Source organism: Cryptomeria japonica, chromosome 9 (genome assembly GCF_030272615.1).
Source record: "Cryptomeria japonica chromosome 9, Sugi_1.0, whole genome shotgun sequence".
Classification (NCBI taxonomy): domain Eukaryota; kingdom Viridiplantae; phylum Streptophyta; class Pinopsida; order Cupressales; family Cupressaceae; genus Cryptomeria; species Cryptomeria japonica.
In genome coordinates, this window is record NC_081413.1 from 272,922,635 (window position 1) to 272,994,723 (window position 72,089).

Genomic DNA, 72,089 nt, shown 5'->3' on the forward strand with positions numbered 1-72,089 from the left:
TCTCTGCGTCACATGCGTCTCTACCTTCAAGGCAAAACAAACGAATTTGATTCAGAATCATTGAACCGCAGAGCTTTTATGCAATATAGAGCTCTGGGTTATCACAAAAACCAAGGAGGTAAGATTAATCCCAACTTTTTCCCCAACATCTGTATCACATACAACACAGCTTGAGAAATACCTCCAACACCCGAAAGAGAAGATATAGAGTTTGTCCCATTTGTAACACAAAGTTTTTATTGAAGTTGAAAACATTTTCATCCATCATCACACTCATACATCATCACTTCATCATCAATCCATCCCAACTCTCAAAACATTAAGAGGTTCTTGTCCCAAGTTCTCTTTTAGATATTGCTTGAAATCAAACACTTCACATCACTTTTTTTTAGATTGTTTCCACATCTAGGATAAGCTCATCCTAAGAGACACATCTACGCAGGTTAAAACTAGTTCATGAGTGAATCCTCTCATTACTAGGTAGTTAAATCTGTAACACATCTCAGATTTCTCTACACCTTATCACATCAAAATCTTGTCAAGCAAGCAAGCAATTCAAAGAAGGAATTTCGGTTACATCTACCTTAAAAGTGTTAGAGATCCACATGCAACACAATTCACCAATCATCAATCTCTCATTTCATCAAAAACTTATCATCATTTTCATGCAATTTCAACAAAGACTCATAAACAAAATGGCTCAAACCCGATCACAGTCAAGGCAACGAGAAATAGAAATAGAAGAAGAAGAAGAGGAAAATCTCAATGAATTCCAAGAAGCACTTGGAGGAAATGCTAATGACGAAAACCCAAGTACTCCTACTCCTGCAACAATCGAAAGGGCTCAGCATAACCCTCTCTTTAACAGACTATTTGACGAAATACTCAGGAGCAATGCGGATGCTCACTTCTTAAAACTCACTCAAGAAGGAGCCAAACTCCCCTCTGACTTGGATCTTGCCCAATTGAGATAAGCTTCAGAAAGACAAAGTCGCCATGAAGAGGAAAGAGGTAGAGATCCCATCAGATATAACATTCCTCGAGGTAACCCACCACCTCCTCCTCCAAATGAAATGGAGATGTTGCGGCAACAAGTCGAGAATCTCGCCCAACAGCTTCATAGTGGTGTCAAGACTAACCAATTTTCCCTCAATGACATCTGTCCCTATCCTTTTGATAGGAATCTTTATATGCCACCCTTTCCACGAGGATTCAAAACACCCAAATTTGAAAAATATAGAGGAAAGGGGGATCCCCGCGATCATGTCCGAGAATTTCATTCCGCTTGCCTCAAAGTGGCATATGAAGACACCTACCTAATGCACCTTTTTCCCCAAAGCTTGGGAGGAACAACCACATCATGGTTTTCCCGACTACTAGGAGGCATTCGAACATTTGAGGAACTCATCCAGAAGTTCCTAGCTCATTATTCTCATAACATTGAACGCGACATTACCATGGCTGATCTGTGCAACACCAAACAAAAACCAGGTGAACTATTCTCAGTATTCCTGCAACGATGGTGCCAAATGTCTAGTAGACATTCTCTTCAGTTACCTGAATGAGAACTAGTGGAAATATTCATTTCTAACTTAAACGAAGAAATGGAATTTCACCTGGATGTCAAAGACACAGACTCTTTTAATGATATGATCACTAAGGGTTTGAAATGTGAAAGGGCACTCATCAAGAAAGGACTCATCAAAATCTTTAATGAACCAAAAGATGGTCCTCGCCCGCGCTTCAATAGTGATAAGCCGAGCTTCTGGAATAAAAACAAGAATATCGTCAACGATGGGGTTGTGGATGCCCGAACTATCCAAAATGCACAACCTGTGGTTCGGTTTGCAAGACAAAATCCTCCACCTCAGAATAACACAAATGTTCCTTCCAATCAAGGTCACATCACATCTCATGATGAACCTAGACCTCGTCAGCAAAAACAAAAACGAACATACACTCCCTTAGGGGAACCCATTGAAACAGTGTTGCGACAACTCATTTCTCAAAATTTGGTCACTCTACCTAAAATATCAAACTATGAGCCTCAGGTCAAACCGGCATGGTGGAGAGATACTGAACACTGTGAATTCCATCAAGGAAAAGGACACAAGACAAGTAATTGTCACCGATTAAAAGATCTTATTCAGGATCTTATTGATCGAGGAGAAATTGAAATTGAAGGACATGACCCAAAAACAACAAATAATGATCATCTGATGTTCAAAAATCCACTTCCATCACAAGATCAAAGGGGTCCTTCCACTTCCAGGCGAGGCACTAATACCACTAATTATACACAGGCTACGTATAATTACACGGTAAATCATCTGTATGATGCCAATGAACAAGTTGCAACCATAACCTTCAAAAATACCAATTCAAATTGCAATGTTGTTACGCGTCGCGGCAAAGTTACCATAAAGGCAGCTCCACAAGGCACCACCTCCATCCCAAAGCAGTACAATCTTGTGGAACAATTAGACAAAACCCCTGCACTTATATCCATTTTAGAGCTATTGCGCCTATCGCCCTCTCATAAAACTATCTTGGATCAAGCACTCCAAGAGGCGTCAGTCCCTGCAAATCTGAATACAGACCAATTTCAAGCCATGGTTGGAAGTCTAAAGTCATCACCTTGTCTCACTTTTTCTGAAAGTGACAACTCTTCCTTCCAGCAACCTCATAACGCCTCACTCCACATCGAAGGATTTATTAACCAGCATAGGATCAAGCGAGTCTTGATCGATAATGGAGCAGGCCTGCATATTTGTACACTACAGTTGGTCACAACATTGGGATATGCGGTAGAATCAGTGGATCCTCGCAAGAAGATCACAATCAAAGCCTATGATGATGTAGAGCGTTCATCCAAAGGAGCTGTGGTACTACCAATCCGAGTGGGCCCCATGGTAAAGCACATCATTTGTCAGGTTTTGGACCTTCATCTGCCATACAATCTATTGTTAGGAAGACCTTGGATACATGCCATGCAAGCCGTTCCATCTACCTACCATCAATGTATCAAGTTCCCACATAATGGTGTAGAGATCACAATCCTGGGCAATGCAAATCCCTTTGCATATTTTCATAATATCAGCCATCAACCAGAGATTACCGTTCCTAATAATAGAGAAGCCATTTCCTCCACATCATATATAAGTCCTGCCTCTCTTGCCAGTTCAAACACCACTATACCGAAGCAAGAAAAGCTTAAAATAAAAGTAGCAGAGGAAGGTCTTGGGGAATACAACTTGAGTCAACTCTTTTGTGTGGGACAAATGCCCACTTCTCCTCAAACACATGGTAAACCACCACAGTTACTCCAACAACCAATAGTCATGCCAGCATGTGCTTTGACGCCTTTCATCCTTGGAAAGAGTCAAGAAGAAGAAACCCAAGATGAGGAATTGGCGGAATGGATCTGAATAAAGCATGTCCTAAGGATGACTTCCCCTTACCAAATATCGACATCATAGTGGATCTAACAGCAGGACACGCCATGCTTTCACTCATGGATGGCTTTTCAGGATACAATCAGATAAAGATCGCACCAAAAGATCAACATAAGACAGCCTTCACATGTCCATGGGGCACATATTGCTGGAATGTAATGCCTTTTGGTCTCAAGAATGCAGGAGCAACCTATCAAAGGGCAATGACCACCATCTTCCATGACATGATGCATACTATGATGGAAGATTATGTTGATGACTTACTAGCAAAATCACTCACCAGAGAAGGACATCTCCACATCTTAGATAAAATCTTTGATAGACTAGAACAATACCATGTTCGACTCAACCCAAAGAAATGTGTCTTTGGGGTAACCTTCGGGAAGCTTCTAGGATACATTGTCTCAAGCAAAGGTATTGAGGTCGACCCAGCGAATGTAAAAGCAATTATAGACATGCCACCTCCAAAGAATATCAGTCAGCTAAGGACATTACAAGGACGACTTCAATCCATCCGAAGATTCATTGCACAATTGGTTGATAAATGTCACCCATTCACACACCTGCTACACAAGAACATCCACTTTCAGTGGGATGCCAGATGCCAACAAGCATTTCAGACGCTTAAAGACTATCTCATGAATCCACCATTGCTGATGCCACCAGATCCAAGAAGACCGTTGTTATTATATATCTCAGCGACAAGTACAGCATTAGGTGTACTACTGGCACAACATAATGCAGAAGGAAAAGAGTGTGCTGTTTACTACATCTCTCGCACACTGGTACGCTATGAACTCAATTACACCCCTATTGAGTGAGCTTGCCTAGCAGTAATCTTAGCAGGCACAAAATTGAGACACTATCTATTAACACACAAGGTACAACTCATTGCAAAGATTGATCCACTCAAGTATTTACTTAACAAAGCAGCATTGACAGGCCGCTTGGCCAAATGGGTGATGATTCTAAGTGAATTTGACATCGAATATGTGGACCATAAAGCTATCAAAGGTCAAGTTATTGCGGATCAATTGGCCGATGCACCACTCATAGGCGATCATCCTCTCATTTCCAATTTTCCAGATGAAGAGATATTCATGATCACAACAGCACAACCATGGAAATTACAGGAACTGCAAGTCTTACAGGCTCACATTTCCATGCACAAACAACATAGTAGAGTATGAGCCCTTGATCACAGGACTAAGGTTAGCTATACAATGGAAATTACAAGAACTGCAAGTATATGGCGACTCACAACTAGTCATTCGACAAGCAACTGATGAATATTAGACCAAAGATGATAAACTCATGCCATATAAGCAAATGGTGGACACTCTAAAGACATCATTTACTACTATCACTTTTGAGCAGATACCAAGAGATCAGAATCGAGCTACTGACGCTATGGCTACCATCGCATCTCTCCTAGATCTTCCACAAAATTCAACACGCTACGAGTTCCTGGTCGAACAGCTTTGGATTCCCGCTTATGATATCCCTGAATCCAAAATGATATGTCGCCTTGTCGGTTTTGAATCCCCATGGTACGGTGAGTTCTACTCCTATCTCCGCGATCACACCCTTCCTCCCAACCAATCAAATAACCAACGTAAAACCTTCATTCGCCAAACTGCTCGATATACCATTATTGCCGAAACCCTATACCGACGCGGTCTTGATGGTACTCTCCTTCGATGTCTGGAACAAGATGAGATAACAAAGGCTTTGGAAGAGGTACATGAAGGAATTTGCGGGACTCACTCAAGTGGTCCTTCAATAGCCAAGAAACTCATGCGAGCTGGATATTATTGGCCATCTATGGAAAAAGACTCCTACTACTTTGTCAGAAAATGCAAGAAATGTCAAGTTCATGGCGACCTGATACATGCACCAGCCCAGGAACTGCAACTAATCACGACACCATGGCCTTTTTGTCAATGGGGCCTTGACCTTGTGGGTAAAATCCATCCCTCTTCATCCAATGGCCACAAATTCATTATTACTGCCACTGAATATTTCACAAAGTGGATCGAAGCTGTTACACTTACCCAAGTCACTGGCAAGCAGATCACCTCATTCATCCTCGACTACATCATCTGCCGGTATGGTGTACCCATGTCCATCGTCACAGATAACGGTCTTCCTTTCAAAAATCAGGATGTCCATGAACTTTGTGAGAAATTTCACATCCAACACCGCTTTTCCACTCCCTACTACCCACAAGGCAATGGTCAGGCTGAAGCATCCAATAAAAACATATTGAGGATCCTAAAGAAGACAGTCAATGATGCTGGTCGTGATTGGCATGTTCAACTAAATCTAGCACTATGGGCATATCGAACTAGCATTCGAACCCCTACAGGTGCAACTCCTTTATCATTGGTCTAAGGTGCAACTCCTTATTCATTGGTCTATGGTACAAAAGCTATCTTGCCTATTGAGGTCGAGATACCATCATTACGGGTTTCCTTGCACAATCTCATCGATGACGAAGCCTACAGAGTATCCCGTCTTCAGGACTTAGAGTTACTTGATGAGAAGCGACAAGCTGCATACAATCACCTCAAAGCCTATCAGCAACGCATGAGTAGAAGATACAATCACCGAGTTAGATCTCAAACATTTGAGGTAGGTGATCTTGTTCTATGAGAGAATCCTCACAACCAACCAAACTGAGAACATCAGGGAAAGTTTGAATCAAACTGGCTGGGCCCATATGTTGTCACTGCTGTGTTTGGGTCCAGGGCATATCAGCTGGCTACATCAGAAGGAGAACCGCTTGCAGATCCAATCAACAACATGCACCTAAAATGGTTTTATACCTAAGGTGTACAGAGCATCAGGCTCCCCTACATACCAGAAAATACCAAAAACATTCAGAAAAATGTCCTGAAGAAAAAACAAAAACATTCAAAAAAGTAAAGAAAAATCATGCATCCAAACGGTGAACAACCACTCCAGTGGCACCTTGGGTAAGTACGATGGTGAAAACCTGGCAAACAGGCGCCACTCATAAAGGCTATGGCTCCATTGTCTTTCAGACTTGTTGCGATCACATCTACTTCATACATACATCCATCCATCCAAAACCATGGCTTGTTATTCCTCTGCAATTATGATAGTACTCCATACATCTTGCATCCCGCTTTTTTATAGTCACGTCTAAAACTGGGGGCAATGCCTTTAACCTATTGATGGAAGTGGATTCTACATTGTCTTATGATTCATTAAGTTCTTCATTCAAGCAATCATCAAAATACCAAAAACATTCAAAACAACACAAAATCCAAAAACATCAGAAAACATCGATAAACACACAAAAAAACATGGCAACACCTTGTACATACTCATCCATGCAGATACCAAAAATAAGCATTGATAAAATACTCACAAAATGACCACTTATCAATCAAACCACACAATCAACATCAGCAAATCAAATTGTCTTCAACAAGGATGCATCCTTCCTTACCAAAACAAAGACAAGATGACATTTTTCTTTGACAAGAAAATTATGTTAAGCTATCAAATACTTGGTTGATTTGTGAGTACAATCATTCGTTTATATGTATCGGGATCTTTCAGCATTGTTTTGTATCGTTTGCGCATTATTTCCAATGAAGTTCTAGGGCATGTACTAATGGTGTCTACGTGGGAAGTTCACCAAGCTACATGATCTTATGCAAAATGCAGTCATAGATCATTACGGCTTGCTGACTACAGCGTATACCTCGACCATATGGGCATGAACCATTACCAAGGATCCTTATTCTTTATTCTTTATGTATATATTGTTTGTTTGCAGGTACAATGCTCTTCCTTTGGTTCCTCCTACCTCATCCAAATTGGATAAAGGTTTTATCTCTTAGTACGGTATGCACTTGTCTCAGGATATGATCAGCCTAAGATCAAGGAGGACGATCCAAGTCATGCATGAACAGAGATAATCCTCGTCTGTTCTACAAGTAATACTTTGGTCAACTTGACCCTTATATCAAGTCGTTTGTATTAACTTGCTATATAAAATCCATGAAAGGAATACTCAGGTCATCTTGAATCATTATGTCACGATGCTTGTATTCTCTTCCAACATTTTAAAGCTCAATGATGAAAATAGAGCACTATGGATCGTCATTTCATCTCATCTATTTATATATTGCATTCCGTTGCATATCACCCATCCGTTCGCTCATTCATATGTAGGATTTATATGCAAATGTGAAAAATTAAGCTGGTCTTGGATACAATCACGACCGAGTACTCTGATACCTCATCAATGCATCATGCAAAGTCTTAAAAACCTTGCATTCCTCATGGTCATATCATCATCGCATTTAGTTGCATCTTGCATTAAGTACATTCATGTCATTTTTAACTTAACATTGCATATAGTTCATTTTTTGACATTAGTTTTTCATTAAATCATTTTGCATCATTGCATTAATCATAAATAATTAGATTCATTCGCGGGATTAAATTGTCTTTGATTATATTAAGTCATTTACTAGGCATTCATATAGTGTCGATTATCCATCATCGTTTTATCATCTTTTCATCATTTATTATTTGCATACATTCCTTTATAGTTAAAAGGTGCATTCATTCATTACTAAGTATCTTATTATGCTCATTTTAGGATTCATTCACATTGCATTCATTATCATCTTTTTAAATTGCATTAAGGTGCAGTTATTAAAGCATAAGTTATAATATCATCACATTATCATTTGTACTTAAATCATATTTAAAGCATTTAGAATCATAAATCCATTTGTTTCCAAAACACATTAGTTCATACCATTTTATAAATATCCATTTTTACATGTGCATTCATTTAAACATTATCATATAAACATTTGTACTTTACATTTTGTTTATCCATATTACATTCATCTAAAACACATCTAGATGCATATCCATACATAACATCATTCATTCGACCATTGCATTAACATCATCACATCAATCATCTCATCATTATATAAAAATAGGAAACACCAAAATCCTGTTCATAAATCAACACAAGCATACATCATCATCATGGCATTACATACATACAACATTACATCAAAAATCAAACAAATCATACATATATAAACCTGCATTCATATGTCAGTATCATCATAAAAACATGCATATAAGAAACATCTCATCACATGCATACATGTGCACACATCCATCTAAGCAATAAACTCATCATCCTGCATAAACATCCATACATAACTCAAATGCATATCATCAAAATATGGGATCTCCTCATATATCTCATCTCATATATTAGAGTACAATGAAGTCTACAAAATCGGCTACCAAGAGCCATCCAAGATACAGTCCAAAAAATAAACAATAATACAAATACATATATGCATGAATGCTCTCTCAAATGCCACTCTGGCCAGATGTTGTCCCAACACCTCCCCCTGCTCCACCACTAGTGCTTGCACCCCCTACTCCATCTCTCCATGGAGGCCTCATCGAACCACCACTCCCTCCTGCATCCCCTGATCTCTCCCGCCTCAAAGGACCCATCACTCCCCCACTGCTCTGCATCCTCTGTGATCTCTCTGATCTAGTCTGCCGCATCTGATTATAACTGAGAGCTCACTGACTAACTGGCACCACTTGCTCATATAAACCCCGCCAGTACTCTATCTCAGCCTATGCTCGTCCAAACTGCCTCATAACCTCCCCTGTAGGCCCCTGTGCTCCTACTCTAACCCGGACTCTCTCCTGCAGCTCCGCCAATCTCTCCACTACAATATCTCTCTCCCGCAGCACCACCATCAGCTCTGACTCCCATGCAAATAACTGCACGTCCCTCGCTGCCACCTCCGTCTCCAAATCCTCTATCCGCGTCTGAAAGCATACTATGATGTGATCCCGCAGATCTCTAGTAGCTCCCCCCTTGGTATCCATACCTGCCTCCCCTGCACCACCCTCTCCAGTAGTCCCCTCCCCTCTGTCCATCGGAATCTCTCTCTCCATCCCCCTCCCACTCAGCTAAACTCCTCCTGGTATCAATGGTCCCTAAGATATCTGTAGAGGTAGTCCACCTCTCCCTCTCCGCTGACTCCGCATCCCCAATCCTCCACCTCCACCTCCTCCACCTCCTCCATCTCCTCCACCACCTCCTCCTCCTCCTACTCCTCCATCTCCTCGACCTCCTGCCCTCCTCCGTCTCCGTCCCCTCTCATCCTCATAAGCTAGGATCGGCTCTGTTGGATCCGATATTTGTAGGATCGGGTGCGCCGCCTGATACTGTGTGTACTCATCTGTCACCCCTGCATCAATGACCCTCGATCGTATGTCCCATGGCCTTGCCTGCAGTGTCCGGAACTCTGCCAATGCCTGATCATATGGTAGCACTGGACCCCATGCATACCTCTCTCGAATAACTTGAGCATACTCTCCAGATCCACTGGGCAGTCCCTTCTGCCGTCCAAACTACCTCATCACTCTCCCAGGCACCTGTCTCTCTACATGGTATGAGGTCCTCCCAATGAGGAATCGGGTCATGAAGACATACGACAGTGCCTCTGCGTCATCATCCCATGGCTCACACTCCAAGTATGGCCGCCATATCACTACATCCAGGTCATCCAATGCCCGCCGCCACCACTCTAACTTCCCCAAGTGGGGCTGACTCATCATACTGCTATACATGCACATGTACGACTGCTCTACTGCACGAAATCTCAAACTCACCGGTCGAGTCACTGGTAGGTGCTCCCAAACCCAAATATGTAGCAGCGTCATGCCCACTGCTAAGGAACCCATCCCCCGGTACACTACCTCATGAAGCTTCTGATACATATGCACCAGCACGCACGACCCCCATGCAAATCGGGTCCCCTCGGTCATCATCATCTCGATAACCTGTCCCCATCCCACCGCCAAACCATGTGAACGCCTGTTTGGACACAACAGTCCTCCCATAATACTCGACAAAACTGTTGGAAGAGGCTCATATAGTGCCGCTATAGCCTCCCACGCGATTGAGCCATCATCAATATATACATCCTCATCAAAAATCCTCTGCACTGCCACAGTCCCCTAGGATCTATCGTACGTGACCAGCTCTCCTCGAATCGGAATCCGCAGGATGTGCCACACATCCTCTAGAGTCACGGTTATCTCCCCTTATGCCAAATGAAAGGTGCACGTCTCGCTATGCCACCGCTCTGCTAATGCTGTGATCAATCCATGATTCATACGAATCACGGGCATGTGCATCACCTCGTATAGACCAGTCGTGGCAATGCAATCAATCTTCGCCTGTGTCAATCGATCCCGCAACCCCTATGTCGCCGGATGGTGCTCATGTAACTACAACATGCGCAGCTCCTCCTGCACATGGACATTCATCAATCACCATCAGTTGTTTTGTTTTCAAACTTTCTTAAGTTTAAACCTAGACTATCATCAGATACTTTGATCAAGTATCTTCGGGTCTCAACAGGTAAGCAATCATGGCCACCTAGACTTCAACGGGCATTTATCTTAACAAATGACCTAAGTCTCATCAGGCTGCTATGGTTCAAAACAACTCCCACTTCACATCGCCAACCATCCCTCATTGGCATCGGGAGATTTTCTTCATCCAAACTGGGGCATCTCTTTATCCTAAGGCAAAAGCGCTATTATACCAACAAAAGCGCTAGTTTCCAAACAATAGCGCTACAACTCTAACAAAAGTGCTCAATCAGCTATATAACAGCGCTAAAACTACAACAGTGTTAAATCAACTACGTAATAGCGCTACTTGACATCAATAGCACTCAATTAAGCCCTCACTAGCGCTAAAACTGCAAAAGCGCTCAAACTTGCATACAATAGCGCTACAACAACCCAAAAGCGCTCAAACAATGGGGCAATAGCGCCATTGCGGCGCAGTAGCACTAATTCATGGAGCAAAAGCGCCAAAACAGCAGTTTCAGCGCTCTTGCTCCGACTGGACTTGGACTCAGCTAAAAACCTATCAAAAATGCATAAAAATTAATTTTTTGAATTTGCGTACCGCTGGTCCATAGTCGTCTGGGCGCTGGAACCGTCGCACTCGCTCGAATCTATGCTCAGTGATCGGAATCGGCATCCTGGCTGCTACTCGCTCCCCCAAATGTTCCTATCAGAGCTCTGATTTCCAAATGGTCACGGTCACAAATGATCCTGTTTTCCCCCATTTCACCCCATTTATATCCTTCGCCGTCACCGTAACTTCTCCACGCTCATCGCCATGGTCCCCGTGAACTTCCCGAGCCCCCCATTTCTCCATTCTTCCCCCGTTTTCTTCTATTTTTCACCAGTATAACTAACTCCTTCTCTTCTACCACCCTGCCAATTTTCATTCTTTTTCGAGAGCTCGCTCAATTTTTTGAAATTTTTCGGCCCATCTCTCGAGGGGGCATACCACCCATTAAATTTACATTTTATGAGGCATTTTCTTCACACCAATTTTTCTTTCTTTGAAATGACGCGATAAACCGCACCGTCTCAAAGAGAGACAAATGTAGTCACACAAATCTGTCTAGCTTAATTAAATAAATATTCGCTATTTATTTGATTAAAAATCCACTAACCATCAATTAATTAAATTAATATTTAATTAATTCATCCCCAAACATTCTTCTATTAATTAAATAAATTGTTCAATTTATTTTAATTAATTCACTATACTAAATTCACAATCAATTAAATGAATAAATCATATTTATTTTATTTAATCCCCTTTTCCTCTTTTAAATAAATTAAATAAAACATTTATTTAAATCATTATCCCCACCCCACTTGCATTTTCCTACAAATGGAACTTGCACACATTTATTGGAATAAATAAATTTTTATTTTAATAAAATCCTATTTTCCCTCACCCACCAAATCCACTTGCAAAATCTAATCCCCTTCTAGATTCTTCTAACCCCTTCCTAATTAGCCTAATCCATCTCCTAATTATTGTCACATTCTTAAGCAAAATGGAGTCACTTCTCAAAGACTTCAAAGTCTTTGAAAAGCATTTAATGCTTTGTGTGTTCAACAAATTAACCCCCAAAGTCTTCCAAGACCACTAATGGCTCTTACATGACCATTTATGGCTCTTACATAACCATTTATGGTTATTTCAAACTTGTCTCCCCAAACATTTATTGTTTTGACCATATTCATCTATTTCACATTTGCACAAAAATTTATCCATTGGATAAAAGTTTTATTCTTTAAATAAAGAGTTTATTCATTCAACTAACCTTGACTTTAAATCCCAAGGCCATATCAGGCATTTAATGCTTATTCCCTCCCCTCTCAACCTATCTCACATTGACACTTGTCATCCTGGGATTGGGTTGAAAGCCCTCACATGGATTTGAAATCATTCAATCTTGACCCTTGTTGAGATTGCTCAATCTCAACCATCCATTGCTCCATTTTTCTTATAAATAGACCCCATTTCTTCATAATCCAGATCCTGAAAAACTTGTATGCATTTAAGCTATAGGCATTTTTAGAGAGCATTTTAGCATAATTATCTAATATCTTGTCATTTTGGTTAAAATAAATCACTTTTAGTATCAATAGCATGGTATTACCTTTTTCATTTCACATTTGGAGCACAATACTACAATCTCAATCCTCCATAAGCATCCATAGTGCAAAAAGCTGCTGAGAGCTACACTATTTTGGAACTTGGAGAGGAGAGGAACAAGGGAGAAAGGAGCCAAGACCATGCTAAGAGGCATTTGGAGATGTCTCATTATCTTTGTTTCTTTAGTTAGATATATTAGCATGTTTTTAGTGTCTCTCTTGATATGCCTTTTTAGATTAGTTTTTGATTGACTAACACTAAACGATCTTTTGGTTTTTGTGTGTTGTTTGTCATCTGCTAACCTTGTCCATTTAGGAGGGCATCAGGGACTTATTTGGATAAAGTTGAAATGCACCATTTTTTATTTCTTCTTTTAAGAAGGGGGCCATTAGAATAGTAATATCTACAGGAGTAACTAAGGAAGGAATCCCCCTTAATATTTTATATATGCAGAGGGGATCAGAAGCATCTTCCAAATCAAGCAAGCGTTGGAAGAAATGGACCACCTATGACCGAATTAAACTACGAGAGATGTATTATTACTCCATCAAAATTTTTAGTCGACTTGATTTTATTTTGTGAACTACAAAATATGGTTATAGTATGGAATAACTTGGTGTTCACTTGTCTCCTTTAGATAGTCATGCTTCGCTTGATTTTTTTTTCTAGTAAATATCTTCATGGGCTAGCATTTTGGCCTGCTCAAACAAAAGCCTCTTTTCTTCTAAAAGTCTTCCTAAGACATCCTAAATTATATGACTCTTTTATTTAATAGAAAAAACTCCTCTTTAATTCTTGTTTTTTTTAAAAATGATTTTGAAAAAATCTCTATTCAATTCGGGCGTTTATTTCTCTTAGATATATCTGAGTTTGTCCATGAATTTGAATCTCTCGGTGCCATTCTTCATTAAGGCCTTATTCCACTAGACTTGAATCTGATCAATCAATTCCTCCTTATAAAATCAGTATTTTTCAAACTTGAAGTGGCATCTTGCTGATGGCTTATCTATTTTTAAATGAAGTTCAACTTAGTAGTGATCAAAACTAGAATAAGGATGGTGGCATCCAATAAAATAGAAGAATTAACCAATTGGAAGACATAAGGAATCTTTCTCATCACTTTGATATATTAGAAAAACCTAATTGTTTGTTCATCTGCGTGTAAAAACCATTCTTTGTGGCCAGATCAACTAGACCAGCAAAATCCACAAAATTTTGAAAGTCTTTTAAGGAAAGAGTTTGAAACCAAAAGACCAACACAATTTTCATTTAGGCTCTTGATAACATTGAAATCCACAACCAATAATAACTTATCATCCCTATGTTCCTTAATATGCATGAACATGATCTCCCATAATCTTAATTTCTCCTCTATTTTGATTAGCCCTTAAAACATTAAAAATAAAAAACTCTAAATTGAAATATTAACACCTTACTTTGTATAATATCTAGTATGACTCCATCTAGTATACGTCCATCGATATTCTATTAGGATTCCTGAGATCTCTCATACCACTATCCACACCCGTCACTTCCAAGAAGAGACCTAGATATCCTTTACAATGTGAAATAAATAAAGAATCTTTGGTATATTTCAATTATTTTTCTTCTAATAGATAATATTGACCAACATAGTGTCAAATTAGTTCTTGGTTAGGTAACTATTTTTAGGGATGTTGAAGCCCCTAATATTCCATGATACAATCTTCATGACTTTTTAAGGGAGGTATTTCCTCCCTTAGATCTCAACATATACTCTTTGATATTTGTTAGGTCTTTCTCATTGATTGTTTCTTCCCTTTTTTCTTGTTTGATTTCACACCCTTCTTTTACACTCATTAGTTTTAACTAAGAATTTTTGAGGCAATCTGACTTATACATTTGGGATCCACTATATCAATCTTATTTGAGTTAGTTCCATCCTCAAACTGTTGATCATCTTCCATTTCACCCAAAATCATATTTTTTTGTGAACGATCAATTTTATTAGAATATGGGATGAGGGAAGTACCTTTGTTTCCGCCTTTTCTAAATTAGGATTCAACATGGACTCTACTTTGGGAGACAATTAAAGTGCAATAATCTTTCATTTTATCATCCAACATAATTCTTCTATCTCTTTTATTTGTTTCAAGTAATTTTCTTCCAATGTTTCCAACTCCCACAAGCAAGGAAGGATAATTTCTTCTCTTCTATATCAATTGATTATTTCCATTCTCCAGTCAAAGAATAAATTTAAATATCAATTGGAATTGCCTTGATAAATATCAACCAAATTATTTAAAAAATGGAGTTACTTTCTAGGGTTTCATTATCAACCTCCACTATGACTCTAAAGTTATTGCAAATTATCATTGATTTGTTTAGTGTCCAATATTCATATGATAGGTTTATAAAAACAATTCCAAATGGGTCGTACTTGATGACATATATTTTTATGGATAATAATTGGGTATCCACTTTTGTATGTACAATGTTAGGTTGTCCATTGTTTAGAAATCGTGTTGAAGAATATGATTTTTTATCCTTTCTCTCTCTAACTTGATGATAAAAAATCTCTTTGACAAGAAGTGTGGAGAGGAATAAACTAGCCACAAATATAAAACCTATTCTTTAATTTGTTTCCGAATTATCTACAAAGCTTGTGCTTAAAGAGTTGTCTTCGAACTTTCAAAGATGTGGGACTTAAGTGCGGCCTATCGAAAAACTTTTGAGATTTTAGAAGCCAACTCTTTGTATGTTTGAGGATGATGAAAAGGCATAGAGATATGCTAAAAGAAATAAAACTATAAACATATTCTAAGGTAATGCACTAGAATCTTAATGAGATCCACCTTTAATATTTCATAATTAAAGTTAAACTCATTAAACCATTCACAAAGATTTCAAATGAGTCATAGAGTAGGAAAATTGAATTACAGCGAAGGGTGGTCAATCCCCTTAAGGAATCAACAATATTTAGTCCACTTTGAGAAAACTTTCAAGGTTCTCTGACCTCTAAGTTTGCTCAATAGGATTGCAAAGAGTGAAAAACTACATGATATAAATATATGAGTGTATTTTAACCACAAAACCTGAAAGTACTAGTCATTGATCAATACCATTTAGTAAACTATGTACACTCTCTATGGAGGACACATGCATGGGTCTAAGATGATAGTGTGGTGTACAAGCATCCCATATAGACGAAGTATAGAAATTCATACAAAAAGTGGAAAATGACCAAAACTCAAGGTTTTATACACTAAATTCTATGAAATATACACAATAAAACACACTAACGAGAGGATGAAGAGGATGAAAAGGGAAGCTCACAAAGGGTCCATAAAATCTAACTTCCAATCGATGCGACACCTTCCTTCGTCAAATCTACACACAAACAAATAGAGAAAGAAATGTTGGGGATATGATAAGAGGTTTGCCATAGTCAAACCCCCATTTTGGTGTTTCCACCTTTATGGACAACCAATATTGATTGATTGATAGATAGTAATAGAAATGCAATAAAAGAAAGTCCACAAATGCTATGCTCTAAAAAACATGATCAAATGAACAGTGTAACAAGAAAGAAAATAACTCTCCTTCAACACCAAGAAGTTGAAGCTTACTAGAGTGAAGACAAGAACAAATCTCTCAAGTGGATGAAGCTTCAACAATGGTGTTAGTGCAACAAATGAGTAGAAGATAGTGAGAAAGATGCCATAAAAATCAACTATTGAATGTCAGAGAGCACCGAGGAGTTCAAAAGATTGATTAGAGAGGAAAAATAAAGGAAAAAAGGAAAAATAAATGGGATTGGAAGGCGTCCAAACATCAGTGGTTGTAGAAAGAGGCATTAACTAGAATTAGTCAGTGTAATGTCCCAAGGACCACCTTTGGTATGAATATTTGAAGGACAAATGTGCAATGCATAGGCGTGTCTATGGTGCACATGTGTCCATGAACGAAAAAATATAAGTAGTTAGGAAGTAAAACAAAACGAGTGACAAAGAAAGCTGAGCAAATAGGTGGGGTGGAAGGCTGGTAATCATCTATGATTCATCTTAAAGAAAAGCTACGATGTGATGTGAAATTGTAAAAGGTGCAATTTACAATGTTACAAGAGTAGATGCATGATTCAAAATTATAAGATATAGCAACAAATCTTTAAAATATTATAGAAGCAAAACTAGGAACAATAAAAACAAATAATTCCAAGATATTGAACATAAAACACCACATCCTCTTAATTGTTCAGGAATAATAGATTACAAAGGTCACTTGGGCATAGTTTCAAATACTCAAATCCTTCCCATGAGGGGCATTTGCTAAGGTTTAGTGGAATTGAAAATGATTTTGTTACTAGCTGCTAGAACTACTAGATATGAACTCCTAAAATTTTGTAAAATTGTGAACCCTTTTATAATCAAGAGTCTACAAATATATAGGCCCATACTCCTCAAATCTGGTGAAGGTATAAGTGTAATAGAAAATTTTGGAAGATATGGTATGTTGCTCCATGATGACAGTTGTTGCAACTATCTAACCACTTGATGCTTAATCTTCATGAGACATGGAAAAAGTTAAGTGTAAGTCATTGCAATAGTAATTAGTGGAGTAGCCTTAAAATGCTTTAACCTTTCTTTTTCTCAAAAAGAGCACCATGTTAATACATGTCCACCCTTTTTCTACCTTTATGGTGGCTCTACTTGTCGATGCTACTAACTACTCTTGCCAATAGCATAACTCAAAAATGTGTTAGGGGTTTCTTTGTTCTAAACTAGTGTTGTGTTGTCACATGTATATCCTAGCATCGTCTCTACCATCCCCTCTCATGGTTCCCTTAGATTATTAAAAGCAATGGCATAAGTCAAAATCATGAAAATATCAAATGGATCCCAAAATGTGTGATGTTGTGCCAAGTGGCATAATATAGGGCTAGCACTATCCAAAAGCCCTTTTAGCTTTCATATTTTCTCATGGCATGCAAAGCCATGATGTGGGTATTAGGCATTGCTTGAAGAGAATTCAAGGATTTTCATTGAAGGGAAGGTTCCCAAAGCTTCCATGTGGCTCATTCCAAAATCATTTCACTTATCCAAATAAACAAAAGAAATGCTCGATATTAAAAGCTACCCACATTGAAGTAAGCTCTCCTTTGTATGCAAATTTCACAATGTTTTTATTAACGCCTCTAGATTAAAACCTACAAAATGTAGACGACCTATATCTTTGAATACTCGTAGGGGGTAATATTTTGCATAGGTGGGAACTAAAAATCTATGGTTCATGGACAAAAAAACAAAAAGGCAAAACATAGGAAAGTTCAAAATCACAACTTCTCAAGGGTGGACAAAAGGGATGTCTACTGAACTATGGAAGGTTATGTCTTCTTCCTTAGGGCTATGAATACCTTATCAAGATCTATTTATTCTTTAAAGGAGAAGCAACTCAAGGTTTGAACTACATTTTGTATTTGGAATGCCAACTGTGTGAGCGACTAAAGTATTGCCTCAACTTCGTGCACAATGGATGCTTGGCTCAATTCTTGGAATGTGCTATAATCTTTCTATTTATTTCCAACAACTCTCTAATTTGGCTCTCTATGAGAACACTATTATCTGGCAATAAGGGTGAGGGGAGTCCCAACTAGACTAGTTGCTCAATATGTCCCCTCATTTCTTTAGCAACTTGTTCCAATGTGTCTAGATGGGCCTTACATTTCAACATCATATTATCAAAACTTGGGAATTGATTAACTTTTATGGCTACTTATCTTCTATTATCCACACCAACTACTTGCATTGTTTCCTTAGAGGCACAAGTATAATTTTAAAATAAGTGACTAGGTGTTATTGACCTTTGGTATAGAAAAAGCGGGTGTTTGGTTCACAACCACACTGACCTCAGTACTCAAGGACTGGGAGTATAAGATAAACCCGAGGGTAGAATCCAAATTTTTTGATGCCTATTTAATATGCTCCCTAAAGGAGTATAGCTTCTCCAACATCAGGAGAAAGTTTGAATCCCAATATTTTTGCACCAATTCCTATTTCAATTGCACTATATCTTGATCATTGGCCTGTAAAGCCTGTTGCAATTTTTGATGTTTGTATTTAGCCTCTATAAGATTTTTTTGCACTTGAGTGAGCTCAACTACTCTCTATTATAGTGTTTGGTCTATGACCTCTTTTTCCCTTTTTGAGCTCTTACTTCTTTCACCTCAATTAAAAGTCTTACACTCTGTTCTAACCCAAGCTTAAAATTTTCTTGAGTGACTCAGCTCTGTAGATCAGGCTTTACCTTGGAAAGTTCTATATCCTTGGTTTTTATTTCCACGATTTTGTGGTCTAGGGTATTCTTAACCCTTATGAGCTATTTCTCTTTCTTTTCTAGGTAGTGGTTGGTTTTGAGATAGTCTATAGTGACATACTCTTGCACTTCTTCCATAAGTTTCACCTTATCTTGTGGCCTCACCCAACTAAGGTTCATTCCTATGACATGAAATTAATAATCCCCTAGTTTCATTTTCTCTTAGGGCTTGATCACTATGGGGGTCACTTGGTCAATCATTATAGATTGTTGAGAGGGATCATATAGTGATCTCATGTGAGGCACACCATTTATCTTCAGAAGTTTTCTTCTCTTCTTTTCTAAATGAACCTCACAAGCCTTCCGTGTAACCTTGGTTTCATGATTTAAAATCATGTGTGATTGAATCAATTGCCTTGTGAAGGGGGATCCTTGTGGCAGCCCATTAAAAGTGGTCACTATTTGTTGTTAGCAAACAAATAACTTTACCACAAGTAGAGGGGAATTGATTAGCAAATTCGATGAGAAACATGAAGGAAGGCCATAGAGAAAAATGATAGGCAATTGTATTACGAGCATGTAAGTGGAGTGGGTGGAGGTAGAGGGGTAGCAAGTAGGAAAAAATTGATAGTAGGTTGAATGGAAGAGAAAAAAAAAATGAGGCAGAGAGAAGAGGGGTAGCAAAACTCACCTATAGAAATGCCATTAGCGGTGGCTACTACATTGATGGATCAAGCTATGCTTATGATACCCCATTCTCTTCCAACTCCTCTTGTGCTATTTTTTCTCCTTTTAGTACTAACTTCTTCTACTTCTTCTTTTTATCAGAGGAAGAGCCAACTAATATGTCCTTAGGGCCTAATTGTTGAGAAAATTGTTCAACTTGCACTAGATACTAATTTTATCCCTTGTTTGGCACATAACATACATAGAAGGCGGCTATGTTTTTAGCCTCTACACTTTATAGACTTTCACCTACTCCTCAATCACAAGATTTTAATCTTCTTCTTGTATCCTTCTCCTTGTTATTCTTCTTCTTCTATAGTCGCTAACTCTTGGCAAATGTGGCTTGTGTCTAGTGAGGAAACTAGATCATCATGGTACTCATCCCACAAACTCTCACATTATTCATCTACATCATGTTAGACAGTTCAAATAATAGGAAGGCAACTTAGAGGGGGGGGGGGATGAATCAATTGTCACAGATTACCAAAACCACTAGTAATTAAAACTTTAATACTGGAATGCTTAAACCAAAAACCAAAATAATAGATAAACCAATTAAGCATAAACATTAATCAAAGAATAAATACCATCCACATGACACCAAGATTTATATGTGGAAAACCCAGGAAAGGGAAAAACCGCCGTGGGAAGCCTACCCACAATCAGATAATACTTTTTGCAGTAAGTATGTGAATTACAATTGAGGAGCCTGCACTTGCAGGAAGGCCAACAACCTAGAGCACATTGCTCATCACAAAAGGAGTCTCACTAACTACATAGAAATCTAGACTACAATCAGGAAGAATGAATGAACTGCAAAGATAGTATCTCCTATGCCTGAATATAGTTCCGGTTAAGCTCAATACCAGAGGACTGAATCCTCTTACATAAACCCAACTCGATCTCCAATGATTGATAAACTCCTCTGTCTGAATGATATTACATTATTCACACATTACATATTCATATCCCTTTCCTATATCCCTGATGATCTACAATGAGATCTTACATCATATATATATAAACCCTCAACCATAAACAATCAGGTTGGCCACCAGACAATAAACCAATTACATAATTACAAAACATGTCGGCTTTAGACCAAACAAATAATATCCAACCCATAAGACAGATCCCAAAAACACATCAAGAGGTCCAATCCACATGTTACATTAAGCCGGTTCATAACCTAGATCAACCGAGACCCAATATAGGTCCATACGCTAAAGCAATGATCCCAATCTGCCAAGTCTTGAACATGATCACCATCAACATCCTGAATCTCCACTAGAAGCCACACCAATACCACTTATGCATATCATCAAAGATCTTCATCAAAGCTCTTCCGGTGAAACCCTCGCCAAAACCACAAACCAAGCTTCCAAGCAAAGAGGATAGCATCTGATCGCCATACCAAAACCAACTAACTGGATGTGAAGATGAATAAGCCAATTCCATAACCCAATCATGCTGGATCATGTCAGATCCAAACCAACCAGAAACCACAGAACCTATTGGGACCAAAAGGGTGTTGGTGAAGCATCCAAAACAACTAGTGTTGACATCAATGAAAAAACATCAATGCAACACATAATCAATTCCTCCAAATGGCCAACAATCTCCCCCTTTGGCATTGGTGGCAACACTAGATGTGAAAAACATCTAAGTACCAAGAAATGCCAAACAAGTCTCCCCCAACGGAAGACAACCAACAATCTACCACTCAAAGATATAACAATGAAGTTATGAAACAAAGACCAAACCCCCCCTGTGAATGATATCTTTGTAAAGCTTTGAATTATACATATATATCTCCCTCTAATGTATACAACTCTTAAATTTTTTCACATCCATATCTCTCCCCCTTTGACATCAATGCTAGAAAGTTGACAAAAATATCAAAGAAAAAATAAAAACCACTAAAACACAAGGCTAACTACTCTCTCGAAGTAGTAGCATCCCAACATTAGTGCCAGAATGAATAATATCTCTGATAATACATACCGGACTGATACCAAATCACATCAATTAGTTCTCTGCCGGAGGGGCAGAAACCCCTAACCTGTCTCTTAGGTACTCAAATGATTCTTTAGGCAAAGGTTTAGTGAAAATATCTATAATCTTCTCTTTAGTGTTCACATAAACTAGTCTAACTTCATTTTCTTCCACCTTCTCCACCAAAAAGTTATACTTGATAGATATGTTCTTTGTCTTAAAGTGAAATACCAGATTCTTTGATATGTCAATAGCAGCAGAGTTATCATAGTGAATAACTACCGGTCCAATACAATGCACTTTGATATCCTTCAAAATTTGCTTCATCCATAGAACCTATGTACAGTTAGTAGCAATAGCAACATACAGCTTCAACAGTAGATAAAGAAGTACATGATTGTTTCCTGTTGATAAAGAAATATCCACCAGAAGTACTTTTCTGGTCATCAATATCTCCAGCCCAATCAACATCTATATATGCACATAAAGTAAAGTCATCATCCTTAGGGTACCACAAACCATATTTAGATGTATCTTGCAAGTATCTAAAAATCCTTGTCACCGCACTCTCATGACTCTCTCCAGGATCACTCGAAAATCTAGATGCAATACAAACATGATTCATTATCTTAGGCCTAGTTTGAGTCAAATAAAGCAGACCTCCAATCATAGATTTGTATCTTGTAGGATTTACCGGTGCGGAAACATCTTTCCTTGTCAATTTCTCACTTGTAACCATAGGAGTACTTACCGGTTTAGAATCTCCCATACCAAATTTCTTCAACAATTCCCTAACATACTTAGTTTGACAGATGAAAATACCTTTATCAGTCTGAGTAATCTAAAAACCTAAGAAAAATTTCATTTCCCCAATCATAGACATTTCAAATTCTTTCTCCATATTCTTAGAAAATTTTATGCACAACTCATCTTCACCTCCAAAAATGATGTCATCAACAAAAAATTCAATAATCAATATATCATCATCAATGACCTTATAATATAAATTACTGTCAACATTACCCTTAGTAAAACCAAGCTTCAAAAGATATTTATCCAACCTTGCATACCAAGCTCTAGGTGCTTGTTTCAATCCATATAAGGGTAAACGTACAGAGTTGGGTCCCAATCCCACGGAAGTCTACGGGTTGGGAAATGAGCCCGCTAGAAACGAGTGCCTAATTTTTACAAATCGGGCACCCGTTTAGCTTCGGGTGCCCGAGCCAATAAAAAATGGGCATTTGTTTAGCAACGGGTGCCCGAAGATAAACGAATGCCCATTTATTTCAAATTGGGTACCCGATTTGAAAAAAATGGGCGTCCATTTTTGAAATGTATTTATTTTATTTTTTTAACCATTTTCCCATCATTTTTACTGTTTGGAAAATGGGCAGGCGTTTCTGAGGAGCACGGGTACCTGTTTTTTTCACCTCAGCTGACCCCCTAGACTATTTTTACCTCCTTCTAGGTATTTAGCTTTATTTTTTATATTCTATTTTATTTATTTTTATTGTTTTTCATAAAAAAATGTTAATGTATTGTTATTTTTTAATTTTTATGTTTTAAAGTATGAAAATCGTCTTTCATTTCATGTTTAAAATAGTTTTCAGTTTTCAAATATTGTAAAAAACATGAATAGTAAAAACCGTAGGAAGAAAACAAAAAACATGCATAATATTTAAACTGTAGGAAAAAAACAAAAAACAAAAAACAAAAAACAAAAAACAAAAAACAAAAAACAAAAACGTAAACGAACAGTAAACATTAGATGCAAAAAACAGACAATAAACCCTGAACAGAAAAATGAATAAACATTAGACGCAAAAACCAGACAATAAACCCTGAACAGAAAAACGAATAAACATTAGACGCAAAAAACAGACAATAAACCTTGAACAGAAAAACGAACAATAAACATTAGACACAAAAAATAGACAATAAACCCTGAATAGAAAAATGAACACTAAACCCTAAATAGAAAAAAAAACGAACAAGTCCCAGGAGAAATTTGACTATCTTGGTTGATTAACCCTAAATTTGACTATCTTGGTTGATTAACCCTAAACCCTAAATTAACCCTAAACCCTAAACTAACCCTAAACCCTAAATTAAACGGTGCTTAGTGATCAGTGTTTTTCCTAGCAGTGTTGTATCAAATGGAACATATATTTAGTTTTTGATTGGAGCTTTTAGAGTTAAATTTAGTTTTTTTTGGTTTTCAGTCTATCATAATCAATAAAGGTATAATAGATCATCATTCATCTCAATGTAACTACAAAATTACAAATCACCATAAGGCGATCCAACACATCATGGGTCCAAAGCAATCACAAAACATATATCAAACTAAGCAAACAATAAACACTCAGGGGCATACAATGCAACAAATGAAGCATCTAGAATAAGATCAAAGTAAAACTGAAAGATTTACATTCAAAATGTAAATGGCACAATCATACGCACATGGCCAAATCCACATCAAGAATGAAGAATGCAAATGAGTAAAAGGGATTGGCATTAGAGGGGCATAGAATATAGTGAGGGAAATGTTGAGGAGCCCCTGAATTTTATCCATGTCATTGTGTTTAGGTGACCTCTCAAGATTATGCACCATCATTGTGTCATAATGTGTCAAAAATATATTGGTTAGAGTATTGAACTAAGGCCTATACAAGTATGGTGGAAGACCGTTGAGGGTAGTGTTAGTGTTGGTCTTAATGATAACAACTAATAATTAAGACCTCATGTATAGGGCATGGTGGCCCATTTTTTTGCATGATCAAGAGGATTGGCTATGATTAGAAATGGGTCATTGTAGATAGTGTAGGAATTGTCTAGGCTACAAGTGGATATCAACTAATACAATCACTACATCATTATGTTTTCATACATGTCAATATAAGGGTAGGCCATGAAAGTGTATGTTATAATTATTTGGTTTATCTTATACCAATTTGTAATAAAATGCAATTTGTTATACCAATATCTATCACTAGGCAATAATCACCTTGTAATTCTTTAGTGCATAGTTTGCACAATGGTGGGAATATGTAATTATTTTAGATGAAATAGAATTATTATCAATTGCGAAGTATCATGTTTATAATCCATCACATGTTACTAAGAATTATGAATAAGCTCCCAACTACCTATGATGCTTGAGACAACTATGGAGGTAGGTAACATCACAAATTTTTTTATCTAAGAGGGGTTTTTCTTCAACCTAATTATGTTCATTATTAATGTAGGCTTATGAAAATGGATCTTAAGACTCCTTTTAATTATGGACATGAAAATTGTTAAGGGAGAATCAAGGTAGGGTTGTCTAAGAAATGTTTGTTGATTTCTCAAAAGGATTGGACTTAGTGACCTACTTGCCTCAAATGGAAAGCAAGAAAGTATAAATAGAAGGTGTACATCAAGAGTTTGAGGTATTGCAATCTTATTGTAGCAATATTAGTAAAGTGTTGGTTGGTTTGTAAAATGCACATGAAAATAGTAGAGTGTGTGTTGGAAGTGAATGTATTATATTATGTGAAAGCATTAATTGAAATAGTAAAATAAGAACCAACAAGAAGGGAGAGTTGAGGGTGGTGTTTATATAGGGTAGATGAGTTATGTATTCTAATATATGACAAATTTTCTTAGATAGGTTTCATTATAAACCCCACTAAATTACTTAAAAATTTACACATCTATATAAATTTATTTTGCCAAGTATATATTTATATGTGTATGTATCATTTTACATTTAGAATGAATTGATTCTAAATTTTTTATGATAATTGCTTGTATTTCATTACCAAATGTTTATTCTAATTGATATAATTGATGTACATAGTTAAAATATATTTTGAAAATTATTTAATATGTAAATAAAAGTTGATCTTAAGTAAATAAATTATTTAATATGATATAATGAATTTCCTCTTAAGTATCACCATCGAAGGGTATGTGATCTTCATCTACAAAGGGAATGAAACAATCTACAATAGGATCCTCTAGGAATTGAGAGATATGAGGGTCTCCATGGATCTCCTAAAGTCTATTCCAAAGTGTGTGGGGGAAATCAATATCCAATGCAATACACATAGAATCATTACCTTGATACTAGATCAAATCACTCCTACATGGTCAATGATGTTACACCAAGATTATATATTTTCTAGTGTTTCTAGTTTAGGTATGACTCCATACATAAAAGGAAAATGATTAAACCACCTAAAACTTATGATGATACCATTTTACAAAAGAATAATAGTTATCCCTTTCTAATTTTACCACAAAAGGATGAATAGAGAAACCTATGATGCCTCCTCATGTTTGTAATTGTAATTGTAAATTTTCAAGTTTGTAATTTAAAATTAGAAAGGGAACACTCACATCGACAAACAAAAGGGACTAGTTTAATTATAATAGTAAAGAGATTGGATATTATTTTTATATTTCCCAAATTGATTGAGCATAATGATTTTATAAAATTTAAAATAATTATATGCTTGGTTTTAGATCACCTCCTTTGACTTTACAAGTCATGGAAGATCTTCTAAAGCCCAAATGCACCTTCAACTTTAAAAAACTATGTAGTTTTATGATCAACCCTTCATATATCTTGTCGAACATTGATGAAGTGAGCTTCTAAAAATAAGAATAACCAATACATATGCTCTACTAAAAAGATCATAATCCTAAAAAATCCGTAAGGATTGGAATAGTAATTCCTATTTTTAAGAACATTCTATTGGAAAGGAATGGATAGAAATGCAGCTAAACACTCTCAATGGATTAATCATAGTTAGAGGAATCGACTAGGATCAATTCATGAAGAAATAACTCTTATCTTAAAATTAATAGATGTCAAAAGAAAGGAAAATAAAATCTAGGGGTAAAAATCTTGAGACATTTAGCTAGCTTAACATGAAAAGAACATAAAAAATTTCCACAACTTAAGTAGGTAAAAAAGGAGCTACAAAAATCACTTTTATAATTTTTTAGAGGAGAATCTCGCAATGAGCCTTCACCCATTAGACTTGAATCAATTTTCCTTTTTAGTGAAATTATTGCTAGTGAGGGGGATTTAAAATTGTAAGACAAAATAGACTTCTTATATTTTGTTCTCTTTATTAACACAAGTGAAGATAGTCAAATATTAATGATGCCTTTCATTAAGGACGAGATGAATTCGGATTCATTTTAAGTGAAATTAAACAAAGCCCAAAGGCCTAATGAGTTCATGTTTCCTTGTTGGTATACCATTGTGGTGGCTTGTAGTGAAGCCTAAATATTCAAAAGGTTACTGAAACAACTCAATTGTATATTTATTACATTAATCCCGAATAATTCTTCCCTTAAATGTCTTTTATAAATTTTTGATTAATCTCTGTTTGTAACAATCTATATAAAATCCTATAAAAGTAATCAAAAATTTAATGTTTGTAATTGTAATTAAAAATTTAATGTTTGTAATTGTATTTAAAAATTTTAAGTTTGTAATTGTAAATTTTCATGTTTGTAATTGTAATTGTAAATTTTCATGTTTGTATATATATGCAGATTATTTTCACATGATGGATGAGTTTGAGATAGATGAGCTATTAGGTATAGTACCACCTCCACCTCCACCTCCACCAGAGAAGTTGCGCAAGACAATTAGGACAAATATTGATGCTCTGATTAGAGATATTCACACTATTAGGCGTGAGCCTCATCCACCCCCTCAGTTGTTACGCCTTGCAGATAGTATGCAAGGCATTGTACAGTCTGTGCAGGCATTAGATAGCGAGTTAGATAGATATCGTAGTTGGCATGAGGGATTGCGTGCATTTTATGCTGATGGCCTCACATACAAACAAGTTAATGATTTAAAAATAACAAAAATAGATTTGAAAAAATATTTTGTGAACCCTAAGACGGGTGGAGAGAGAGATCCGAAGAAGCCACAGATCTTTATGGGCAGAATTTGAATTGGGCAAAAAGCCCAATTACTTTGATATTAGATCTTTTTAGGGGGTTGGGAGAGGCATGCCCTAGGATAAGCCAGGAGCAAAATTGAGTGACAGGGTTAGAAACTGTGTGCGCGATGATCCATTGGTTCCTCTTCCATCACTAGTTGTTCCAGCACCTTCCCATCATCGAGCAGTGGATTCTGCTCTAGGTTCATTGAGTGTCCTGTCGGGCAATTTGGTATAGCAGTTGCGGGAGGTGAGGGCTGCCCCCTGCTTAGCACATGTTTGCACGAGTTGTGGGATGTATGTAGGGGTCCACAGAGTGAGGCTGCCCCTGGAGGAGATGATGATTTTGATGATGCTAATGCCGCCCATGGTGGTTACGATGATGCCGAGGAGGCTGCACATGCTGATGTCGTCTCTTCATGTGTTGATCTCCTGTGGGCAGACGATGATCAGCCTAGAGAGGTACAAATTTATTTGTATAATTTACAGTGCAATATTAAATTCCTTATATATACACATATGAACCATAACATGGGTTAATTTTTTCTGAACAGAGGATGGATCACACCACATCATTGAGGAATCGGCAGTATGTTACCTCAATACCTAGAGATGTTGGTGCCCCATTTACGGTATGCACATTCATCTAGATAGATTTTATTGATATGTACATTTAAAATAAACAATACATTTTTTAATGTAATGATTTACATATGATATGTTTTTTCAATTTTGTAGGGTGCTTCATGTAGCACTGAGGTGGGTACTTCTTCACGTGACCCATGGACCACTGAGGGTCAGCCTCATATACCACTAGTATGTTTTTCATCCATTAATTTGAAGTGTTTACATGCTTACTAATTTAAGTACAATTTTGATTCATGTTCGTTATTTTTTGCAATTGTAGGCTTCTGGATCATTTGATGGCGCATCACATGTAAGCCTTCGACCATTAGTTACTTTCCCTGCATCACATGTATGCATTTCTATGATAATCTTGTAGTCTATATATATATATACTTTATAATTTATGTATATATACAAGTTTGATTCATGCTTTATATATGTTGTTCAGGTGCACACCACTACCAATATTGGTACGGCTATGGGGTTGAGCTAGATGCAACCTCGACATTATCATTTGAGGCACGATGATTACAAAAATAATTTCTAATTTGTTTATACTATGTACCTGGCTTTTATATCGATTATCAAAATTGATATACAATGTTTTTTTTGCAGGACTTGGCTGCGACCACTTTTCTTGTTCATGATAGTGGACCTCCAAGTATCAGTGAGAGCATTGTCGAGCACGGTCGTATGGTAATTTATTTAAAAAAATTTAGTAGTTAATTACTTTATAAGTGAATTATGCAAGTAACTTCTTCTCATGTAAAATATTTTAATAATGTACAGGAGGGTGCAGACACTGATATTGCACAAACACAGGATGGTGCATCTCAGGACAACGTGCAGCAAGATGATTCATCTCAGCCACCTTCACATGGAGTGAAGAGGACTGCAGATGAGATGCACGCGAGTTCTTAGATTGTATATTTTAGATCATGTCATGTTATTGTATTGTGGACTTTTTATGATGACACTTGTTATGTTATCCCAGGACTTGTTATTATGTGATTATATATAGGACTTGTTGTTATGTGTTATGTGATTATATATAGGACTTTTTATTATGTCATTTCCTTGCTATTATGATATCAGGTCATGTTATGTGATTTGGCGCACTCTAGTGATTATATATGTGATACATTGTTTTGTTATTATGTTATCTAGACTTGTTTTAATGTCATTTCCTTATTAAATTATTATTTCAAGACTTGTTATTATAGTGCAACAGTTTATAATTCAATGTGCACAAAATAACATTAAGAATAAGATAACTAATACAATATTGTTTATGAAACCAAAATTGTATCAAATGTAGACAAATACAATGTTAAAGGGACAAAGAAAAACAATTATCATGAATAAATATTTAAAAGAGTTCACACAAGTATCGACTTATTAATTATAAATGAATCTCATAGAGGAATCATGATTTTCATGATTATATAAAAGGATTATTAATTATAAATGAATCTCATAGAGGAATCCAATAGATTGATGGAATTAAGGCTAACCAAATTATTAGGAAGCTACAAACATAGTATCGACTTTCCTCTTAAGTTGACCACACTAATTTACTAGTGTATTGATGGTTTATTAGTGCAGATAGTAGTGGTATGAAAAACATGGACTTCATGGTACTAAAATAAAAAAGTACACTATAAATATAGATTTGTCATACAATGATAAATATAGAGTCAGGTCATATTTAAGACATAATTATATCTTTGAACTTACAATTAATCTATGAAGAGATTACAATAAAATAAATATATCATAAAAAATTAGAATTCAATTGTAACACAATTACAATGTGCACAAAATAACATTAAGAAGAAGATAACTAATACAATGTTGTTTATGAAACCAAAATTGTATCAAATGTAGACAAATACAATGTTAAAGGGACAAAGAAAAACAATTATCATGATTAAATATAAAAGAGTTCACACAAGTAACACAAACTTACATGCATATAAATTTGATTCAACCCAATGTACCATCTGCATCCTCTCTCTTCTGCAATGCGTCTATGATTTCCTCATGCTCTTCTACTAAAAGTGTCCACAATACCTTATTAGCAGGTCTACCTTTGTATCTTTCTAATTTGATGTTTGTTGCCACCGCCAAATGAGAATAGTGTATAATCTTCTTTTCTGATTGGTAGTCTTCATAAGCTGGTAAGCCATTCCTTCTTGTTAAGTATTTGCGTAGCCATGTACCAACCACCACAACAGACCCAACTGGATACTGAAAACCATCATCATCTACTTGATCACATATCAACTTTTTCTTAGGTTCTACACATCTAGCTAGCCAATACTCAACCTGCTCATCATTATCCTCAGGTGCAACAACAGCATACACATGTCCTATAAAACAAATTTAAGTACAATGTGTAGAAATAAAACTTGTTATAATTTATAATTCAAATATGTAATCATAAATTATATGACAATACATAAAAATATATAATTTAAAGTTATAAACAATAAATTGAATTAAATTACCAAGTTGTATGAGGTCCGAAACACGATCATAATCTTCTGATGCAAATGCATGATCGGGGTCTTCATTTCTTCTAACATCTTCATATTGTGTCTCAGTAGGTGTTAAGGATTTGTGTTGCCATTCTTCAACCCATTCTGCATTCTCACATTCTTCTCATTCACCTGCAACACAAATTTGACAAAAACATGCAAGCTCTCTAGTCCATATAGTCCAAGTGTTAGAATTAGAACTCTTAAATGAATGCCATCTAGCTGACCCATTTATTGTATCACAATCATATCTTGGAAGGATATTCTCCTCTTTAACTAGCCAGAAGAAACGTCTAATTGTAGAGTTCTGACTTGATCCTGTGGATAAATTTGCACTACACCAATCCACAATTGCACTTGCATTTTTAAATTTAGCCTTTTCCTCGAATTTGAGTTGCTCTCTACAAAGGGCTCTCTTAACACATGCACCAGCACCGTCATGTTCTCCTTTCCCGTGTCCAGCCTCAAAAAAACTCCAAATGTGTTCGATGTTAGTTTTTTTATGAATCCTACTCAACCAATAAAACATTCTAGCATTCTTGAATTGCCTTGTGCAATTATCAGACCATATTAGATGTTGTGTCATCTGAATTTCTCTCTCCCTCAAATTCTAAAAAAAGGTCTTGAAGCAAAACTGGACAAACTCAGATGAGTGTAATTTATTATCACTCATATAGAAATGGTACTCTCTCAAAATTTTGTGATCCTCTTGTGTACTATCTGGTGCATGCCTATAGACAATATGGACAAAAATTGATACCTGTACTGAATTGTAGTATTGTGATTGTACCTCATCTTGTGGTGCAAGCGTGTAGTTCTCTGCAAAGTCAACAACTGAAAGTATACTACCAACAAGAAATGTATCCTTACATACTCGAAACTGACCATTTAGCCATCTAGCATTTTGAGTGTGTTTAACATATTTAGGTATGATGTTACTCTTGAATTCATTCATAAATGCATGAACACTAACTTTTTCAATGATTAGATCGCTTCATTTTCCAACCTTTCCATCCTTCAGTGGATACTCAATAGTTTTAAATCTTTTAACATCAATTAATTGTTGTCCAAAATCATTTGAAAGATTTTCATGCAAACATTCATCCAACAATGCAAGATTGCCACATATATCACATACACCAGAAACACATGCATTGCAAAGGAAATTTTGTTCATTTAGTGGGTTGCAAAACAAACTTGAAATAAACTCCTTTATAGTTTAAGGTGGTATATTTATACCACATTCTTGGAACATTCCATTACTATGCATGGTAACAAGTATATATCGAAATACATCATAATGGTAGCGAAATTGAACATGAGTTTTGCAACAACATGTGACTCTTTCCTTGTTAATTCGAACATACCAAGGTTTACACTTTTCAAAAGGCCTTTGACAAATGCTAATAGTCAACACTTTATCATCCAAATTTTTTTTATTCAATTCAGTTTGAGTCATGTCCAATAGGTGTTTTGGATGTGGATCACGAATTTTTGACCCAACTCTTAATTTAAGAACATCTCTAACATTAGGTGATACTCTTGTATTATCGTGCTAGAATTTTTCGATCAAATTTTTGACTTCACCAGTAAGTTTCATATCAGACCTTGGTAGTCTACCACTAAAAGTCCACAATTTGTTTGTTGGATCACTTTCAAAATTAACTCTTCTTTTTATAGCTCTTGACAAAGTTTTGCGATGAATATTAAGATATCCACTTATGTTACTCATCATTCTTTTATTAGAAGTTGTTTGGCTTACTAAAGCTATTGTTATTGCCCGTCGTGCCGCATTTTTATCTTTAGAACGACTTTTCTTTCGAATTGTATCAAAGGCACTAGCAACAGTCGATACAACTTGTTTTAAAGACTCCTCCTTCTTCTTGGGTTTGACATAAAAGCCTAACTTCTTCATCACTTTTCGCATTTTAGTCATTTTAATTAGTTGTACCATTAATTGACATTGAAACCCAAATTTATTATTATAAAAAAAATGTCTAAACAATCTATTTGCATGTGTCCTAATCTGTCTCCATGAAACCAAGCCAGGAAGGTTGTCTAGTACATCACTTTTAATTTCAAAATTTTCATTCATTTGATTATCATTCAAACATGTTTCATTTTCAATTGGTGTTTCCATGTCTACATACACATTATTGGTTTTAGTTGCAGGTGGATTTTCAATTTCATTTGGAGTTTCAAATTTGGTTTCAATTTTAGTTTTAAGTTGAGATCTAGTTTCAGTTGGGGTTTCAATTTGGATTTCAATTTCACTTTCAACTTGACTTCTAATTTCATTTGGGGTTTGATTTTCAATTAGAATTTCATTTAATAAGTAACCTGCTTCTACTAAATCATCAATTTCTTCATGAGAAAAAACATAGGGCTGTGGAGACATACCTGTATCCAATAATGGATTAGAAGATGCACCTGAATTAAATGGTTCCATTGTGTTTCCTTCGTCAGCATTTATGGTCTCATTGATGTTATCCTCTTCTAAAATGATTGTGGAACTTGAAGCTCCTTGTCTCATTCTTGATCTTCTCTCTTGTTGACGCATTGCCTCCTTCTCCCTATTTTCTGCAATCTCCTCAGTTGTCAGAACCTTCCTTTGCCTCTTCCTGTGTTGATTTGATCGCATGGCTACACCAAAATTTGAATTCGAATCAATCTCCTTACCAAATCGACAATAAGATAAACAAAGAGAATGATTAAACAAAACATTCTCTTTGCAGATTGTACTTGTCAGCCAATGATTGAAAAGTCATTCAATCATTGGGATTTGTGCTTGTGGGCTGGACTCTAACCCAACGGATCTTTTCAGAAACGGGCGCTCGTTTCGCTTTCAATGGTACAGAGTGAAACGGGCACCCATTTTTTGAATTTAAAAAATGGGCGCCCGTTTTTTAAAATTAGGGGCGGGAAACATTCCTTAGATTTGTTTTTTGCTTCGGGATAGGCTTGGTCTCACCAAGCCTATGCTTGGAGCTCCAAAAAAATGACTAAGGTAAATCGACATCAGATTTCTACCTTGGCCTAATTTTTTGAGGGCCTTTCTGATTGAATTTTTTGATGAAACAAAAACCCATTAGAGTTTTCAGCATCCTGAATTCAGAAATGTAAATTTTATAGTGATAAGATTACTTTTACTATTTTTTTATTATTTATTAATCAAAAGTGGAACCTAAACCTAAAATACCAAGGTTCACTAAAACTTTAATAACTTTTTGGTTTTTAGGATTTTAGAAAAATAAATTATATGGCATCAATCTACATACAATTCTTTTGAATATTAAAAAAAAAAATGGAAAAATATGAAATTTTCATCAAATTATGGTGGTCGTACACCCAATGTTTTGAAAATATAATTTATTGTCAGTTAAAAATTAATAAAAAAAATATATTCAATAAAAAAATAAGCAAAAATATTCTCATCAATATTTGGTGTCTTAGGTATCATTTCCCAGAAGGATTTGCAAGAATTCATTTATTTGCATCAAAAAAGGGTGGTCGTACACATGCGTGGTATGGTCCTGAAATAGGCATTTTGAAAAAATGGTTTTTAAACATGCCTACTAAAAAGGGATTTCTACCATGTGGGTATTAAAATAAATTACATATTTGAAAAGTAGACTCTAAGCACTACATTTTCTATTACTGAAGTTTTTTGAGATTCAATCTCTAAGTGCATCAAATTTTGACATCAATTAACATAAAATTTGAAAATAGAGAAAACACTTCCACTTTTTGCCCAAAAGTGGGACTCAACTTCTTGTAGCCACCCATAAAGCTTTCCTTAACCTGCAAACCATGCTTGTATCATCTGGAAGTGAAAAACCATCAGGTTGCTCAATATACTCTTCCTCATCAAGATCCCCATTCAAAAATTCACACTTAACATTCATTTGATAAACCTTGTAGTTTTTATGGGCAACATAGGCAAGAAATAATCTTATAGCTTCAATCCTAGCTACAGGTGCAAAAGTCTCACCATAATCAATTCCTTCCTTTTGAGAATATCCTTTACAAACCAATCTAGCCTTATTCCTTACAACTTGATCATCATCATTCAATTTATTCCTAAAATTCCATTTAGTTCCAATAACATTCTTATTTTTAGGTCGGGGAACTAAAGTCCATGTGTTACTCTTCTCAATCAGATCTAATTCTTCTTCCATAGCTTTCAACCAACATTCATCTCTACATGCTTAAATTACTGATACCGGTTCAACTTGAGAAATTAAACGTACCTCATTAGTTGTTAGTCTTCTTTTTATCATCAGTCCATTGTTCTTATCCCCAATGATCTGATCTTCTGAATGATTCAATCTCACATACCTAGGAGTCTTCTAATTCTTTGTTCCTCTTCCTGGTTCTTCAGTTACTGTTGAATTTTTTTATACTGTCAGAGTAACTGGTTCAACACTCTGTTCTGATAAAGGTGCTACCAGTTTAGATATAATCATTTCCACCACCAATTCTTGCTCATAAACCCTGATTTGACTTCTATTCAGCTCATCTACCTTGACATTATCACTCTCCATAATTCTCTGCAATCTCTTATTATAACATCTATATGATTTTCTTTCATTAGAATAACCAATAAATATGTCTTCATCACATCTAGGATCAAATTTTCCTATATCATCTCTCCTGATATAACATTTACTACCAAATATTCTGGAGTATTTAACTGTAGGTGTATTGCCAAACCATAATTCATAAGGTGTCTTATCGGTTTCTCCTTTGATATGTACTCTGTTGAATATATAAACCATTGTGCTCACTGCTTATCTCTAGTAGATATGAGGTAGATTATCTTCCATCATCATTTTTCTAGCAACATCCAAGATAGTTATGTTCTTCCTTTCCACAACTCCATTCTGCTAGGGTGTCCAGGGAGCAGAAAATTGTCTCCTTATACCATGCTTCTCACAAAAGTTATTAAACTCACCGGATGTGAATTCTCCATCATGATCTGACCTCAAACATTTAATCTTCAATCTTGTCTTAGTTTCCACTTTAGCCTTAAATATTTTAAACTTTTCAAAAGCCTCAGATTTCTCCCTTAGAAAAGTAACCCACATCATTCTAGAATAATCATCAATGATCAACATGAAATATCTATCACCTTGAAAACGTTTAACTATAGTAGGGCCACACAAATCAGTATAAATAAATCAAGAACATCATTAGATTTATCTTGTATACTCCTAAAAGAGGTTCTGACCTATTTACCCATTTGACATTCTTTACATACCAAATTATAGGGCTTCACAATCTTAGGTATATCTCTAACTCCCTTAGTTGAACTGGTATTTACAATGCAATCAAAATTCATATGACATAGTATTTTATGCCATAGCCAATTCTCATCAATTTATGCAATCAAACATGTCTTCTCACTAGAATTCAAATGAAATATATTACCTTTTGTTTATGTACCGCTTGCAATCTCCAAACTAGATCTATTAATAATTTTTCATTTTCCATCCTTGAACTATAATTGAAATCCCTTATCCACCAATTGTCCTACACTCAAAATATTATGTTTCAAACCTTCAACAAAATAAACATTATCAATATTGTCCTTACCATCCAATGATATAGTTCCTTTTCCTTTGATCATACAAGATTTGTCATCTCCAAATCTAACCAGACCACCATCAAATTCTTGCAAAAGATAAAAAAAATTTCCTTTTATCTCTAGTCATGTGATGTTAACATCCATTGTCAATTACCCATTCATCCTTGTCTTCAATTTTAGCAGCAAGTGTCTTCTCTTCCGGTACATTCTCTTCTAGTATCGGAACATCTTCCTTGATAGTCAGGAACACCCATTCCTTTTCATTGTCAAAACCACTAGTAGAGTCTTTTACTGGTTTATCATTGGAATCAATAATACCTTCCTCATCCGCTATGTATCATGATTTTTCTTTGTTTTCCTTGTACTTATACTTGTTCTAATATCCAAGGTTAGGCTTAAATGATATTCTAACTCTTTCTTCAAATCTTGAATTCATTTCAGGACATCTAGATGCAAAATGACCAATCTTATTACATGCAAAATATTTAAAAGGTGCTTTTCCTCCATACTTACTTCCTACCAGTCCTTTAGGTATTCTTCTAGAAAATAGTGATTCAAGTTTCTCAAACTCATCATCCTCTCTCTTCATATCATCTGATTCCTTTGCATATAAAGATTTCCAATCTTTCTTATCGGTTGATGATGCAGATGCATGAAAAGCAAGTTCAGACTTCACAACTCCACAAGGTCCAAATTCTTCAAGCTCAAAAGTAGATAATTTCCCAACCAAGGTATCTATGTTGACATAAGTATTAGCCATAGTTCTCAATTCATTAATTGCAGTAGCCTTCATCTTGTAAGCCGGTGGTAGGGCTCTCAGAACTTTAGAGATAATTTCATCTTCACTCAGAGTTTCACCACAACATTGAATTCTGATAACAATCTCATTTACCCTTTCCATGAATGCAGTAATCCCTTCATCTTCTTCCATCTTCAATTTTTCATATCTCATGAGGTAATCATCAAGTTTAGCAATCTTCACAATAGGGTCACCATCATTAAGAGTCTCCAACTTATCCCATATAGCATTTCCAGATGATTTGTCAGTAAATCCCATTATTTGTTGATCAAAAAGTGCACACAAGAGGGTTTCTCTTGCTCTACAATCATTCTCAAGCTCCTTATCCAAGGTTGTTGGAGGAGGATTTCTAGATGCCAGATTATGAGGTGTAACACCATTCTATATCCTTACCGAGACATCTCATATGAGTCTCCATCTGAATCTTCCATACTGCGTAATTTGTTCCATCAAACCTACGAATATCTCTTCGAAAGATAGCTCCAGATGAACTGGATGAACTTGAACCATTAGTTGCCATAGGATCTTCCTCAAGCGTTTAAGATTTTTGCAAAGAGGACCAGAGATCTGATACCAATTGTTAGACAGTTCAAATAATCGGAAGACAACTAAGAGGGGGGTGAATTAGTTGTCACAGATTACCAGAACCATTAGCAATTAAAACTTTAATACTGGAACCCAAAACATTAATACCGGAATAACAGATAAACCAATTAAGCATAAACAATAATCAGAGAATAAATACCATCCACATGACACCAAGATTTATACGTGGAAAACTCGGTAAAGGGAAAAACCATGGTGGGAAGCCTACCCACAATTAGATAATACTTCTGCAGTAAGTATGTGAATTACAATTGAGGGGCCTGCACTTAGAGGAAGGCCAATGGCCTAGAGCGCACTGCTCATCACAAAAGGAGTCTTAGTGACTACATAGAAATATAGGCTACAATCCGAAAGAATGAACAAAATGCAAAGATAGCATCTCCTATGCCTGAATATAGTTCCCGTTAAGCTCAATACCAGAGGACTAAACCCTCTTACATAAACCCAACTTGATCTCCAATGATTGACCAAATCCTCTTCCTGAATGATATTACATTATTCACACATTACATATTCATATCCCTTTCCTATATCCCTGATGATCTACAATGAGATCTTACATCATATATATATAAACCCTCGACCATAAACAATCAGGTCGACCACTAGACAATAAACCAATTATATAATTACAAAACATGTCGACCTTAGACCAAATAAATAATATCCAACCCATAAGACATCCCGAAAACACATTGAGAGTTCCAATCCACATGTTACATTAAGTCGATTCATAACCTAGATCAACTAGGACCCAATATAGGTCCATACCACTAATACATTTGGACTAGATTTTTGACTGAGGTTTCCAACGGAGAAGGTATATTGTGGCCAAATTTGCTTTTTTTTTTTTTAAAATGCCTGCATTCGTTGTAATTCTGACGGAAACTACCCATTTGGTTTCGATGAAGAAGGCATTAGCAATTAGAATTTTCTTTTTTTCAAAAAAGTGCTCGAGTTTGTCGTAATTCCGATGACAATGGCCATTACAAAATAAAAAAAGAGTTGAGGAATTGATTTGTGAATTGCAATCCCATGTAGGCGTCCGTGGTGACTTCAACCTCCAAGAACATCAAACCCGCGTTGAAGGCAATCCCATGAAGGAGGTAGATTCAAATTGCCCTAGTTTTTAATTTCATGTTGCAAAAAATATACATGTGGTGGTTAATTGTCCTAGTTTAATCTCGTAAAACCATAGAACTGTGATTGAGGAGTGAGCGTTCAATTTTGTATCAGCAATCCCTTCCTCCTGTATACGTGTGTGTTGATTGTTCACATGAGATTACATCTCTTTGCGGCATCATATCAAACAATTCACGAGCCTTGTCCATGTTTCCACATTTTGCATTCATGTCAAGCAAGGCATTTGCAAGTACAACACCTAACAAAATTCCTCTATCCGTTATGCTTTGATGGATGTCCATACCCTGTTCCAAAGCTCCCTTTTTTGCATAGGCATGGAGGATGCTGGCAAAGGTTGTGGAATTTGGCTTTATGCCTTCCAATTTCATTTTCTTGAAAGTGTCTAAAGCCTTTTCGACAAATCCATTTTGTGCATATCCAGCAATCGTTGCAGTCCACGAGACAACATTTCTTTCAGGCATTCTATCAAATAGTTCATGTGCCTTGTCTATGCTTCCACATTTTGCATACATTTCTACCAAGGCAGTTGCAACTACAACATCTAACAAAATTTCTCTATCCTTTATGCTTCGATGAATGTCCATACCCTGTTCCAAATCTCCCATTTTGGCACAGGCAGGGAGGATAGTAGCAATGGTCATGGAATTTGGCTTTACACCTACCGATTGCATTTGCTTGAAAGTTTCTAAATCCTACTTAACAAATCCATTTTGTGCAGTTGCAACTACATCTGACAAAATTCCTCTATCTTTTATGCTTTGATGGATGTCCATACCCTATTCCAAAGCTCCCATTTTGGCACAGGTTGGGAGTAGGCTAGCAAACATAACTAAAGAAATGCAATGATCGGCTCCAAAGACATCAAACCACTACTAACAAAACCGAGAGTCTAAAATATGATAGGGAATAGTGTGAGCTGTCCTGAAATAAAATATTTTATTTTCAATTTCAACTAAAACATAATTACTCAGCCATTTAATGTTATTAATAAGTGTTTAATTTATGAAAGAGATAAATGGTTGGCCACAAGTACATGAGTTACTAAATGCACACAAATAAGTGAATTTGATATTCAAAACTATCTACAATGAATTCAATTCTTGTCCATTAGTCATTTATGTTTGCAATAAGCATCTTTCTTTGTTTTTCTTAATCTTTATTCATAGTTATGTGCATATTTCACATTCTATAATTAGGATATCAATTGCTATGGTTGAACACTAGCATGATGTTTGTGTTGTTGTATAGATGCTTGGAAACATGATTATGGGATTGTTATATTATAGAGATCATAAATCTAGATATCACATATTAGTTCTAGCTCTTCTTGGATTGAGTCTAAAGTTGACATACAGTCATAAAGCCATTATTAGCAGATCTATCCATTTCTAGTAAAGACAATTGAGAAAGTCATTTTGATATTGAGAGTTTCTTATCTGTTTACCTATTGATCATTATTAAGCCATAATATTTAGGTCTATTTATCTCTCTTGCAAAACCTCTATAAGTCTCTTAGATTGTCCCTACTATTCACTCTTCAATTCGGAAAAATGGAGTTCTAAAGATTTGTTGCACAAGATGGTGTTGAACGTATCAACAAGGCTAGCATGGAAGGCATGTTCAAGCTTCCACTTGTACAACTTACAACATATGATTTGTTGATAGAAGAAATTCTTGAAATAGGGATACAATCGAAAGACAAGTAAGTACATACAAACCTCCTTAGTTGAAAGTAAAATCTGTGTATAAAAAGAGTACATTGAATCCCAATCCATAAACACAATAGAGATATTGATGGAGACTTAATTGGATGTAGCATGTCGCACCAAAGTTGTTAGAGTATGCTAAGCTAGTACATAATGTTTCGTAAAGCCACATTAGTATTTTACCTAGATCATTATCTACCAAAAGTAACTATAGTAATCCTTTTGAGGATTAATTTCATGGTGCTAGATCTTCATTTTGTTCCACTTCTTGTAGGAGAAAAGAACAGTTATTTCTTGAGGTAGATGAATATCCCATCAACAAAGGACAAGACCCTTTCTAGAATATAACAAATTCTACTCCAACAAAAGATCATGGGGGTTTCACTGGAGATAGACTTCTACTGCTGCATTAAAAGCATTGGCATGTTCTTCATTTATTGATGTAAACTCTCTGTGACACCACCACAATCAACAATGGTGTAAAACGTTATTTGCAATGCATGGATTTTTAGGATTGTCCTTTGAGAAAACACAATTAAAGTATGGAAGCAGGATCTGCCAGCTCCCGAGGGAAAGACCATGTCAGACAATAACTTCTATTTTCTTGCCTGTGAAAAAAGACCATGTCAGACAATATCAACGAACAACAAAATAAGCAAACAATTGCTAGATTGTGGTCTAACTTGAAAAGAAAAGGTGATGGAAAATGTTATTGTCCATGAAAAATTTGTAAGGGGTTAAAGAATAGAAGACTTCTAATCAAAACAACAAAGAAACATTGTAGGCTGCATGGTCACATTGAAGGTGGACATGATTATCATCCATTGGTAAGTTTTTCATTATATCGTTTTGACAATTTATATACATAATAAAAAACGTGATGATGAGATCATGATCATGGTTTATTTATGTATATCAATTTTATATAGGTCGAGCACCTCAAAGCACATGGTATGGATCAAGACAACCCTGATAATATGGTTTTCGAAGTGGACGAACATGGAGGTGTGAATATCAAAGCTGAAGATAATAATCCCATGGAAGATGATGATCATGAGCCAGAAAACACAATTGAAGATGATGGTACAAATACATTGATCCATGACTCATTTAGTAATCGCGCAACTGATCATGATGATGAAGATGACATTGATGTTGTTCAAGATGTCCCTCTACTTGAGAAGGCATCTGAGGCTCTTTATGAAGGCTCGCAGGTAACTCTTCTCTCCGCTGTATTGTTGTTGGTGAACTTGAAGGTTAAGAATGGTTTATCCAACATAACAATGTCACGTATGTTAAGGCATGTCATATATGTCATAATAAACTATGAATCATGTTGTACCATTAATATTCTTTATTATAAAAAAATATATTTTGTTGTTGTAGATTGATAGGTGAGTTTTTGCTACCAGCATCAAATATTCTACCTCGCTCATACCGAGAATTATCTGTCGTTATGAAAGATATTGGAATGGAGTATCAAGCACTAGATGCTTGTCCCAATGATCATATTATATATCACAAACAACATGAATTTTGAACTAAATGCCCTGAATGTCATATCAGTAGATATCGAACAGATCAAATAACAAAAAGGGTTCCTCGCAAGGTTCTTCGCTATATTCCCATTATTCCATGTATGCAACGATTATTCAAGTGCACTAGCTTGGCACAATTTATGGATTACCATGCACACAATAGAAGTCGAGATGACATTATTTGAATGCCCACGGATGGTTCAAAATTTATGGACATAGAGGAAAAGTGGCCACACTTTAAAGAAGAACCTCATAATCTTAGGCTTTCATTGGCTGCGGACGGTGTAAATCCATTTGGAGAGATGAGATCTGTTTACTCAATGTGGCCTATTTTTGTTATTAACAATAACATTCCTCCATGGATGTCAATAAAGAGGGAGCACATAATGTTGGCAATGATTGTTCCAGGTATTTTATCATTTAAATATAGTCGTCTAAATTTAATTATAAATATTGCAGTAAAATGGTCGTAATAATTATGTAATGTTTTTGTTCATTCAATTAGGTAAGTACCAAGTTAAAGATATGAATGTATATATCGAGCCTCTTATCGATGAGTTGCTAGAGTTATGGAATGGTGTCACTATGTATGATGTCTCTAGACCAATAAGACAAAGACAATTTCAATTCCATGCAATGCTTCTATGGACAATACACGATGCCCCGGGGCTAACGTATTTTTGTGGTATGTTATAGTGTTTAAGTTGTGCATGAACATTATAATTCAAAAAATTATCATATTCAATCCAATTATACATTATCTTGTAGGTCTTCAAACAAAGGGAAAATTTGCATGTCCTGTTTGTGGTCCAAAGATGAAATCTCGTCATTCAAAAAGTTTAGGAAAGCAGGTGTTTGATGAGTATAGGCACTTTATCCACAAAAATCATAAGTATCAAAATACTGAAAAACATCTTTTCAATGGGAAAGAAGAGAATACATCAAAGCCACGAAGAATGACACCTCACTTGTGGAAGTTGGAATATAATAGAATTAATCGTAAAGGTAATGCCATTCCATCTATTGGTTTGTCATAAAACATCTTTTCTTTTTTGTTTTGTTTACTGATGATGTGATTGATGATCATGAAGGTCATGAAGGCATAAATGACCACCTTCCTAAGGGAATAAAAAGTTATCCCCGACAATTTAGTAGGTTGCCCTACTACGAGTAGTTACAAATTGTTCATTTGTTTGATAGTATGCATATTGGAAAGAATATAACAGAGACATTATGGAAAATATTGGATGGAAGGCATGACAAAGAAAAAATTGTCAAAATATGTAGTGACATTCAGGATTCCAATCATGCAATGATAAATATCATTCAATCAAATAGCCATGGAGACCAGATTAATATAAGTGAGCTTCCTTGGTTACTAACAGACCAGCAAAGCAATGCTATAAAAGAAGTCATACAAAAAATTCGATTTCCCATAGGATTTGCTGCGAACATAAACAATCTCATATCAAAGAAAAGTGAATTTGGGCCAGGGATGAAAATGCATGATTGGCATACCTTCATTAAGGTAATTCATGTTTTTGTGTTTTTAGTATGTATTTAAGTATTGTGCGTACGTGTACTTTTCATTATGTTACAAAAAAATGAAAAGATGATTTTATAACTATTGTAGTACGTTCTACCTCTATCTCTCCCAGATGACTTCGACAATAATGTCAAGCAAGTCATATATGATCTTGGAAAATACATGATGTAAGTAGTGATATTTGTTTAGTTCATTGTATAGATATTATATTTGCGATTTGTTTTATTTCTTATGTAATATATTTTTTTGCGTCTTGAATACCTTGTAGGTGGTTGTCATGTAAAGAAATCCATAAAGATGATATAAAATATTGGAAAAGAAAAATTCCTCATTTAATGTGTGAAATGCAAAAGTGTCTACCTCCAGCTTTTTTCAATGCACAAGAACACTACCTCATACACCAAGTTGAGGAGATTGAATTGTGTGGACCTGTACACACTAGGTCAATGTGGATGGTTGAGAGGCACTTGAAATTTTTGAAGGCTTTGGTTTGACAAAGAGCACATCCTGAGGGTTCTATGGTGGAGGGATATATGGTATACCAGACTATAGTGTACATTTCTGAATATCTTCCTAATTTTCCAGCAAAGATCCACATGGATCGCATTTGGGATCCCAACACCATTAACAAATTCGAAGGGGAGTACTTGACGGGGAAAGGTAGATTGAGGAAAGTGAGAGGTAATTATAAGATGTTATTGTAGTTAATTAATTCTTAATCTTGAAAATAAATCGATTGTAAGACGTCTATTTATTTTTTATACAGTTGGTCGAGAGTGGGATGCACTACATTTGTATATTGCAAACAATCTTGATTGGATGACGGTATGGATTGAACGTTGTCAACATTCTGGATGCGCGTTAACATGGGAAGGTGTGGCTTCATTGGTTAAAGAAGCACATCGTAATGGAGATTCCAATGTTACGCAAAGGGAAATTGATTTAGCATATGGTTTAAGAGATAAACAGGTACGTATAAATTTATTAATCACCCATATGTTTATCAACTCACAATGCAATAAATTTTACATGTTTGACATATCGCAGGTCAAACACCACAACGCTATGTGCTGCAATGGTCATAAATTTTGCATAAAAAAGTTGGATGACACGAAGAAAACTTGTGATTCTGGCATCACTGTAGTCTTTGAGGTGACAAATATTTCATCAAGAAATGACATTCATCCTCAACAGTCTCAAAATCTATACTATGGCATTTTGGATGATATACTTGAGTGTGACTTTAATTCCTTAAAATTAGTTTTGTTCATCGTCAAATGGTACAGGCTACGATTGAATAAAAATGATCCTGATAGAACTGTTATTGAACATGATAATGGTTTTATAATGCTAAATACAACGTCATTTGAACTAGTTGGGGATGAGCCCTATGTTCTTCCAAGCCAATGTGAGCAAGTATTTTACTCAGAGGTTCCACATAAACCGGGTTGGTCATTTGTTGTTAGACATGATCCAAGAGGAAGGCCGATAAAGTATAATGTGATGGAAGAAGAATATACCGAAGAAGAAGAAGATACCGAAGAAGTAGAAGATGAAGTGGATGATGATCACGATCAACAGTTTCACAATGACGATGAAGAAGAAGAAGAAGAAGAAGAAGAAGAAGAAGAAGAAGATGATGATGATGATGATGATGATGATGATGATGATGATGACCTTGATGTTCATGATGATGAAGAATTAAATGTATGAGGAATGCGATTAGTATATTATCTATTTAATATTGACTTCTTGATAGATTTTTTTTTACATAATTAATTCATTCTGTTTTGAATTCTAATGTCATTACATAATTAATTCATGATGCACCTTTTAATATGGAGATGGAGATAGTGAGTGTGACTATTTATGTGACAATTTTTAAACTGTGTTTATTTATGGAAATTGGATTATTTATTAGCTATGTGACTATTTATGTGACCATTTAGTTGAGGATCCTGCATAGTCTACATAAAGTAAAGGTAAGGAATTCAAAAATTTACAATGATTTTGATGACAACATCTTTTTAATATTTAATACTCTTTTTGTCTACAAAGTTCATGTTGTTCATGTTGTGTATGATGTAATTTCGCTAACGTTTTTTATGTTTTTTCTTTGTCACAGGCCAACATGGATCCATCACATATCACAAATAGAGATGTACCTTGCGACATTTCTACTGAGCAGGTAAACCTCATTGTAATTATACAAATTAGGTAGAAGCAAACTGTTACATTATTATGTTCTTTTTTGTAGTGATTTATACTTATTTTGTATTTGTTAATGATATTCTTGACACAGACGGATGTTTGGGGAAAGGGAAAGGGAGTTGCAATACCTGAGCACCTTTCTATGGATGTGGAATCATTAGGGTTAAGAAATGATGACCCTAAAGATCCCACAAACCTTGTGAAATTATTTAAAATGCCTCTTACAAAAATTAGAAAAGAGATTGTTGCTTTGGTAGTCGTGCATCCTACCACTGATGAGATACGACAGAGGGTGGAATTATTGTATAAGACAGCAGAAAACTTGCAAGTAAGCAGTAATGAAAGCTTTAATTATAAAAAAAGTTCAATAATGGTTTATATTTTATTCTCTTTTTATGTCATTAACTAAAACATGGACGTATTGTTTTTACAGCAATTTATCTGCCCTCATGAAAGTCGTTCCTACGATCAGGGTGTTGCAGGATCAGGTGATGATGATTTTCTTGTATTATCATTTGCTTGGCTTATCACTTCGAGTACCCAAAACACATCATACTTGATACTATCAATTTTCAAAATAAAGGTTCATCCTTGTTTACAATTCTTGCACTTTTCATATATTTAATGTTTGATATATTTAATGTATTATTCTTTAGGTGTTGTCAATGTTACTGTGCAAATGCTGACGCCACCTCATCAGAGGTCACCCTCACTAGTATTGTTGACTGTAATGTCGGCAACACATAGCATGCAAACATCCTCTAGTGCACGTCATATTGGCCTGCCCACTGTTGGTAGATCCCTCTTTTGCTCTATCTTCTATCATGTGTTTATTACCCTTCAAGCGTTCTTTCTTGAATTCTAATGCCATTTCATAGTGGATTCATTTTTTGTAGGAGGAGATGCACATGAGAATGTGCCATAGGCGACTACTGCTAATAACATAGCATCATTTCCTGGATCTTCTTGTATTGCTAGTACAGGAACATTGCAGGCCACATTCATGGTGAGCGATGAAGAAATACTTCCCTTAAAGATACAAAAGGCTCCAGGTAATTTAAAATTATTATTATATATACTCTAATTTTAATTTACTTTATGATCACTCGTTTTGGACTAATGGTCCTATTAATTTTTTGCAGGCAATGATATTTTCTATAAACATCTTAGTGACATTGCATTGCAGATATTTGGGCCCACCATATGTAAAAGGTGGTACATCATATGTGAACTAACCCTTATCCACTTTTGATTTCATATCATTGCTAGAATACTTTTCCTTTGATCCATTTCTTGAAGTGTAATAAATGTAGCTTCAGTTCATTTCTAAATCTAACAGGTTTGTTTTTTCTTTAAAAGGTGGAATGACCAAGAAAAAAGGTTTAAAGATGAATTGACAAAATGAATGGTTGAGTGGTTTAGAAATGACACCTTTGACAAAACCAAGCTCCTTGAAAAAGCTGGCACATATCTAAATTATGTGAGGGACCAATACAAGACCCATTTGGAGAGGAACCTAAAGTACGAGTGTCCCCCCATGATTCCAGAGAGGGAGTGGAAGGACCTGATTTTGGATGCCAAGGAGACAATTGAAAGGAAAAAAGGAAATACACTAGTAGATGCCAGAAGAAGGTACGGGATACTATTAATGCTTGTACCTTAATAGACCTAGATGTTTCTTGTATGCATACTTGGTCAAGGACTGCATTAATACTCATGTTTCAATATTGACCTACAAGACATGTAAAAGGACAACTACAATTGATACCAGTGCCTTATCTAGGCCACAAAGTCATCTAAGTTTAAACAATACTCCCACAATCAAATATCTCCACACATCCCATCACCTCGGCTTCTATAAAACCCCACATATGCCTGACATACATAAGAATTTACGCTTATCAAACTAGACTGCATTCATCAAATTCAAAATCTCCCACAAGGAATTTACTGATAGAAATGCTTCATGCATATTTTAATTTCCCTCTTGGAAAGAAAAGCTAAGAAATGCCTCTATTTAAGATTGCCTTACAATCCATACTCAAATGAATAACCATAGATTACTCATATTGAAAATAGTAAATATTTGCAAGTAGACCAGAAGACAACACAAAATTTAGGCTCAAAAGTTGATAGTCTGTATATTGATATTAATTTTGAGAAAATATTACAAAACTCAGAGTATTCTCCATAAGACTAGAAAAAAGCTCAGATAAATTTCTGCAGTGTTTTCTTACAATTACTTGCGATCATTTTTTTAGGAGTCTTGGTATCCATTTATAATAGTATGGATGCATACAATCTTTGGACCCTTCAAAAGAAAGTTTGTTACAAACAACCAGTCATTTTCAAGAAGCAGTTATAAGTCCTTTTCAACATTTGCAGCTTCCTCTGCTTGTTGTTCTATTGCAACCTCCTGTAACTGCTCCCAAGCATCTTCTTTCTGTCCCATATACTTATCTTTCCACTCCTGGTACACATCATCACTAGGACAAGTAAAACTAGCATTCTTTTGTTTCATATCTTCTAGCCGCTTCCAAGTGACTCGTACATGCCCAATCTCTGTTTCTATGAAACCATAATGAGATTTCACTTTTTCAATTTCCTCAATTGTTTGGACAAATAAGGATGTGTCATCAGTACTAATAATCTAATTGATCCTTAGGGACAAATTATGGTCCACCTCCTTTAACCAAGTCTTCTCTTCCTTTAGCTGGACAGGACCAATGGAACCTCTTGGAAACATTTCAAATTTATGATTTGAATATTCTTTCCTATAAAGTTGGGTTTTTCTTTTTATACCTACTCCATCCACTGAAAGAATATTCATCTCTTTTATAAACTCACATGTGGACCTTAGATTGTCATTATCTTCTGCATCTACATGGGAAGATCACATGAGCTCTAACTCTTTACCTCTAGGCACCCACTTATTCAGGATTGGTTCCAAAGTGGCTTCATCTTCTCTGGATTTGATCAAAATCTCAAGAATCCTCTTCATATTTATGTAGACATTGGAGGTTTTGACTGAGTCAGCAAACTTCAAGATGGTGGCTTTCACCTTCTCCTCATATTTGTTTGCATACAATGTTTGAGCTTGTTTCAATTTTTCCAACTCATGTTGGACATTTTCAGGTAATTGGGAACTAGAAGGAATAGGAGAAGGGGGATATTCAATGATGGGACTAGTAGGAGGGGGTCTTACTGGAGAGGAGGCTATCATGAGTGTAGAAGATTCACCAGGATGATATTGACCTGCAAGTTGACTCTGGAGTTTAGCAATTATGATGTCTTTGTTGGCTATTCCTTCTTTAGCATCATTGTAAGCTTTTAAAATAGTCTCCAACTTCAATTGGAGATTAGCCTTTTCTTGTGCCTCTTTCTCTACCATCGCAACACTGAATTTTGCAGTCTCTAGGATTGTGCTTGCAGCTTCCACTACCCCTATGTCTTGGACTATTTTAACTATCATGCCTCCTAAGAGGCTAGAATCTGATGCATCCTTCCTTCTTTTGTTTTCATCCTTCTTTAAAGACCACATGACAAGAGTAGTATTATCCTTCCTAAATGTCACTCCTTCCATAGGCTTTGTTTCTTTCCTCACTACATCAAGCACTAAGGCATCAGCTATATCCCATTCAGGGAGAATCAACACACCAGCCTTTGCTACCATTTCTCTTCCTTTCTCAGGGGTGATTGCTTTGAACTTCTCCATCATTTGTTTCTTAACCTCTTCTTCTACCTGAGTTGTATTTTTAAGAGGCTATTCACTTTTCCTCTGTTCACATCTAGTCTTGAATTGATCAATATTTTGCTTCCATAGAAACTATATAAAAGCTCCTGATGTGACAAAATTACTGTCAGCTAGGAATTCTTCAATAGCTTGCTTAACAGTAAGGTCCATTTCTTGGCCCTTTAACTCACCATCAGTCAAATCCATTTTAGCATTAGGTGGCTCTTCGGGCATCCCCTCTTGTGTCTCCTCATAGGTCTAGGCAATCTCACCGAGAATCCCTAACTGCAATAATTGTTCAGCCACAGCTTGTTCATCTCTAATGTGGATAGGAGACTGAGATGGAGAATATTGAGGCTCATCAGTTTCAATTTCCTTTCCCACTCTCTGCTTCTTAGGGGAATCCTGGATGTCAATGACATCTTCAATTTTCCTCTTCCCTTTTGAAGTGGAAGGCTCACCTGTCACTGACATTATCATAGTGTACTTTGACCTTTTGTGCATTACATAGTCACTAGATGGGATATCTCTAGCAAAGGCAGGCTTAGCCAATACCATCTTAGCCTTACCAGGCTCATTTGCATTATGGCCTCCCTCTTTTCTTTTAAGGTCTGCATGAGATCTTCAAAATAAAGAATCAGGAATTTTTTTTTCTCCTCAAATGGATTGAAGCTAGAAAGGGGGTCATAGCCAGTGTCAAATTGATGGATAAAATCAATGAATTTCTTATATGCCACCCACTTCTCCTTCCTCAGTTCGTGCTCATCTAAGCTGAATTCATTTCTAATCAGATCTTCTAGGAACTGAAATTGATGTGGCCTACCTCTGCACACTGCTCTTTTTCTAAACATGCCATTGAAAAAATCCTCAGGGTCTGCACATCTTGACACTGCAGTAGACAACCTATTTGGCTTAAAGAATTCTTCAAAAAATCTCCATCCACCCTTAGTGATCACAAAATGGTGAGCCATGGTAATAGATGAGAAAATAGTCCCTTTACCTCTATTGGTTAGCTCTGCTTCTTGTACTCCCCCAATTTGTCTCTGGACTTCTGCAATCCCTATCTTCAATGGGACCTGATAGGGTAGTAAAAAGGGGGTGCCTCTAAATCCAAACACTCTAAAAATAGTGGACACAGGGTACAAATATATGTCTCCCCAATTGTGAACAATCTTGATATCCTCTGCAAACTCCTTTGGTCTGAGAAACTCCAAAAGAGCCTTAGGAATTCTAGGGTTTTCTCTGCATAGAAGAATCCTAATTTTAGATGCAAAGCATCTATCAAAATTTAAATGACTTGCATCTTCTCTATCCCAAGATAGAACAGTACTCCACAATTGCACTGACATCTCCTCTTTATGCTTGACCTTAATCAGGTCCATCTCCTTTCCAAAATAATCAGCCCCTTTGAACAAAAACATATGCATTAACATGGAGTACCATCCAAATGACCTATCCACCTTACCATTTTTGATTCCTACTAGCCCTTTATGAATTGCATCAGCAAGGTATGAGGCATAATCAAATGTTATTGCTAGGGAGGGGTTTAGAATTTGTCCAATCATTAACATATAATGGGTTGGCATATTCTTTTCAGCATCCTCTCCAAAAATCTGCCATAATGCCTAATACATACCCTTAGCTCTCAGACTGAATATGTTGAGAGAGAATGATTCCTTTGTGCTAGGGCCTACAACTATTAACCCCCCTATCTTTACAAAGAATTCTTTCAATGGGCCACTTCTAAGATGATCCCTTTGTGTGTTGTAAACCTGGGCTAATGACTCAAAGTCAATAGGTTCTAACAAATTGGAGGACTCACTGAGTTTAAACACTTTCTTGAATTCATCTTCATTTATCTCAATCAAGACGAATCCCTTTATGTTCTTGATGCATCTTGCCATAGAGTCATAATTCTGTGCAATCAGGGCTAACAGATCTACATCCATAAAAACACCTAGGACCACAAGCTTTCCTACATCCTGCTCCCATATGCCATTCAAAGGAGCCAGGGAATTCCTATGCCCAAAACCGACTTTGAAGAGTCCTAAGCCTAAAAATCCTATTTCAGGGTCCCTCAACCAATTACCCTTATCATAAAGGCCATCTCCAATTTTTAGACGAGGTTCTTAGGCACTAGCTCTTTGGCCTTAGCCCCATCATTGGTGGACATGGTTAATTGCTCTAAAAAATCATCACAGATATTTCGGTCCTGGTAATTCACCTTCCCCATCAATTCTCTTTTGGGTGCCATTCTGGTCAAACAATTATACCACTAGCAACTAGCGTAGACCTCTAATGAAGTGATTCACACAACAGTATTTGAGAACAAACCAAGAGTTATCAAGAAAAACACAAGAAACCTGATTATTCACCTAAAGAAAATCGCTCTGCTATAATTCGCCCTACAACAAACTTTGATGAAATAATACTTAGCAATCAAGTTGATGCGGACTCAAAAAGGACAAGTTGGCATTTAAGTTTTTAGAAATTAACTCCGCATGCTTCGGCTTTCTTTTCAGAATTGAATTCGCCAAATCAAATTCAAAACTGGCTCCAATGGGTCATAATTCCTCTAAGTCTTTCCTCTTTTTCGCTCTTTCGCTATTTTGTAGAACATAAAACCCATGCTCTTTTCTTTCACGAAACAATGCCGACCGTTGGATCACAAGAACTTGCATCGCCTTTATCTCCGTTTGATCTCTTTGCTTTAGTGTCGGGCCCTACTTTCTTTTCGCCACTTCGTGGACTTTAATAGTCATTCACTTTTCCTTCGTGAGGCCACACCAAGCATTAGATCAAACTCAAATCACCTAGCCTTTAACTCCAACCGGGACTGTCAATCCTTTTAATTAATCATGCATCATCTTGACGGCTAACGGTTTTCGCCGTTTCGTTGAGGTTAAGGTGTGGGCATCTTAGGGCCATGAAACAATGAGAAGTGTTGGATCAATCTTGAGATGAATGCCTTTTAAGTGGGCCCTTTACTCAGGAATTACTTACCCCACTTGTTTTTCGGTTAATAAATGCCACATGACAGTCGACCATTAGCCCTGGAAACTCCTTTTGTTTCCACCCTTAATCCGCCACGTGTTCACTTTTACTTTTCCCACATAACTGCTGGTTACACCTTAGGCGATCCCTCAACCACTTTTAGAGCCATGTGGCATTCAACACATTGCTATTGAGCTCTACAAAAAGTGGCAGCTGTTATGCCACATCACACCTCCGTGTGAATTTCACTTGTCTTTCGCGACTTCACGAACATTATACTTCATTTGGCTTGCGGCCACGAATCAACGCGAGCCATTGATCTTTTTCCAACATGATCATTCTTTAACCAAAGAAGACCGCTTATCTTTAAATTAGAAACCAAAAGGGCTTTTCTCAGGTATTGAAGCGACTTAAAACCTAAACCCTGAACCCCTTAAGATTTAAAACAAATTGAAAGAACACAGGCGTACCAGACACAAAATTTCAAAAAACCCCATTTATGGACTGAGAACATCAATTTTTAAAACAATGATAATAGGACCATCCCTTTCGGTGAGTCTTTTTGTACCAATAGTGTTATATCCTCGAAGACCTTTTCTTGTCGATGAGAACCATCTCCACTTTCCTCGATATCTTTTATCGATGGAGTTACTATCTTTGATGAGTCCTTTCTGAAGTTCATCGATGTTTTCTTTCTTCGATGCCCTTTTTATATCGATGAGACATCGCTGGGTCTCATCGATACTATTCGAATCTTAGATACTTTGATAGAATGCTTTTAGACTTGTTCGATAACTTATGGGTTATTACGGTATCAATGAAAATGATGATTTCTTCCAAAGAGAGATGGCTTCTATTGATGAAACCATGTGTATCGGAGACATGCCTTTTAGTCTCCTCGAAACTCATTCTCATCGAAATCTTTTTTTTGTCCACCGGGTTTCATGTTGAAGAGACTTTGGACTTCGGTGACTTCTTTTGTCCTCCCATCGAAACTCATATCCTTATCGATATCATTCATCGATGTAGTTTTCTTTTGTTTTATCGATATCACTTTTTCGATGAGAATGCTTCTTTCGGTGAATCTTCTTTATCTTGCATCGATGATATTGTTTCTTTGAAAGCCTTTTCTCATCAGTGGGGGCCACCTCTGCTTTCTTTGATACCTTTTGTTGGTGGGACCATCCCTTTCGGTGAGTCTTTTTGCACCGATAGTGTTATATCCTCGAAGACCTTTTCTTGTCAATGAGAACCATCTCCACTTTCCTTGATATCTTTTATCGATGGAGTTACTATCTTCGATGAGTCCTTTCTAAAGTTCATCGACATTTGCTTTCTTCGATGCCCCTTTTATATTGATGAGACATTGCTGGGTCTCATCGATACTGTTTGAATCTTATATACTTCAATAGAATGCTTTTAGCCAAGAAAGAAGTCCTTATCACTGGGTCTCGCCAAACCTTTTCGCTACTACGTGATAGGTAACTTTCGGGCATGTTGAGTTCTGAATCCACGCGGGCCATCTGATTGACTGAGAGTTGCGCGACAATTACAAGGCCCGACGGTCATTAGAAAAGGCAATTTAAAGGCAAATAAAAATTAAAACATTTAAAAGGACCGCCTAGGTAAAAAACAACGGGGGGAACACTTTGCATGACAAAAGGACCCATTACTTAAGTGAATAAAGTAACATGGAAATAGAATTATAAGGGTTTTTTCTCAGACATTTTGAAAGCAATTAAACCTAAACCCTAAACCCTCTTTAGGACCCAAAGCAATAGAAGTCACAAGGCCATACCAGACCCAAGAATTTCATAGACTTGGCCAATTATGGAAAACAATACCCATTTTTTAAACAGTGATAACAATAACCTCTGAACCTTTATCTCTTCCCTCAAAAATGAAACTTGCCATTCCTTTCTCATATTGATTAGCTTAATAATATTTCTTCAATATTTTTTATCGTTAAAAGATTACCTTCCTTTTAGATAAATTAGTTAGATTCTTATTATGTTGAAGAACATTTAGTTAGTTTTCTCCTTCAACTGAAGTAGTTATGTTTTATTTTGAAATGCTCAATTTTTTATCTTAATATAGATCACAATTTATTTTCTTTAAGTATAGAATTAATGGAATATTACATATGGTATCAGAGCAACCAAGTTTGAAATTGAACCTCAGGCTTTCCACCTATAAACAAAACCATATACATATGCAGGGGCACCATGGTTGAGATAATATGCATGCGCACTATATACAAAACTATATTTGCAAGTAAATCTTTTATTCAAATCCACAATATGAAAGACAAAGTTTTACTGGAAGAACACAAGTAACCTTATCTCCTTCAGATAATATCACAAGCAACTACCTACAGAAAGATGCAGTAATCCACAACATATACACAAAGGAAAGACGACTGATAATATTATTTATGTTTGCAAAATGGTACAATAGTAAGCTTGAGGCTATATTATACTTCTTCTCTAATTATCCTTATTGTTACAAAAATTCCCTCATTTATATGAGGGTATACATTGTCACCAAGCATCATGGCTTTTTAGCACATAACTATTAATTAGCACTTTTGTTAACAAACTGGAAGATAAACAAGTTCATCATTCCTATGTGTTCAATGTACTTATCATCTTTATACATTAGAACATCATTGTTTAGTGTCCTCATGTCACTTTCTGTCTGGAAATGATTGGATAGAATATTGTTAACACAAAATGACAAATCTTTGTCCTGATCCAACTCTGCTATTGCTCGATTCTTCTCATCACTGAACTCTTGTTTCCATTGTTCCAACGATACTAACTCACCATTACTATAAAAAGAGGGTACCCTAGGGGTATTCCCATCGTCCAGCCTTTGATGCTCTTTCCTTAATTGATTTGCCAATTCATCATGGGACTTCAAGTGAGCCTCGACTTCAATTTTCTCACCTGGATTCATCAGACTGTTGTCATTCATCAAGCCTTCCAACCGAGACCTGAGCCTTTCATGCTCTTTCACAACTTTGACTGTTCCAGTGTATGTCTTCCAATAGTTTTATGCAACCTGCATCATACTTTTGAATCTATGGTCAACGACCTCGAGAACTAACTTATCCATCTTTTGTTGTTCCTTTTTTAGTTGCCGAGATGTCTTTTCGACCCTATTCCTCCAATACATAGCGTCTGTCAAGGCATCCATGGCATCTCTGTCAACACCATATGTCATCCCTGTTTGACTGGTACCTGTATCAATCTGAAGCAATCTTGCTTGCAGCCTCTGTTTTTCTTCATCGGTTTTCTCATATAGGCTTTTGTATGTACAATTTTCTCAGACCAGAAACTCTATCTGATCTTGGTTCAGTTTAGCGACATCCAAATTTAGTTTGGCAGTTGTTCTAGGGTCAGTCTTTCCAACCTCCTGCACCATCAAATGTCCAAAAAATTCTTCTGTATCAACCAATATAGGTCTTTTATCTTTGGAATAGATAGCCCATTGTAGAAGAGCCTTCTGATCTAGATCATATCCTGATCCTCTAAAGAGTTTATCAATCTCTTTTGGCATCATTTGCCTACTTGGGTCCTGTTTCTTGAGGAATCCATCAAACAACAAGGTAGAGTTCATGTCCCATCCAGAATATAATAGCACACCGGCTTCCTTAAGCAATTGTCTTCCCTTCTCAGGTGTCATTTCTCTCATCACAAGATATATCTCCTCTTGTAACTTTTGAAGCTGCTGCTCTTCTTCACTATTTCTCATGTTATTCCTAATTTGAGATCCTTTATGTTGATAGAGGAATGCGGTGAACTCCTTGGAAGGAATGAAGTCACTATCAGCAATGAAATCCTCATGCTCTAGGAATCTGATGTCAGCCACTTCTCGGACATTCAGTTATCCTGTTGCCAAGTCTATCAGTGTATCCTCTACATAACCAGGGGGGTAATCCTCTCAAGGAGTGAATGGAACGATGCCAGATGTGGAAGAAGGAGACACATGAGCCAAAGGCTTTATATTCCTAATAGTATCAATGTAATCCCTAAAAACATGAGGCGGGACTCCCTCAAGTATTTCCAATTCATTCTCCACAAGTTTTTTGGCCAAATCCAAGGGGTCTTCAATCTTTTACATAGCACATTCTCATCCATTTTCCTTCTATAAAGCTTCCATTTATAAGCCTGCATTGCTTTCTCAAACTTTATTCGCTTCACTCTAGCCTCTTCTCTACCAATGTTCTTAATGAGGTCATCCGGTAGGTAAGATTTATGCTCTCCAGCCTTCAGCTTTTGTGATGACCGGGCTATCCTTATGTATCCTTCAGGATCGAAATTGGGCCTTGGATCCCCCATAGCCATGCCATAATAATCCAATTTTGTTTGTAGCAGGCCATAACTCTTTGAACTTTTCACAATAAAATCTGAAAATACTAACAACCCAGGTACAATTGATTGTTTTGCATGGTTTGTCAGATGTTCTGTACTCACTATTGACAGTTGCCTCACAGTTTCCAGACAAGCCACTCTGTTAGGGACTATAAGTGGTAGTAAGTATGGTCTCCCTTCGAACCCGTATACCCTGACTTGTGTACAGTCTGAAAAACAATACCAATCTCCCCAATTATGTTCAATTAAGGGATCTTCAGCGAAATCTTTTGGCCTTAGGAATCTTTGAGCCTCTGGTGCAATGGCATGATCGCACGGGAATCCCAACAGTCTATATAATGGCTTGACAAAGAACTCCTCAAAATGCCAATATTGATTATTCACATACCTCTGGTCCCATGAAGAAACCCATAGTTGTACTAGTTTTCTCATTCTAGCATTGTCATATGTCCTGACACATAACTCTTCTGGCCATAACCCTTCATCTTGGCCCACATACAATAGCATATGCATAAGTAAGGAATAATGCTTGAAATGAACATTGATGACATCCCCCTTTAACCTTTCTAACCCATGATTCAAATCCTCAACCAAATAAGCAGAAAAATCAAAGAAGCGGGGGTCCTTAGACTGCAAATCGGCACAAATGACCATGGCTACAATATCCATCAAAGGATGGGCTTTTATCCCTAGCACTTGGGCAACATAGTAATAGGTATACTTGAAATATGGATGGAAAGAGTTGACATCATAGGGAGCTTTGTCATCCTGACCTAGTGGTACTAAGGACCCTGCATTCCTAGGTCTATGTATAGGGAGTCTCCACATTTTGTAAATGTGCTCTAGGTTAAAATATTCACTTGTTAACTTCTTGAGGTCAATCAATTCTTCAAATCCCCAATCCAACTCAAACACGGTGTCAATAACCTCCTTTGTGATTGCAAGAATTGGCTCATCCATGTAGTTATATATGGTCCTGGTTTTAGGGTCATAATTGTTTGCCAATGCCTTCATGAGCTCCACATTCACAAATACATTAGCCATAGCTAACCCTCTCAACTCTGTCCATATGTCTCCAAGATCCTCAAATTGGTCCTCCAGGCCTTCCTCATCAGCTCTAATCTTCTTGGACCTCAAACTAGATGATGGGCACTGGTCAATCAGGTCCTGGGCCAAAGAATGCCCTTCCCTTTTCTGTCTTTTAGGTTTTTCTTCTGCAGTGATAGGTTCTTTTCCCTTTATGGTCTTATTAGTTTTAGATGATGATTCCATTTGAATTTTGAAAAAGAGGTCTATGTGCAAACAACTTACTTGGAATTAGTGAGCTTTATCTATGAATTCGCCCAATTCCTGCTTTTAGTTCGTCGCCTGTGAATTCCTTAATGTTGTGCCCTTTGATGGTTGATCCACTACTTATGGCATATTTAATCAGTTAGTAATGGCGCTTTGGACAACGGTCACTCGGGCACACGTTTGAATTTAATGGCGATGTGACCTTCCCTGGGATTTGTTTATGATTTTCGTGGCAATCAATAATCATTTCGATGAGAATATGTCTTTCAATCATTTGTTTCTTTAGTCCATCGATCTCTTTATTTCTATCAACAATACTTTTGTTTCGAATATTACTTCGATCAAGTATTTTTTCCCTTCATAGAAATACTGTATTCGGTCAGTATGGTTGTCTCCTCATCGAAACATATCTGATATCCATTGGGTCTTATGTCGAAGAAACCTTGGGCTTCGGTATCCTCCTTTATTTTTCCATCGAAATACTTCTTTCATTGATATCACTATGCCCCGTCGACAAATGAGTCTATTATCTCACCGAAGCTTTTCTTTATTTTCCCTTATCATTCTTCACCGATAAAGTTACATCGGCAAAACCACACATATCGAGAACATGCCTTTTAACCTCCTCGAAACCTATATCCTCATCGATATCTTTTATCGATGTAGCTTCCTTTTGTCTGATCGATATTATTCTTTCGATGAAAATGCTCCTTTCGGTGGGTCCCTTTTATGTTGCACCGATAGTATTATTTCCTCGAGAACTTTTCCCGTCGATGAAGACCCTCTCTGCTTTCTTTGATATCTTTTGTCGATGAAGTTTAACCTCCTCGAAACCTATATCCTCATCGATATCTTTTATCGATGTAGCTTCTTTTTGTTTGATCGATATTATTCTTTCGATGAAAACGCTCCTTTTGGTGGGTCCTTTTTATGTTGCATCGATAGTATTATTTCCTCGTGAACTTTTCTCGTCAATGAATACCCTCTCTACTTTCTTTGATATCTTTTGTCGATGAATTTATTATTTTCGGTGGGTCCTTTTGGCGTTTCCTTTCTTCGATGGCTCTTTTATATTGATGATAATTTTATTTTTTTTAATAAAAATGATCATCGTCGGAATTATGACGAATACGAAGCTTTCAACCGACGACTTCTTTGATTGTCAGCAGAGTCCATTGGATTGTCAAATTTTTGACGGCCATGGCATCATCGACCAATCCGACACCGAGTTTTCGATGGTGGATTTTGTCGACACTCTGACAAAAATTCATCAAAAATCTGACAAACGGCCGTCAGAAATCAGCTCTAAATGTACTAGTGTACGCTAAAGTAATGATCCCAATCCACCAAGTCTCAAACATGATAACCATCATCATCCTGAATCTCCACCAGAAGCTGCACCAACACCACTTATGCATATCATCAAAGATCTTCATCAAATCTTTGCTGATGAAACCCTCGTCGGAACCACAAACCAAGCTTCCAAGCAAACAGGATAGCATCCGATCACCAGACCAAAACAAACTGATTGAATATGAACATGAATAAGACAATTCCATAACCAAATCATATCGGATCATGTCAGATCCAAACCAACCAGAAACCACACAACCTACTGAGACTAGAAGGGTGTCGGTAAAGCATCCAAAAGAGCTAGTGTTGACATCAATGCAACACATAATCAATTACTCCAAATGGCCAACACATCAACCTCTCTATAACTCTTTTCCATCTCATAAATTTCCTACCTATATTTTCAATATGATTTTATTTTATTTGGGCTCTACTCCAAATTCACAAGCTTCAATCTTAGATCCCTATTCATAAGTCTTGTTGGATTAAACCATTTGGCCAATGTATAGAAAGGCTCCCATGGTTGGTGATCATTTGCAATAATCTATGCAAGGTCTACATAAACATTCAATGTATTCTTAGTAGGCAAATTCTTCTTTTCTAAATAATATGGTGAAGGTTTGTGCATGAAAAGGGAAACTAGGTTTAGGTTGGCCATGTGACCATCCATGTTGTGACTACATTGATCATGTCTAGACTGAGCTCTGCCAAATTCAAAGAAAGTAATCTCTCTAAGTATCACTTCATCAATATTATTCCCCCCTCAAAAATAGGATGTCATCAATGGCTTTCTTCTTTCTCCTAGCCCCAAAGACTAAGTCAACCACATCTAGTTGCTAGGTCATTTCTAGTTCTAAGGTCTTATCTATAAGCACACATGAGAATTTAAATGATTCCTCTTTAAAGTTGTTGAATTTAATCATTATAAAATTGGACCTAAAAGAACCAGCCGTAGGGGATTTTCCAACTTATGAGCCACTCCTATTGGGTGTTATTCATTCTAAAAGTGATTTCTTCTTGACTTAGGTCTATCAATGTGGGGGGTAGAAAATAGTCAACTAATTTGTAATAATCATGGGTGGAAAAAATAATATGGGACAATGTAGATATCAAAATTACCTTTTAGGGATATGTGGGTATTTTTGTTGTGCCAAGGGTAATGTATTTGGAGAAGAATTTATAATTTTGGAGTAACATCAAATATATAAAGTAGGAGGAATACCTAAAGACTCCTTGTATCTTTAAATTCCTTAATTGATAATGAATTGTATCTAAAAAGTCATTTGTAGTCTATCCTATAATTATTTTTTCTTGGGATGGTCTTCAAATGGAATGTGACCCCCAATTGGTAGTCATAGATGTTTACATCATTATCTAGCTCAAAGATGAAGGATAACATGGAGAATGCATCTTGTGTATATTGTTCTACAAAATTGTTCAATGCAATGGGAAAAGGGAGCAACAAACTTTTTTCCTTGTCAAGCTTGAGAGCCAAATTAATAAACCTTAATTTATTAATCTAAATATCCCAGACAATTCATAAAATTTCCTTTGTGGAGAGGTTTGCAATAGGGTTATGGATGAGGCCCAATATTTTCCTTATTATGTTGGTGCTAATGGTGACCTTTAGGCCCCATCCCTATATATAATATCATTATCAACATTGTATCTCTCTATGCATGAAAATAATAGTTTTGACCATGAATGGATGAAAACAAGATTTTTGACCTTGAAACTATTATTCTAAAAGAGGGATTTTGAAATGACTCCCACCCTTCTACAAATACCAAAATAGAAAAACAAAATGCCTACACATCAACATGAACAATAGTGAGAAGTAGATATCATAATAATAATAATAATAATAATAATAATACAACAAAAAACTAGTAGCAAGGATGCAAAATACAATTTCTATCCTCACAAAGTGAGAAGAATTATAGGAAAAAGATGAATAAAAACAAATACTTAGAAACTATTTGGGTGTCTTAAACCAATATAGCTTGGGGTATCTATATAGACTTGTTATGATTCTACTTATTGAGTTACTAAAGTAGAGGTCCAATCTCCCTTCTTTGACAATTGAACCATGTTCATAAACTTTGTCACTTCTCATCGTAATAAATTATCCCCCCACTTTTTATTTATTCTTTCTTCTTTACAAGGATTATTAGAGAAAGGTGAAAGACATTAGAAAGGGTTGCACACCCTACTAGAACTATGTACAACCAACCCCCTCCCCAATGCTTCTAACCGATATACTTGGAAAAAATGGAATTTTTGATAAATTTTGAGGAAGGTGGCTCATCAATACCTTAATAAGAACTAAGCTTCATTTCCTCTTTCTTCCTATTATTCTTTGGGATCAATATATTTCCCATGCAAGTAGTAGTCAAAATTTCAGCCATAGGAAACATTTGAAAAATATTTGAGGCTATCTCATACTAAATCCTCTACTCCCAAAAACTATATTAGAAAACAAGAAAACTAACTGTGATAGGTTGTTATCAATATCAACATTCACATGAAATTGGGTAAATAAAATAGTTTCTTATAACTTTTCACATAATTTATAGTAATTGAATTGTTTGAAATAATGACTTTCCCTATCACTCATCTTCTTCCTATTATTCTAGTAATAGGATAAGAAACCTAACCCAAATGAGGATCCTGTGAAAAATACTCCTTTAAATATAGGATCAAAACCCGGTCTCCACTTTTGAAGGATGTGTTCCACTCTCCCAATTAACTAAGGGGCACCTAATATAATCCTAATACAAAATTTGATTGAAAAAGATATTATAAATAATCCATGAGACAAGGCTAAGATCTCCATCAATCTGAAATTAGTTTTTATTTCTTTTATGTTCATTTTCTCACATCATAAATATTAGTCTTGGGACTAATTTATTTTAATAATAGAATTATCAAGCCTAGAGGAAGACCTTTATACAATAGGTAAGGGACTTGGATGCAACTTTTAAGCACAATTGGTTCTAGGAGGCTTGAAAAAATAAGGATAGAGGGATAATTGTACCACTAGACACTTCTTCCTGTTACCTCTTGCTCACGCCATTTTCCAAAAGCCTTAATCTAATAGGATTTTAAAGGAAAACTTGTGGATTTGTTTATTGATTTAAGAAAACCTTAAAAAATGAAATTGTTGAAAGGAAGCCAAGTGAGTGGAAACAACTTCCTAAACCAATCTACATGGGGGAGATGATACAAAAAAAATCAAACCCTTACCAATCATAGTTATTAGATGTATATTTAGATAGTATAAATAATCAACAAACCATAACACAATTTAACATGGGGAAAACCCTTTTGAAAGGAAAATCCCACACTTCAAAAGTACAAGTCAATTGTACTATTAGTAATCAAATATAGGTATAATAAATTCATAGAGACAACCTCATTATTATGAGTCTTCAACAATGACAATTTTTTTAGAATGAAACTAGCAACATAATGATACATGTAGAAAATTGATCTCATAATGCAAAATACATAAGTAACAATATTATATTATAATTAAATAAAGAAGGAAAGAATATCTAGATTCCTAGGATTGGGTGAACTCACAATACTGGTTCCCACTTTTTGACCAACTTTGACACTTAGATGAACATTTTGCAAAAAACCTTCACTTTCCAACACCTATAACTTTTAAATCGTTAAGAATTTGAAGAAGATGTAAACTAGTGATTTGTAACATCCTTTTTGTAGATTCTAAATATATTTTTTTCAAATTTTTTTGAATAAAATTTGATTGATTTTTCCATCTCCCTCAAAAGTAGTTTTTTACAGGAAACAACATTTTTTAAGAGTGATGTGCATCCCGAAACGTATAAATTTTTTCCTATAAATGATAAAAACTTATCTCTTTTAAATTTTGGTTTGTAACATCAATACCCAGGGCATGCAGTTGGTTTGATAGTGATATGTTGAATATTTTTTATTTTATTAAGTTTTGAAGTCCGACTAATTATAATTTAGATATAGGTGTACGTTTGAACACATAACTTTCTCTATATATATCAAAATTAAGTTTTATTTTTTTTGTTAGAAAGAAGACATCAATACCTAGGGCATAGATATTTTTCAGAATTTTTTTGAATTAGTTTGCTATTTTTCCCAATGCATTGAACAAAGAAGTTAATGTTCGGTGAAAAACCTACATTCATAAAATATAAAATAAAAATATATTAATAAACTTAAATATATTAAAAATTATACTATTTGGAAAGCTTATAATAAGGACTAAATCCTCAAGAAAACAAAACTTCTAAATGAATTCGTTTGACCCCTCAAAAGCTAATGTAAAATTGGTTTTTTATCAGCATTTGATAGATGCAAAGGAGACTCCATTGCAAGTATGATTTAGAAGTAGAGAGGTTCTATCCAAGAAATTTTGATCTAAGAGCCTTTGATCTAACTCTCTTCAATTAATTACTTCAAATGGGACCTCTTAAAGCTTAAATAATTATATTTTCCAAAAAATGTATGATTTCAGCAAAAATCAGGATGTACCAAAAAGTGGGAACCAGCTTTGTGAGTTCACCCGATTGCCACATGAAAGTAATCCAAAAATTGAATGCTTTTCTTGAGTTTCCTTGACATGCATAGTGAAGAAGTTGAGGAAATACAACTTCAGAGATCCCAACAACACCTGCATGCAAATACCTATCACAAGACATGCATAGTGCCTACATACATACAAAAACCTTGCATGAAAAATGTTGTCATAATTGAGATCCACCTAATTGTATTTTTAAATTTCCAAAGTTTTGGTCCTCATAAATAGGACCTTTCAACATGAAATACACCTGCATGCATGCAAACACATTTCATGTAGAGGAACCTTCGTCACATTGGACCCACTTGTCATAGTTTTTCAGAGTTGACTCCTTCACCCATAATAATATATGATAAATCAGCCATGTCATAAGTTACCATCATAATTTTTAATATGATCTCTTAAAATATGATAAATGTCACAAATTAAGGTTATTGTGCGGCTTGCCAAGTGGGATGTCTACTTTCATAAATGTAGCAGCTTCATGTCATCCTAGTCACTTGCATGTAGGATTAATCCTCAATCAATAGGTCCCACATAATGACTTTACATAATAGGCAAAAAATAGTTAATGTGATAATTAATTAAATGTTAGGAATTTCAAAGGTGGAGACACCCTAATCCAATTAATTACCTTGTGATGCTTACATAGTGCTAACACATATGAATATCCTACATAGATTTTCTATACATAAATTTTACAAGGAATATGTTACTTATGTATAGAATGTTATCTACAATGTAATTTATATGATCAAATAGGAAAAAATAATGAAGGCTTTAGAGGAAGTGCTAAAAAATTGACAAAATGATAGTTTATCTATAAACTTTCTTGGTCCTTCTTAACATGATGGGAGAGATATTTGAAAAAATGATTTGAAGGATTAGGTACTTACTAGATCTAGTATGTACCTCCATAATTCAACCCCTTGTAGATCTAGCCTATGTCTAATTTGGATTCAATAAAAGGAAATTTTTAATTTCTTGAATGATTTGGACTCAATACTAAACTTTAATAATTCTCTAGGTAACCTACAATATAAAAAAATGAATGAATTCCCCCTAAATATATTCTCTTCTCTCAACTTTCTAAGTTCTCTACACCATCCAAAGATTAAGAGAAGATAATTACCAACATTGAGAAGAAGGAATGCATCTATAAACTCTCTTTCTTTGACATCACGTAATATATCGCTATATAAGCCACCAAATTTTAAGATAAAAAAGGAATGAAAAATATATCAAAAGATCATTAGATTGCAATGAGGGAATGAAAAATATATTAAAAGATCATTAGATTGCAATGAGTAATCAATGTATGGTCAATCTACATATATAAAAATGATAACAATAGTGGGTATATATAGGATAGACCACCAAGAGATGTGAATGTACATTGAATGTGGGATAGTATGAGATGTAATGATATCTGTGTACAACATCTTCACCAAACAAGAAAAGTAGAAAAACATAAGTAGATGTCTATGTATGTAATTTTATCTTATCCTAGGTGCATAACATACTTGATAATGTAATAAACTAAATGTAAAAATAAAATAATTCACCAAAAATTTTCTTTTCCTTGATTGGTCTTATTTTTATTTTCCTAATAATCACCCTTTATTTATGATTTATATTTTATATTTCACATTTATTTTAGATCTAATTATTGACTATTTTTAAATTTATATCATCCCTTACGTCCTCATTTTATCTTTCAATGTTTGAAGTGTTATTTGTATGCATAAGTATCATCTACCTCATTTCCCCTTGAGAAGAAGTGCACAAATTAGAATCCTCAAATAACCAAATATACCAAAAATGGTGTACTTAATAATGTTACATAAGTAGAACTATTTCTCCTATCATCATGCATATAATTAAAGATTATGATTATGAAGGAAATTTTTGTCAATAAAATTTCTTAGAAGAAACTTGCTAGTTTAAAACTTCTTAGAAATTCCTACATTAATTTCACTAATATGATTCACAACATTTCATTAACAAACCATACATGTGTTATATATCTCTTACAAATCATTGGTATCAAATTGTCCTTTCCTAGTTATTGACTAGTGCATCTACCATGCACCATCCTTCCATGACATGCCTTCTTCTACCATAGTCTCATCTCATGATATATCTTTCTCAAGATAATTCACCTTTTTTTTTTTTCCTAATATGGTATACATTATTATTTTACCCTCTCTTCGTACTTACATTCAATACATATTTTTCACAACCTCTCCTCCTTTTAGGTCCACTATAACTTCACTTACCCTTTTCATTAGTTGGACAACCGCATCCATTGTCCCCATTACTCCTTTCACTATTTTTTTTCCTACTTAGAATATTATTTCTTTTTCAACCATGACTACTTTCCATTCCATTCTCCATTTTATTTTTTTCTTCCCTCCATGTGTGCACATTTCACTAGGTTTTTTCATATATTACCATGACTAACAGTTATCCTCGTTCCATGTCATATAAGATGAATTCTACATACACCCCTCTTGTTTGCAAGTCTATCTCGTGTTACCATTTATTCTTCTACCGTAGATGCACTTATTCAAAATCTAGATAAATTTGGGAGAATAATTGATACTATGCTAAAGGGAAATATAAGCTATGCATACACCGTTATCAATTGAGATTGTTATATACCATCTACATATTAATTTTATGGTACTTAATTTGAGATGTATAATGGAATGTGTAACCTACATACATAGTTTCACTCTTTCATTGAAGCACCTATAAAATCTTTGTAAGAGAATAAATTATTGTCTAAATTATTTCTATGTAATTCAAACAATTGGTTCTTTCATTTCTTCTCACGTCCATATATTTAATGATCAAATTGGAATTACTATATTTATTTCTTATGATTAAGATCATTCATTTACTTATGGACTTTCCATTGAAAATTATAAGTATGTTCTCGATTTTATATCACAATTTCACATGATATATTATGAGTCTACTCCAACTCCCTCAATCTATAGAATCAAATTTGAGACTTGGTGCTCTTCATGGTTGTTTGATGGTACTTATATCAATAACTTCTTGGGAAACTTGTTTATCCAATTCACAATTGACATTTCATATTGGATGGACATGGTCTCTTGATTTATGCAAGAACCCCATGACCTACACTAGAAGGAGACCAAGAAAATTCTCCATTATAATGAGGGTAAATATGTAATTTTGGGATTCATTATGTAATACGTGTCAATATTGATTTGGTTAGGTACACAAATTCATGTTAGATAGTTGATTCTAAAGATCAAAAGTCCACTTGAGTTTATGCCTTATCTTCTAGTTCAATTTTGAATTTCTATTTGATCAAAAGGTGTTCTATTGTTTCTATATCTTTTCCAAAGTCTAATTATCAAGGGGCTATTACTATCACCACTAAGGCTATTTGTATTCAACACATCCTCACTAAGTTTGGTATCCAATATAAATGACCATCTTTCATATTTTTATGATAAATAGAATGCCATATAGATCTCACAGAATCCGGTCCATCATCAATGGGCTAAACACATTTAGGTTTATATAAACTATATTTAGGATCCCATTCATGAACATGTCTTTGATCTTTGCTAATAACTAATCTTAGATTAAATAGTTGACATTTTCACCAAACCCTTTATAGAGAGAAATATTTTAAAGTTATGAACATTATTTGGGGTGCAGGAGGCTTCATCTACAAGGCTACTTAGTCATCTCCACCTTTTATTTAATTTCAGGGGGATATCCTCTCAAGGAGGATTTTATTAGTTCTATTTTTTCTCCTCTACTTCTTTGAGGGGACCATTATGTGCATGGGTTCCTAATGTAGCTACACATGTTTCAAAACCCAATCATTGTTCTTTTCATACCCACCTAAGCTATTCTAATCAAGGGTGTTAGTGTATTATTCTATTTTTGTATTAATTTTATTATTTTAGTATTTTAGTATATATTATGAACTTAGGATAAGATAAGTAGGCATATATAGAAATATAGTTCAGTAGGTTATACTTGAATCATGTGACTTTTACTTTCTTAGTTTGGGGAAATGTTGTGTACATGTATGATTGCATCTCCTAGTATCCTATATTGGGCATGTATTCATATTTTTTGGTGGTGTTTCCTATATATTTCAACCTATTATTTTCATTTAGTATACACGTATTTCTCATATATTTATCTATTGTTATTTCCTTTAGTCTCTTGATCTTGGGTAGCTTCCATAACCAAATCTTACATAAAACCCCTAAAAATAAAGCAATAAATTATCATTATTTAACACAATCGAATCATAGGAGAAAATAATATGAAAGATTAAGAAAAAAAAAGATCTAAAGCCTTAGTGAAGAAGAAAAACCATAAGGGAAAACCCTAGGCCATATAAGAAAATATCAAATTCACAAAAAAATGATAGTTTTAAAATACACTTAAATAAATATCTAGGTTATTTGATCAAATGCAATGAATGAAACAAAATCAACCTAGGTATAAAAGCCAAAATAAATCTTGAAATAAATGTATAAAAACAAAATGAACAAAATAGTCAAACTTAACTCTAGGGTTGATGATGGATAATGTTAAATATTTTTGAATTAATTTACCACTATAAAAAAAAATGTCTCAATTTGATGAATGCATCTAGGTTAGATATGTCAAAGAAAGTGATGCATGCCCATCACAAGCCCTAAGAGTTCAATCCTAAAAATAATAAATTGGATCAAACATGCATAATTAATGTGAGCCATGTAGAGTTGATTTAACAAAAAGTGTGTTTTTTATTAAGATAAAACATGTTTTATAGGGACCTGAAACCCAAATCCAAAAATAGAATAAGAGAAACAGTAGCTAAACAGTCCAAAACCAACAACAAAATAGAGACAGAAACAAGGGAAACACCCCACAGAGCCCAACTAAAAAACAACAATAAAGCCCTGGGCAAACCTACAAAAAACTAAGCAAGAGCTTTCATAAGCGCAATTTTTTTCTCAATAATATTTTTGTTGATATCTTCTAGCTCCTCCATGATTTTTCTGGTGGTACTTTTCTCTTGATTACAACTCATGGTCCTGGTAGACAGGCCAGCATACATCTGCACCTCCAATCCCTATGGATTAGTATCTAGATTTTTTCTTTTAGATTTAACAGCAGATGGCGGGATACTGTTGAATGGATGGTCTTTATGAATTGCAATTTTCTCATTCATATTTTTGAGACCTTCAACATTTTTATTCATTTCTTCTTTACTAATGTCAATTACAACCTTGAGACTTCCCTTTAACTCTTCCATTCCTTTCTCCAAATTGGCGATTCTAGCTTCATGCTCGATTTTCATGACCGTAACATCTTCAATCAATTTCTGAGTCATTTTAAGGAGCCTATCAATTTTATCAAGCATCGAGTTCTTGGTGAAGGTATTAATAATATCATTTATGCTTGGTTTGATGAAGAGAAATTCACTGATCACCCAACGAAACCACTTCTCCTAACTAATGGTGGAGTTATCCAGTAGCATGTCAATATCCGCCTTCTCAGTTTTACTATTATCATGGTCCACCTAGTCCAGGTTAAGGGGGATATCTAGTTTAATCCCATTATCCCCCTTGTCTTTTACGTCTGCAGAGTTCCCCACCTTTTTATTTTTAGAGCTATTATGACCCATACCCTAAGGCTTGGAAAGAGGGGTTTTGTTCTTTTTAGTTGCAATTTTAGGTGGGGAGGTTTACTCTTTCTGATGTTGTTAGTGCCAAGAGTGGCTTTCTGGGGGATCCCTCTTCATGAGAGGGCCAATAATTTTAGTCATATTCTAGCACTTGAAGATCACACCAATCCATAGCCATCTCACCCAACCCCTTTTCATCCTCAATTTCCTTATCCGACACAACATGCACATCAAGGCCAGTTGAGAGATTGAGATTGCTTTCAATTTTTTGGACAGGTGAGGGCTTAACTTCATTCATTTTAGCATACTTCATAATGAGAAGGATAAGCCCCTCATGTAAAACAAGGTTTTCACTATTTTTAGCATGATTAGAAAAACCATGCTTCAAAGAAGAAAGCAAATAAAACGATAGAGAAATTTTCCTATCATGTCTAAAGTGGTTCAAAATAGTAAAATGATAGGAGAAAATACTGACAAGACAACCATCCAAGTTAATGCACCTCATAATCATCTTTGCCACATCAGCCCAAAGGCTAACCAGGTCTTTTCTGTTGTAGCCCCCATCAGCCGCTTTCCTAACTCTATCTCTTTTGCTCTATTCATCAAAGAAAATAGAAAGGGCTTCCTTCATCACCTTGCACTCTATGTAAAACTTCTTCCCCTCCATATGCAACCCAGTGATTTCCACTATAAAATCCTCATCAATTATGAACTACGCACTATAGGCACTAAGAATGCTTTTATTCTAGCCCTTAACAAACCCTTTCGTCGCCCTAGGGTCTTGGCCATGTAGTTTTTTGAGGTATGGGACAAGTCCACCATCTCAAATCTCAGTCCACATTCGCTTATTTTTCTCCCACTTCTAGCATGAGGAGGGCTCAACTTTGTTTTTATCTCCCCCCATGTTCAAATTGCCCTTTCCAATTATGAGATTCACCATCTCAAACCCAGATGCAAACCAATAAACACAAAACCAGGAGGCCAAGAATAATTTGGAAATCCTAGTGTTATGTTGAATCCAATTATTGCAAAGAGTGGCTTTACTCATGTGAGAATAAATAAGATCTGCAACACCCTTTTGTGCCAGATCACACAAGTGCATTGGGAAGGTTTCCCCTTCCATCCACCATTTGATTTTCTCATAGGTCACACCCAAGTTAGCCACCTAGTCCGTAGGTTGATTACCTTCTCGAAAGACATGTGTTATTCGTACTTCATCCAACTTAGTAATCAAATCAAGGTAATCTTGAATTGAGCATTTAATTGTCCAGCTAGGAGGCGTATGATTAATCAGACAATTAATAATATTAATGGAGTCAATTTCAAGCCAAACCTTTTTGTGACCACCTTGAACAGCAAGTTGAAGCCTAAGTTGACAAAAAGTGTGTTAGAATCCACCTTCTTATCTTTTTCTTTCATATATATAAGAATTCAAGATAGTGTCTAGAGAAACCATTACAAAGATTCCAAACTTGATAGGTGCTCATTGGTTCTCTTAGGTCAAACCCCATCGTGGACCAAATAAATGACAATGAGCAAGATCTAAGATATCATTCACAAACTCCTAGATGGCCTATATGATGGTAGTGTAGGTTTTGTGATACTAAAAATGTGGTATATAGAAGGCATACACATATAATGAAACAATAAAATGCAATTGAAAAACTAAATGAAAACTAGATTAGAAATGCAAACCATAAGCCTTCCATGAAATGTCCCATTTTCCTCTATTCTTGAGGACCTTGAAGGTGTTGGATTGATGGGCTCTCAACGGAGCAATGAC